The 72,089-nt window shown below is 38.6% G+C and overlaps 3 pseudogenes; all 3 read right to left on the reverse strand.

The window, feature by feature from the left end:
• Positions 1–23,104: 23,104 nt before the first annotated feature.
• Positions 23,105–29,374, reverse strand: LOC130867879 (vomeronasal type-1 receptor 4-like; annotated as a pseudogene).
• LOC130870406 (zinc finger protein 54-like) lies at positions 26,982–48,840 on the reverse strand (annotated as a pseudogene).
• Positions 48,841–51,088: 2,248 nt separating this feature from the next.
• Positions 51,089–72,089, reverse strand: part of LOC130870398 (zinc finger protein 54-like) — a 23,814-nt pseudogene continuing 2,813 nt past the window's right edge.

Consider the following 72,089-nt stretch of genomic DNA (forward strand, 5'->3'; position numbering starts at 1 on the left):
GTGTGGCAGCCACTAATTTTATTTCATTATTTTACTGTTATAAAAATTAACAGACATGAACTAATGTCTAAGTAGTGAAGTTTTTTTTTTATAAATTCTCTCTGATTAAGGCTAAATTAGGTTCCTAAAACTGGCTGAGTGGGTACAGTTAAAATGAGAGAGTGAAATGAACTCCTGAAAGCTTTTAGAGTTCTTCCAGAAATGCAATTTAGCACTTCACCTAGTTTTGTATAATACTTTTGGTACTCAATGAGTTCATCTTTTGAATTTTGCTGCAATGAAACTTCATGCACTTCTGAATTCTTTTTGTTAGCTAATTAAAATATGATTTATATTTTACTATCTTGATATATGTAGTCACATTTCAGACATTATGATGCAAGATCAATCTGCAGCTTGATGGGTTATTTGCAAAGAGACCACAATCTCTCAATAACAGGAAAGGCATAAAAACTTCACACAACTGAGGTTAGAAATAGAGTCAATGACCCTAATCCTAACAACTGTCATAGTATACCAGGTATTCAACTTTGTAAGAAAGAGAAAAATAATGCAATAAAATTATGTATCATATTAACAGAATGTTATTAATTTAAGATCACATCTATATATTGAAACTTACATTATTTCCCTGCTAAGAACATTTCCATTGAGTCTTACAGGCTTCCCCATTTGTGAATTACAGGACTCTGCCACTGGCAATCCGTTACACTCTCTACTCTCTTCTTCTTACTAGGATGCTGATTTCAGTGCCATGGCCCCAGAGATCTGGAAAAGCAGGAGTCAGGCAGCCTGTGCTTAAGATATGGATCTATGATTCTGTGACCTCACCTCCCTTCAGATCTGCAATTATCATTTCACTTATAAAAGCTGTGTACCATGATATGTATACATTTTCTTTTTTTTTTTTACTTATTTATTTATTTTTATTCTTTTTTAATTAAAATTTCCACCTGCTCCCCATTTCCCATTTCCCTCCCCTCCTCCCAAATATTGCCCTCCCCCCACTTCCCTCCCCCTATCCCCACTCCTCTTCTCCTCCCCCCACTCCATTCCCCCTCCCTCTCGATACTGAAGAGCAGTCCAAATTCCCTGCCCTGCGGGAAGACCAAGGTCCTTCTATCTACGTCCAGAAAGGTGAGCGTCCAAACAGGCTAAGCTCCCACAAAGCCAGTTCATGTATTAGGATCGAAACCTAGTGCCATTGTCCTTGGCTTCTCGTCAGTCTTCATTGACCGCCATGCTCAGAGAGTCCGGAATCAACCCATGCTTATTCAGTCCCAGACCAGCTGGCCTTGGTGGGCTCCCAATAACTCAGTTCCACTGTCACAGTGGGTGGGTGCATCCCTCGTGGTCCTGATTTTTTGCTCATGTTCTCCCTCCTTCTGCTCCTCATTTGGACCTTAAGAGCTCAGACCGTTGCTCCGTATACATTTTCTTAACACTTCCCCCCAAAGGTGATAGTTAGCTAAAGCAATTACAAGTCTCTTCCCACTGTGATTTAAGTGAATGTTGAAGAGACTGGAGACACTTACTATTTATCCTTTACCTCTGAAGACAGACAGTATCTTACATGGAGGTATCTGAAAACCCTGGGGTCTGACATGAGAAGGACTGATAGGTAGTTGTGTATCTCTCATCAACTTAGTTTTCCTCAATGAGAGTTTACCCGGAATCCAGTTTCCTCTGTACTGTTTGCTTCTCTATAAGATGTGTCATAATTTTAGTTACTAAAAAATTAAGGAATGATACAAAATAGCTTGAGTGCGTGAGTGTTTCCCACAACTCCATGTCATTCACCTTTAACACACTTGAATCATTCATTCTGATGCTCTTTAAAGGCAATCATCTCCTTTATACATTTTTTTTTCAGAAACATCTGAACTGTTGTATTTCCCTCCATACTAGCTTTAGTCTAGATAAGTCCCAGTAGAATAAACCAATACAAATGTTTGCCATTGATCTGGTTCCTTTCTTGACTAGATGATAACGCCTTATTGGTGTAGAAAGAACATGTTTTGACTGTAGAGCATAGAGAAATCAAAATGGAAGTGGCAAAGAGAATACACACACACACCCTTCACTGGCTAGGTTTCACAGAGGTAAAAAGTACTGTCAGTAGTGCTTGGGAAGAAAAGATAACAATTGTCTTATTGAGTGCTGGTCCCTGTATCTACAAAATTGACCTTGAGTCAAATATTCTCACTAGAGAAATAGTAGAAATGTTGATTGTGTTAATGAACTGGTCTCTAGGTTGGATTGGAGTATTGATCAAAAGAATAAATTTCATGCCTGGGATTTTAAACAAATTCTTTGTTTAGTGAAATCTATGCCACAATAAAAAGCTATTGGTAATTCTTTTCTAAGTGTTCATGTTTCTTTTTATAATTGTTTTTATTAAGGAATACCTTGACTATCCCATTCCCTCAACATAACCCAAACCATTCCCTTTCACCTTCCTTCTACCCCTCCACCCACATGGTCCCAATTTTGTCAGATGATCTTCTCTGTTCCCAATTCCCAGGTGGATCTATATATGTTTTTCTTTGGGTTCACCTTAATACTTAGCTTCTCTAAGATCATGGAATATAACCTCAATGTCCTTTGTTTATGGCTAGTTTATGGCTCGAATTCACTTATGAGTGAGTACATACCATATTCATTATTTTGGGTCTGGGTTACCTCACTCAAGATAGTAATTTCTAATCCCATCTATTTGCATGCAAAATTCAAGATGTCATTGTTTGTAAATGTGCCACACTTTATTCATGCTTCTGTTGAGGGGCATTTAGGTTGTTTCCAGGTTCTGGCTATTACAAATAATTCTGCTATGAACATAGCTGAAAAATGATTTTGTAATATGATTGAGCCTCTTTGGGGTATATTCCCAAGAGTGGTATTGCCGGATCCTAAGGTAGGTTGACTCTCAATTTTCTGAGAAGGCACCAAACTAATTTCCAAATGGTTGCACAAGTTTGCATCCCCACCAGCAATGGATGAGTGTTCCCCTTACTCCACATCCTCTCCAGCATAAGTGGTCATTGGTGTTTTTGATCTTAGCTATTCTGACAGGCATAAGACAGTATCTCAAAGTTGTTTTGATTTGCATTTCCCTGATAGCTAAGGAAGTTGAACATGTCCTTATGTATGTTTTGGCCATTTGAAATTCTTCTGTTAAGAATTCTCCGTTTAGTTCAGTACACCTTTTTTTTTGAATTGGGTTTTTAGAATTTTAATGTCTAATTTCTTGAGTGCTTTATATATTTTGGAGATCAGTCCTTTGTCTGATGTGGGGTTGGTAAAGATCTTCTTCCATTCAGTAGGCTGCCTTTTTGCCTTATTAACTGTGTCCTTTGCTTTACAGAAGCTTCTCAGTTTCAGGAGGTTCCTTTATTTATTTATTTATTTATTTATTTATTGTCTGTGCTACTGTGCTTATATTTAGGAAGCAGTTTCCTGTGTTGCAGACTATTTCCCAATTTCTCTTCTACCAGGTTCAGTGTGGTCAGATTTATATTGAGGTCTTTAATCCATTTGGACTTGAGTTTTGTGCATGGTGATAGATATGGATCTATTTTCATTCTTCTACAGGTTGACATCCAGTTTTGCCAGCAAAATCTGTTGAAGATGCTTTCTTTTTTCCATTGTAAATTTTAGCTTCTTTGTTGAAAAACAGGTGTTCATATGTGTGTGGATTAATATCTGGATCTTCAATTTGATTCCATTGGTCAACATCTATATTTTTTATGCCAATAACAGGCTCCTTTGATTATTGTAGCTCTGTGATAGAGCTTAATATCATGAACGATAATGCCTCCAGAAGTTTCTTTATTGTATAGGATTGTTTTGGCTATCCTGGGTTTTTGTATTTCCATATGAAATTGATTATTGTTCTTTCAAAGTCTGTGAAGAATTTTGTTGGGATATTGATGGGGATTGCATTGAATCTATAGATTGCTTTTGGTAGAATTGCCATTTTTACTATGTTGGTCCTTCCTTTCCAAGAGCATGGGAGGTCTTTCCATTTTCTGGTGTCTTTTTCAATTTCTTTTTTCAAAGACTTGAAGTTCTTGTCAAATAGATCTTTCACTTCCTTTGTTAGTGTTACCCCAACATATTTTATGTTATTTGTGGCTACGGTGAAAGGTGATGCTTCTCTTATTTTTCTCTCAGCTTCTTTATCATTTGTGTATAGGATGGCTACTGATTCTTTTGAGTTGATCCTGTATCCTGCCACATCACTGATGCTATTTTATCAGCTGTAGGAGTTCTCTGGTAGAGTTTTAGGGGTCACTTATGTACACTGTCATATCATATGCAAATAATGAAAGTTTGACTTTCTTTCATTCCAATTTGAATCCCCTTGATGTCCTTGTGTTGTCTTATTGCTATTGCTATAACTTCAAGAACTATATTGAAGAGATATGGAGAGAGTGGACAGCCTTGTGTCAAATATTAGTATAGAACCTTCATCCAACAACAGATGGAAACAGAGGCAGAGAACCACATTGGAGCACTGGACTAAATTCCCAAGGTCCAGTTGAAGAGTGGAAGGAGTGAGAGCATGAGCAAGGACCATGAGGGGTTCACCCACCGTGACAGTTTGCATGAGATAATGTGAGTTCACCAACTCCAATTGGACTGGGAGTGAACGATTATGGAATCAAACTAGTCCCTCTGAATGTGGTTGACAGTTGGGGAAGACTGATGGGCCACTGACACTGGCACTGGGATCTGTCTCTACTGCATGTACTGGCTTTTGGGGATCCTATTCTCTTTGGATGTATACCTTGCTCAACCTATATGTAGTAGGTAGGGCCTTGGACTTACCACAGGGAATGGTGACTTGCCCTCTCTTAGGATTGGAGCGGGAAGGAAGTGAGGGTGTATGGAGGGAATGAGAGGAGGGGAGGGAGTGAGAATTTGTATTGGTATTTTTTAAGTAATAAAATAATAATAATAATAGTAACAATAATAACTTTTTTCCACTCTCTTCTCTTCTTTCCTATCCCCTTCTCCCCTCTCCCATGGTCCCCATGCTCCCAATTTACTCAGGAGATCTTATCTTTTTCAACTTCCAATGTAGATTAGATCCATGTATGTCTCTCTTAGGGTCCTCTTTTTTTGTCTAGGTTCTCTGGAATTTGTGAATTGTACGCTGCTTTTATTCTTTGCTTTCTAAACTTCTCTCTCTCTCTTCCTATTTGTTTCTCTCTCTCTCTCTCTATATATATATATATATATATATATATAACATAAACACATAAACTCTATATTTTTGCCATGTATATATGTATATATGTGTGCATGTATATATCTATCTATCTGCAGATGTTTGCTTTTCCCAAATGCTGAGAAAAGAAGCTTCTTATTGCAGTAGGTAGTGATGGATATACCGAAATACTGTTATGGAAACTGGTAGAGTATGAAACTCTCAATGCTCAGCTCTAGAGGGAACAACTGTATCATATTTCTTCTGCCAGGCTCAGTGAACAATGCCAAAAGAGTGTGGAAAGATTATAAAATTTAGAGGACTGTCAGGATCATGTGAATGTTGCATTTGAGACAATGATGTCCACAGTGGTTATACATGTTTGATCTTTCACCAGCAAAGGGTGTGTGTTCCTTTTCCCTACATCACTGCCAACATCAATTGTTTTCCATACTGAGTAGTACATGATGAAATATCAAAGTTGTTGCAGTTTTTATTTCAGTGATGACTAATGACATTGAATATTTGTTTAAGGGGTTCGCAGTCATTTGTGTTTCATCTTTTAGGATATCTATTTTTGTGCATTTTTATTTATTTTTATTGCCTTATAAATAATACCATTCAAAATTTCCACTTTCATCCTTCCTCCCTATTTCATCCTGATCCCCCACTCACCCTCCCCCCATCCCCATCCAATCCTAAAAGAGGGCAGGGTACACTGCTCTGTGTGAAGTGCAAGGCTCATCCCCTCCATCCAGGCTTAGGAAGGTATGCATCCAAATAGAATAGGATCCCAAAAAGCCAGTACATGCAGAAGAGACAAATCCCAGTGCCATTATCATTGGCTTCTCAATCTGCCCCAATTGTCAGCCATATTCAGAGGATCCAGTTTGATCCCATGCTCCTTCACTCCCAGTCCAGCTAGATTTGGTGAGCTCCCATTATTAGCTCAGGCACACTGTCTCAGTGGGTGAACCAACCCCTCGTGATCCTAACTTCCTTGCTCATGTTCTCCCTTCTTCTCTTCAACTGGACCTTGGGAGCTCAGTCTAGTGTTCTGATGTGTGCCTCTGTCTCTATCTCCCTCTGTCACAGGACGAAGGTTCTATGGTGATATTCAAGATAATCATCAGTCTGACTACGGGACAAGGCCAGTTCGGGCACCCTCTCCTCCACTGCCTGAGGTCCTAGTTGAGGACATCCCCATAGACACATGGGGATTCCTCTAGAGCCAAGCCTCTTGCCAACCCCAAAATGGCTCTCTTAATTAAGACATCTTCTTCCCTGCTCCCATATCCATCTTTCTCCATCTCAACCATCCCACTCCCCCAAGCTCTCCCCAACCCTCTCTTTCTCCCTAGTCTCTCCCCCTCTCCCCTCACACCACCTTACCCTCACTCGCATGCTCCCAAGTTTTGTCTGGCAATCGTGTATGCTTATAATTTCCAGGAGTATCTGTCTTTTTTTCTTTGGGTTCACCTTATTACTTAACTTCTCTAGGATGGCTAATTATAAGCTCAATGTCCTTTGTTTATGACTATAATCCACTATTGAATACATACCACATTCATATTTTTGGGTCTGGTTTATTTCACTCAGAATAGTGTTTTCTATTTTCATCCATTTACATGCAAAATTCAAGATGCCATTGTTTTTTGTACCACTGAGTAGAACTCTAATGTGTGGATATGCCATACTTTATCCATTCTTCTGTTGAGGAACATCTAGGTTGTTTCCAGGTTCTGGCTATTGCAAATAATGCTGCTATGAACATAGTTGAACAATGCTTTTGTAGTATGATTTGGCATCTCTTGGGTATATTTCCAAGAGTGATATTGCCAGATCCTGAGGTAGGTTGATTTCCAATTTTCTGAGAAACCACCTCACTGATTTACAAAGTGGTTGCACAAGTTTGCATTCCTACCAACAATGGTTGAGTGTTCCCCTTACTCCATATCCTCTCCAGCATAGATTATCATTGGTGTTTTTGATTTTAGCCATTTTGACAGGTATAAGATGATATCTCAAAGTTGTTTTGATTTGCATTTCCCTGATAGCTAAGGAAGTTGAACATGTCTTTATGTATATTTTGGCCATTTGAAATTCTTCTGTTGAGAATTCTCTGTTCAGTTCAGTACCCCATTTTTTAAAAAATATTTATTTATTTATTATGTATACAATATTCTGTATGTATGTATGCTTGCTGGCCAGAAGAGGGCACCAGACCTCATTACAGATGGTTGTAAGCCACCATGTGGTTGCTGGGAATTGAACTCAGGACCTTTGGAAGAGCAGGCAATGCTCTTAACCTCTGAGCCATCTCTCCAGCCCCCCAGTACCCCATTTTTAAATTGGGTTATTTAGCATTTGCATATCTAGTTTTCTGAGTTCTTTATATATTTTGGAGGCTAGTCCTTTGTCTGATGTGGGGTTGTTGAAGATCTTCTCCCATTCAGTAGGTTGCCTTTTTGTCTCAATGACTGTGTCCTTTGCTTTACAGAAGCTTCTCAGTTTCAGGAGATCCCATTTATTTATTGTTGCTCTTATTGTCTGTGATACTGGGGTTATACATAGGAAGTGGACTTTTGTGCCCATGTATTGCAGGTTACTTCCTGCTTTCTCTTTTATAAGGTTCATTGTGGTCAGATTTATATTGAGGTCTTTAATCCATTTGGACTTGAGTTTTGTGCATAGCAATAGATATGAATCTATTTTCATTCTTCTACAGGTTGACATCCAGTTATGCCAAAACTATTTGTAAAAGATGCTTTCTTTTTTCCACTGTATAATTTTAGCTTCTTTGTCGAAAATCAGGTGTTCAAAGGTTTGTGGACCTATGAATAGTCAGCTCTTCAATTTGGTTCCATTGGTCAATGTCTCTGATTTTATGTCAGTATTAAGCTGTTTTCAATACTGTGGCTCTGTAATAGAGTTTGAAGTCTGGGATGGTAATGCTTCCAGAAGTCCCTTTATTGTATAGGATTGTTTTGGCTATCCTGGGTTTTTTGGTTTTATCATATAAAGTTGATTATTGTTCTCTCAAGGTCTATGAAGAATTTTGTTAGGATTTTGATGGGGATTGCATTGAATCTATAGATTGCTTTTGGTAGAATTGCCATTTTTACTATGTTGATCCTCCCAATCCAAGAGCAAGGGAGATCCTTCCATTTTTCTGGTATCGCCTTCAATTTCTTTCTTCAAAGACTTAATGCTCTTGTCAAATAGATCTTTCACTTTTTTGGTTAGAGTTACCCCAAGATGCTTTATGCTATTTGTGGCCATCGTGAAAGGTGATGTTTCTCTGATTTCCCTCTCTGCTTCTTTATCTTTTGTGTATAGGAGGGCTACTGTTTTTCTGAGTTGATCTTGTATCCTGCCAAATTACTAAAGTTATTTATCAGCTGTAGGAGTTCTTTGGTATAGTTTTGGGGGCCACATGTACACTGTCATATCATCTGCAAATAATGAAAGTTTGACTTCTTCCTTTCCAATTCGAATCTCCTTGATCTCCTTATTTTGTCTTATTGTTATTGCTAGAACTTCAAGAACTATATTGAAGAGGTATGGAGAGAGTGGACAGTCTTGTCTTTTCCTGATTTTAGTGGAATGGCTTCAGTTTCTCTCCATTTAATTTGATGTTAGCTGTTAGCTTGCTGTATATTGCTTTTATTATATATAGATATGATCCTTGTATCCCTAATCTTTTCAAGACCTTTATCATAAAGATGTGTTGAATTTTGTCAAATGCCTTCTTGGCATCTAATGAAATTATCATATGGTTTTTTCTTTCAGTTTATTTATATAGTGAATTACATTGATGGATTTTTGCATGTTGAACTAGCGCTGTATCTCTGGGGTGAAGCCTACTTGATCACAATGGATTTTTTATGTGTTCTTAGATTCAGTTTGATAGTAATTTATTGAGAATTTTTGCATCGATGTTCAAGACTGAGAAATAGTCTGTAATTCTCTTTCTTGGTTATGTCTTTGTGTGGTTTTGGTATCAGGGTAACTGTAGCTTCATAAAAAGAGTTTGGCAATGAGTCTTCAGTTTCTATTATGTGGAACACTTAAGGAGTACAGGTATTAGCTCTTCTTTAAAGTTCTGGTAGAATTCTGCACTAAAATCACCTTGCCCTGGGGTTTTTTTGGTTGGGAGGTTTTTTTTTATGACAGCTTCTATTTCCTAATGACTTATAGGCCTATTTCAATTGTTCATCTGGGCTTGATTTAATTTTGGCATATGGTATTTACCTTTAAAAAGTCCATTTCTTTTGCATTTTCCAACTTTTTGGCATACAGGCTTTTGTAGTAAGAGCTAATGATTCGCTAATTTCCTCAGAGTCTGTGGTTAAATCCTTCTTTTCATTTCTGATCTTGTTAATTTGAGTGTCCTCTCTTTGCCTTTTGATTAGTTTGGATAGGGGTTTGTCAATCTTGTTGATTTTCTCAAAAAACCAGATATTTGTTGTATTGTTTTATGTGTTTCTATCTTGTTGATTTCAGCCCTCAGTTTGATTTTTTCTAGTCTTCTTCCCCTCTCAGATGAGTCTGCTTTTTTTTCTAGAGGTTTTCTAGAGGTTTCAAGTGTGCTGTTGTCTCTAACATGAGCTTTCTCAATTTTCTTTATGTGTTTAATTAGTGCTATGAACTTTCCTCTTATCACTGCTTTCATAGTGTCCCATAGGTTTGGGTATGTTGTGTCTTCATTTTCATTGAATTCACAGAAGACTTTAATTTCTTTATTTATTTCTTCTTTGACCTAGGGGTTGTTCAGTAGTTGACTGTTCAGTTTCCATGAGTTTGTGGGCTTTCTGGGGGTGAAATTTTGTTAAATTCTAACTTTACTCTATGGTGATCCAATAAGACACAGAAAGTTACAACATTTTTTTGTATCTGTGGATGCTTGCTTTCTTACCGAGTATGTGATCAATTTTTGAGAAGGTTCCATAAGATGCTGAGAAGAAAATATATTCTTTCTTGTTTGGGTGGAACATTTTATAGATGTCTGTTAAGTCCATTTGATTCATTACATTGTTTATTCTCTTATTTCTCTGTTAAGTTTCTTTCTGATTGACCTGTCCATTGATGAGAGAGGAGTGTTGAAATCTCCAATATTAGTGTGTGATGTTTGATGTGTGATCTGAGTTCTAGTAATGTTTATTTTACATATGTGTATTTTATATTAGGGGCATATTCAGGATTGAGACTTCATCTTAATGAATTGTTCCTGTCATGAATATAAAGTGTCCTTTTTCATCTCTTCTGATTGATTTTCATTTGAAATAAATTTTGTTAGATATTAGGATAGCCACACGTACTTGTCTTAGGTCTGTTTGCCTGCAAAACCTTTTCCTAACCCTTTACTCTGAGGTAGTGTCTGTTTTTGAGGTTGAGGTGTGCTTCTTGTAAACAACAGAATGTTGGATCCTGTTTTTATATCCATTCTCTTAACCTGTGCCTTTTTATTGGTGAATTGAGTCCATTAATATTAAGCAATATTAATGACCAGTGGTTGTTAACTCCAGTCACTTTTTTGGTGATAGTGTTTGTGTGTTTTCTTTTTTGGGTTGTGTTGGTTGAGGGTTGTCAGATGTCTGTGCTATTGTGGGTGTTGCTGACTTCCTTGGGTTGAGGTTTTCCTTCTAGTACTTCTGTAATGCTGGGTTTGTGGCTATATTGTTTAAATCTGTGTTTGTCATGGAATATCTTGTTTTCTTCATCCATGGTGAAAGAAAGATTTGCTGGATATTGTAGTTTGGGCTTGCATCCATGGTCTCTTAGTGTCTGCAGCACATCTATCCAAGATCTTCTGGCTCGCATGGTTTCCTTTGAGAAGTCAGGTATAATTCTGATAGGTTTACCTTTATATGTTACTTGACCTTTTTCCTTTGCAGGTCTTAATATCCTTTCTTTATTCTGTATGTTTTGTGTTTTGATTATTATATGGTGAGGGGATATTTTTCTGATCCATTCTATTTGGTGTTCTGTAAACTTCTTGTACCTTCATAGGAATAGCCTTCTTTAGGTTGGGAAAGTTTTCTTCTATAATTTTGTTGAATATATTTTTGGGCCTTTGAGCTGTAATTCTTCTCCTTCTTTTACCCCTATTATTCTTAGGTTTGGTCTTTTTCATGGTGTTCCAGATTTCCTGGATGTTATGTCTTAAGGATTTGTTGTTTTCTTTGACCACTGAGTTCATTTCCCTCAATAGAATCTTCAGCTCCTGAGATTCTTTCTTCTATCTCTTGGGTTTTGTTGGTTATACTTGTCTTTGTAGTTCCTGTTCATTTGCCCAGATTTTCCATATCCAGCCATCCCTCGGTTTGTGTTTTCTTCATTACATCCATTTCATTCTTCAAGTCTTCAACTGTTTCCTTTACCTTTTTGATTGAGCATTTTTTTTTAAGTGTCTTTGAGGGATTTATTTATTTATTTTAACTTTTTGTTTGTCTTCTCTTCCATTTTTAAGGGAGTTTTTCACTTCCTGTTTAAGGGTCTTCATCATTTTCATAAGGTTACATTTAAAGTCGATTTCTTTTACTTTTTCTGGATTAGGATGTTCAAGTTTTCCTCTTGCATGTTCACTGGATTCTGGCATTATCATGTTGATTTTCAGGATGTTGGAGGAATTCTTGCATTGGTGCTTGCCTATCTCTTCCTTCAAATGAGGCCAGCAGAGTCTTGGTATCTTGGTCCAATCTTTCTTGTGGCTGTGTACTTGGGAGCTTTTCTTGGTCTGCCCTCCCTTAGGTCCCCTCAGCACTGGAGCTGGCTCTCAGATCCCCTCTGCCCTGAAACAGTCTGTTCCAAGGATTTTGCAGTTAAAAAGGAGTGCTTGGGGGGCAGAGTGGAATGGGGTAAAGAAAGCCAGCAGCAGGGAACTCACCCCTCAGGATGTCCAGAAAAGCTTAGGGAATTGGAGGGGCCTGGATTCAGGCCCCCTGGACTGTCTAGCCGTGTGGCCACTTACGTCTCTGGATCCCTTCAGCAGGGGAGCAGGGTTTCTTTCCAGATTCTAAGGACCTAGCAGACAAAAAGGCAGGCTTAGGGGCAGGGCGGGATGGTACAAAGAAGCTCCAGCAGCAGGAACACTTTCTGCTGGCTCTCCGGACCCCTCAGCTCTGAAGCAGGCTATGTTTGGGAATTCAAGGACCTTGCAGATGAAAAGGCGTGCTTTGGGGCAGGGTGGAATGGGTAAAGACAGCCAGCATCAGGGAACTCACCTTGCTGCATGGCCAGAAAAGCTTAGGGATTTGGAGGGGGCCTGAATTCAGTCCCCCCTGCCGGACTGTCCAGCTGTGTGGCCACTTATTTACCTCTCCGGATCCCCTCAGCACGGGAGCAGGGTTTCTTGTTGGGTTCTAAGGTTTTGCAGACTAGAAACTGAGGAAGTCTTTCCTAGCAAAATATACCATTGTCTGGGATATTCCTTTACACCGTAGAATTAAGATGTTGGCTACAAACAAGTGTGTCTGAATCCAGTCTGTGGACCTTAACAGCACCCCTGAAATTAAACAACAGATAATGGTGGAAGCGACATGAAGTGTCCATACTTCAACATCTGTCTATGACAAGAAATTCCCCTACAACCAGCTTACTGACTGCTATGGTGTTAGGTCCTGCTGTCAACCTGAGGATCCTACAAAGGAAGATAAAGCCATGGATTATGTCAGTCAAAATGAATGTCATTATAAGTTTTCACCTGATTTTTTTCTTTCTCTGTGAGAATGCCCAGCTAGTTCTGAGCATTTAAATGTAGACATTATGTACAAATTACTACACAATTTGAATGTATACTTTTCATGGCGTGTGGAGCAGTCACTACTGTGACTTCAGTCATAAAAATAAACAGAACTAAATTAGAGTTAGAGAGATCTAGGTTTTGCAAATTCACACTCTAGTTAATACTAAAACAGGCTGACTGATAACAGAAACAGTGAGAGTGCAGTGGCCCACTCATCCTATTGCCCATGAAGTGATGGAGTTCTTACAGCAGTTTCCTTCAATGTATCATCGGGTTTTATGGAATCATATCATGTGTTCATGGTTTCAACATTTTGTAGCAACAAAATTCTATACAGTTGTAAAGATTGACTTTGTTGGTTATAAATAAAAGCAAATATTGTGCTATCCCAGTTAATGTTGGAGTATTTCAATCATTATAAAGCAACAGAACACGATATCATGATGAACTATTTGCAACAAGGTAACATTCTCTCAATAATGGGACAGGCAGAGGAATTTGCTTGACTGATGTTAGGAAAAGGTGCAATGATCTTTTCCAAACAATTGTGATAGTCATATACCATGCATTCAACCTTGTGAGAAAAAAGACTAATATGTGTAAAATTGTATATGAAGTCAGAAGGATTACTAATTTCAGGTCACATTTTACTCATTACTTACATCTTTTTTTCTGATTGACCACTCACAGTGTCTCTCACAGGTTTCTTCCTTTGAACTCTGCCTCTCTGGTGACAATTAGTTACATTTACTGTCCTCTTCTTTTTGTCCAGATGTGGACCTCCGCCCCAAGATCACATAATTCAAGAGGCCAACTGGAATCAGGAAACCAGTGTCTGAGATGTGGGTTTGTGATTTTGTCACCTTTTCTTCCCTCAGAACTGCAATTATTTCACCTTCTATAGCCATTGGAAATGACAAGTTATTGATTTTTCTGAGAACCCCCATCCCCTAATCGATAGTTAGCTAAGACAATACAGTCTCTTCCCAGTATGACATAAGCAAATGTTGTAGAAACTGGAGAGTTTCCTCCACTACTCTACTTTATCTCTGGATGGAGAGAGTATGTCACAGGGAAGGAAATGGAAACTGGAAACACTGAGGGCTGACATGTTAAGTTCAGCCAGTGACTTTTTTTTTTTTTGAGATGGGGTCTCTCTGTAACTTTGGAACCTGTCCTGAGAACAGGCTGGCCTCGAATTCACAGAGATCCGCCTGCCTCTGCCTCCTGGGTGCTGGAATTAAAGGCCATCACTGCCTGGCTCTGCCAGTGACTTTTGTGTCTCATCATGCTCCTGGTTTTTCTCAGAGATGATTTCCACATACTCTAGAATTGTACTTCTTTTATACCTCATCATTGTCCATTGCTGCAGCATTTTAGTTGCTAGAAGATGAAGGAATGTGACAAAGGTACCTACGTGGGTGGGAACTTCCCACTGTTGCATGTCATTCACCTTGTTTCAGTTTTTTAAGAGCAATAATGTTTCAGTTTCTTAAACAAAGGCCTGTTAATCAAACAACACTCCTGACAGAAGGAACCAGATAGAGAGCACTTACAAGGCTGAATCAGCCCCTCAATATTACAATACAGTGATCAAAAGAGGAAAGCTCCTCTAACCCTCTGAAAAAAGGCCAGAAAAGCCTAAATATGTCAAAAGATAAGAAACTAAAACCTCAAACTATCAAAGAAAAGTACTAATATAACTTCTGCTTGTTTAATCTATTATGTTTTAGATGCCCTAACTCTTCCTGAAATTCCCCTAGGCATGGTTAAAAGGAGCTGCGAGTCTTTGTCCCAGGTCTCCATTTAGCATAAACACCTGACTCTTGCATACTAGTTGGAGTATGGAGTCTTTCTTTAGCATTTTCTTGGACCCCTACAAGGTTGGATGTCTTCACTCCACTGTAGCATTATACTCCCCAGCAAGAGCATAACTCCATCATTTGGCTTGTCATCAGAGATCTTATAAATGTGTTTCTACACTCTACTCTTTTTGATATATTTCTCTACCCTCTCTCCCTCCACTTGAACTCCATGTCCTTTGAACGTTTAGCTTTATTTTTTCAATATGAAGCAGGATCTAATAAATGAATTATAAAGAGGAAATTTAAATTAAGAAAACAGCTCCATCGGTTTCCTGATAGATGAATCTATATGGCATTTTCAATGATTGGTTTTGAATATTCTGGCCGAGTAGACAGTGCTTCTTCTAGGCATGATTAGTAGGAATAAGAAGACTGAGACAATCATGAGAAGAATGATAGTAACAAACACTCCTCTATGATCTGGGCATATTTTCCTGACTTCTGGTTTCTTTCATACTTGAGTTCTGCTCTGAATTCTCTCAGTGGTGGAGTGGGAGATAAGAGTTGTGGGAATAACTAAATCTTTTTCTTCATCTAGCTTGTTTTGTTCCTAGAGTTTTATCAAAGCTATAAAAACCTGATTAAGTTAGGAATTGGTATCAGTCTGTATAAATTTTCTGTTTCTGTTTTGAGGGGGATTGCAGAAGAACTCTTACTTTTTGCTAGAGAAGTGATTAAACTATTGGGGGAACTGAGAAGAGAGCAGAACAGATGACAGAGAATGGCTTCTGAAGTTTCAAAGAGAACCACAACCTCTTCCAGGGATATTTATGTCATGCTCTGTATTAATAATCTAAGTAGTCTAATCACCAGAAACAGAAAAGGTGCTTTTGATCACAAGAGTCCAGAAATGCTTCAGTAAAATCTTTGTTTTACTGGGACAAAAGATGTTGGTCAACTGGAAACACTAAAATAAAAACTTTGTTTTGTTAAGACAAAGGATGCCGGTCAACTGGGGTTCTAGAAACAAGTGTGACTAAGAAGAGACCAGTGGCATCTTTGAGGAGAAAATCATTTAGAATTATTTCCTCAAAGCTCACAGAAGCTGAGGTTCTAAATGGGACAAAGTTCCATCTCATGCTGGCAACCAAAGTTGCTATTATTTGAGAGGCACTTGGGTGTTACCGGACTGGAATTGATGCTGGGATTTGTAGAGAGCAACTGAGGCTTGATACTGTTTGTCAAGGTTGGAATACCGAAAGAGAGGACTGTGGAGACTATTGTTTAAACTGGAGCTCAGTTGCAGCAGGAGAAGGGTTTAAAAGACAACGAGGAAATTTGAGTGTAGGCACTCAGTCACAGGGTCAGAGTTCCTCAAGGAAGTCCAGGACAGGGTGCTCGTTGAAATGAAGAGAAGTTGTAGCATTTTGGAGCTGTCACTGTGAAGGGTTTATCACCAGTAACAGCTGTGTAGAGTCGAGCTGCCTGAGTCCAGTAGACAAGCTTTGTGTGCTGTAGAGGCCAGTGCCAGAGGAGATCCTCAAGCCATTTGGAGGAACAAAGAACTGAGTTACTTATACAGTTTGCAATTTGATTTTGCTCTGCTCAGACTATGATTGTGCTATGCATTTTACCTTCTTGGAGTAAGGGAGTATACAAGTTATGTTTGATGTTACAGAACTCACAAATGAAAATCACTTCCCATAGAAACTTTAATGCTTGAACTTTAGAGAGACTTTGAAGTTGTAGAGAAATTATTGCTATTGTAGAACGATTTGGGATATTTTACAGACTTGGTATTATAGGAAGGTATGAACTTTAAGAGGGATTTTAGATGTTTTAAAAAGAATAAACTTGCCAGGCGGTGGTGGCGCACGCCTTTAATCCCAGCACTCGGGAGGCAGAGGCAGGCGGATCTCTGTGAGTTTGAGGCCAGCCTGGTCTAGAAAAGCTAGTTCCAGGACAGGAACCAAAAAGCTACTTAGAAACCCTGTCTCGAAAATCAAAAAAAATAAAATAAAATAAAATAAACTTTTTTTTTTTTTGGTTTTTGTTTTTTGAGGCAAAGTTTCTCTGTAGCTTTGGACTCGGTCCTGGAACTTGCTCTTGTAGACCAGTTGACATCGAACTCACAGCAATCCTCCTGCCTCTGCCTCCCAAGGTCTGGAATTAAAGGCATGCACCACCACCACCTGGCTAAGAGAATGATCTTTTAAAGTGTATGAATTTTTAAATTATGTGGGAGTTTTAAAACTTGTGCTGCTTAATATTGTCATATCAATGTTAATTTTAATATGAGATATTAAGGATTGATGGGAATGTAAATATTTAGTTAACAGTAATTAGTTTATGTGTCACATTGATGATGAGTCAATTGACCTGGTAAATTATCTGTAAACATGACACATGCTAGAGTCATTTTCTAAGAGGCAACAGCACCTGAGAAACTAGCCATAATACATGAAATTACTGGCAAGCTTTTGGTTCATTTTCATGATTGATTATTTTGGTGGGAGGGCCTATGACACTGTGGATAAGTCACTCCTAAGCAGGGAGAGTATTGTGTGTATAAGAAAGAAGGAGGCAAAATGACTGAGGAAGAGACAACTAAAACACACCCCTCACTGACCTCTGCATCAGTTCCTGACTCCAAGTTCCAGTCCTGCTTGAGTTCCTGCCTTGATTTCCCTGGTTAACAGAGTTACCTGAGAGTCTAAGATTTAATAAATGCAGTTCTCTCCAAGTTTCTTTTGGCCATAGTGCTTTAATGCAGCACTAGAAATCTAACTTGAATAACCTGTGAGAGATATATCAAAGCAAGACCTCTAAGAGAGAAAATTTCCAAGAATATGATGTTAAAATAAAGATATTTTTTGTTCAGTAACCATGACTGAAGCTGTTTACAAGTATTTCTCAAAGCTGAATATAATCTAAGTTATACATAAACTTGGATCTAAAATACCTACTAAGACATATATCCAAGAGAAATTCATAGAAGAGTCTAAATATGTTGTGATCCTTTATGGCAGTGCTTATCATTACTTTCCAAACTGTCATTTCTTGCATGCTGTAAGCATCTGTTTAGAATGCCAGAAATTATATCTTATAGACATCAGAAGAAGAAACAAAATTTATTTACCAAGTTAACATGTCAAAAGTATCAAACCAATATTTTCACAGCTAATGGCCAGGTCTTCAGAGCATAGAATCATGGTGGAATGGAATGTATACAGAAGGTCTTCCAGGACAAGACAGCAAACAAAGGAAGATGAATCATGTGACCCTGCTTTGCAAAAATCCAATCCAGTGAGAAATAACACACTGCATGGGATGAGCTTAGGTATTTGAAAGGGTGATTGCCCCAAGATCTAGAAACCTGGTGAACTGCATCATAATGATTTTTTTTTTACCATACCTGCATTTTCATACTGGGCACAAAGCTTCCAATAGAGAAAATGTCTGGTTAATACATTAAATAGTCTCCAAACCACCACAATCATTCATTGAGAGATCAAAGCTTAAACTAAGTACCTGATATAAGCAGGGATGAATTCCAACATGAGAAAATAAACAAATCATGAAAAACACATGGGAATGCATGCAATATATAACATTCCTTGATGAACTGCTCCAAAAATATAATGAAAACATGAAGGCAATCTGTGCTGTGCCTGTCACAATAGAATAGAAGCTACACTTGGTTTAGATCCAGAAAGACACGAGGAGGCACTTTGGAGACTGACAGTAGTTTGTGTCCATGTGTGAGCAGCATGCAGCAGTATGTTCAATCTGAGAAAAACCCTGATCAGTTTATGGCTGGTGCATATGCCAAGGTTCAACATATTATCAATACATTATGAGGTCTAGAATAGAATTGGAAACAGTATGACTTATGCCATAGAGTATCTTTTTGAAAATTAAATATGCATAAATTAGGATTCTAATTTTAAAAGCAGGAATGCAGCATTATGAAAATGAATTTTTTATGGGATAAATGAAGAAATAAAAGAAAGTACAACAAGAGAAGAATATTTAAGCTAAACCTATTATAATGTTATGACAAAAAGCCAATAATAGGAATTCAATGTACATATTTCTTCATTGAACACACTGGTTGTTTCAATAAATATACCTTAAAATAAGCCTAAAATTAAATGAAAATAAGTTTTTATCAAGTTTCTCATAAAATATAGCAAAACAATATAAAATATATTACTTTTATGTTAAATCATATTTATCACTCTTGTAATTCTGTAAAACATGTAATTTAGATTTTTTTTTAGTTTTGTTTCCTCTATGATACTTTTATTCCCAACAAGGTTCTTTATTGATTATCAGAGGTTTAGTGGTTGGTGAGCACTCCATTCCCCTCTAAAGGTTTTAAATTTCTTTTTTTTAATTAATTTATTTATTTATTAAAGATTTCCGCCTCCTCCCCACCACCAACTCCCATTTTCCTCCCCCAATCAAGTCCTCCTCCCTTGTCAGCCCTAAGAGCAATCAGGGTTCCCTGCCCTGTGGGAAGTCCAAAGACCATCCACCTCCATCCCGGTCTAGTAAGGTGAGCATCCAAACTGCCTAGGCTCCCACAAAGCCAGTACGTGCAGTAGGATCAAAAACCCATTGCCATTGTTCTTGAGTTCTCAGTAGTCCTCATTGTCCGCTATGTTCAGCGAGTCTGGTTTTATCCCATGCTTTTTCTGACCCAGGCCAGCTGGCCTTGGTGAGTTCCCGATAGAACATCCCCATTGTCTCAGTGTGTGGGTGCACCCCTCGCGGTCCTGAGTTCCTTGCTCGTGCTCTCTCTCCTTCTGCTCCTGATTTGGACCTTGAGATTTCAGTCCGGTGCTCCAATGTGGGTCTTTGTATCTGTCTCCTTTCATCGCCTGATGAAGGTTACTGTTCAGGAGGATGCCTATATGTTTTTCTTTGGGTTCACCTTCTTATTTAGCTTCTCTAGGATCACAAATTCTAGGCTCAATGTCCTTTATTTATGGCTAGAAACCAAATATGAGTGAGTACATCCCATGTTCCTCTTTTTGGGTCTGGCTTACCTCACTCAGGATAGTGTTTTCTATTTCCGTCCATTTGCACGCAAAATTCAAGAAGTCATTGTTTTTTACTGCTGAGTAGTACTCTAATATGTATATATTCCATACTTTCTTCATCCATTCTTCCATTAAAGGGCATCTAGGTTGTTTCCAGGTTCTGGCTATTACAAACAATGCTGCTATGAACATAGTTGAGCATATACTTTTGTTGTATGATAAGGCATCTCTTGGGTATATTCGCAAGAGTGGTATTGCTGGGTCCAGGGGTAGGTTGATCCCGAGTTTCCTGAGAAACCGTCACACTGCTTTCCAAAGTGGTTGCACAAGTTTGTGTTCCCACCAGCAATGGATGAGTGTACCCCTTTCTCCACAACCTCTCCAGCAAAGGCTATCATTGGTGCTTTTTATTTTAGCCATTCTGACAGGTGTAAGATGGTATCTTAAAGTTGTCTTAATTAGCATTTCCCTGAACGCTAAGGAAGTTGAGCATGACCTTAAGTGTTTTTTGGCCATTTGAAATTCTTCTGTTGAGAATTCTCTGTTCAGCTCAGTGCCCCATTTTATAATTGGGTTGATTAGCCTTTTATGGTCTAGTTTCTTGAGTTCTTTATATATTTTGGAGATCAGACCTTTGTCAGTTGCAGAGTTGGTGAAGATCTTCTCCCAGTCAGTGGGTTCCCTTTTTGTCTTAGTGACAGTGTCCTTTGCTTTACAGAAGCTTCTCAGTCTCAGGAGGTCCCATTTATTCAATGATGCCCTTAATGTCTGTGCTGCTGGAGTTATACGTAGGAAGTGGTCTCCTGTGCCCATGTGTTGTAGAGTACTTCCCACTTTCTCTTCTATCAGGTTCAGTGTGTTCGGACTGATATTGAGGTCTTTAATCCATTTGGACTTGAGTTTTGTGCATGGTGATAGATATGGGTCTATTTTCATTCTTCTACAGATTGACATCCAGTTTTGCCAGCACAATTTGTTGAAGATGCTCTCCTTTTTCCATTGTATACTTTTAGCTCCTTTGTCGAAAATCAGGTGTTTATCGGTTTGTGGGTTAAAGTCAGGGTCTTCTATTCGATTCCATTGGTCGACTTCTCTGTTTTTATGCCAGTACCAAGGTGTTTTCAATACTGTAGCTCTGTAATAGAGTTTGAAGTCAGGGATGGTAATGCCTCCAGACAGTCCTTTATTGTATAAGATTGTTTTGGCTATTCTGGTTTTTTTTTGTTTTTCCATATAAAGTTGATTATTGTCTTCTCTAGATCTGTGAAGAATTTTGATGGGAATTTGATGGGGATTGCATTGAATCTATAGATTGCTTTTGGTAGAATTGCCATTTTTACTATGTTGATCCTCCCAATCCAAGAGCAAGGGAGATCCTTCCATTTTCTGGTGTCCTCTTCAATTTCTTTCTTCAAAGACTTAAAGTTCTTGTCAAATAGATCTTTCACTTCCTTGTTCAGAGTTACCCCAAGATATTTTATGTTATTTGTGGCTATTGTGAAAGGTGATGCTTCTCTGATTTCCCTCTCTGCTTCCTTATCCTTAGTGTATAGGAAGGCAACTGATTTTTTGGAGTTGATCTTGTATTCTGCCACATTACTAAAGGTATTTATCAGCTGTAGGAGTTCTTTGGTAGAATTTTTCGGGTCGCTTATGTATACTATCATATCATCAGCAAATAACGAAAACTTAACTTCTTTCTTTCCAATACAAATCCCCTTCATCCCCTTATGTTGTCTTATTGCTATTGGTAGAACTTGCAGCACTATATTGAAGAGATATGGAGAGAGTGGACAGCCTTGTCGTGTTCCTGATCTTAGTGGGATGGCTTTGATTTTTTCTCTATTTAATTTAATGTTAGCTGTTGGCTTGCTGTAAATAGCTTTTATTATATTTAGGTATGATCCTTGTATCCCTAATCTCTTCAAGACCTTTATCATAAAGGGGTGTTGAATTTTGTCGAATGCTTTTTCAGCATCTAATGAAATGATCATATGGTTTTTTTCTTTCAGCTTATTTATATGGTGGATTACATTGATAGATTTGCGTATGTTGAACCAGCCCTGCATCTCTGGGATGAAGCCTACTTGATCATAATGGATAATTTTTCTAATGTGTTCTTGGATTCGGTTTGCCAGTATTTCATTGAGAATTTTTGCGTCGATGTTCATGAGTGAGATAGGCCTGTAATTCTCTTTCTTGGTTGGGTCTTTGTGTGGTTTTGGTATCAGGGTAACTGTAGCTTCATAAAAGGAATTAGGCAATGACTCTTCTGTTTCTATATTGTGAAATACGTTAAGGATTATAGGTATTAGCTCTTCTTGGAAGTTCTGGTAGAATTCTGCATTGAAGCCATCTGGTCCTGGGCTTTTTTTGGAAGGGAGATTTTTTTATAACAATTTCTAATTCTTCGCGACTAACAGGTCTATTTAGATCGTTCACCTGTTCTTGGTTTAGCTTTGGTATATGGTACTTATCTAAAAAAATGTCCATTTCTTTTGCATTTTCCAGTTTTGTGGCATATAGGCGTTTGTAGTAAGATCTAATGATTCTCTGAATTTCCTCTGTGTCTGTGGTTATGTCCCCCTTTTCATTTCTGATCTTATTTATTTGCGTGTTCTCTCTCTGTTGTTTAATTAGTTTGGGTAGGGGTTTGTCGATCTTGTTGATTTTCTCTTGTTGATTTAGATTTTGTATTCATTCTTTTTCTTAAGATGTCACACTTACCTAAGGTACCCACAGTATTTGAAAATGTTTAGTGGTGGATAATTAATGCTATATGAATAAATACATTTTTATATATGTATGTTATATGTGCTTATACATACATACACATATTCACAATACAAAGCTTGTTTTAATAAAATATCTGTTTGTATATTAAATGACTGCTATGTTCCTTTTTCAATATTATGTTGCAATTATAAAAACAATAAAATTATGCAAAAGCTTTCAATTATATGTTCATCTTAAGATTAGGTGTTTTTTCCATTCCTTGTGGAGATAAAGTCCTGGAAAATGCTGGACTTGGGGCTCAACAGCAGGAAAGGGCTGATAGTGGGAAAACATCCAGCAAGGAATGTAGACATATTCAGCAGGAACAATCGGTAATGAGTTAAACAGATGATAAAGATGAAGGAGAAGCCGGGTGGTGGTGGCGCATGCATTTAATCCCAGCACTCGGGAAGCAGAGGCAGGCGGATCTCTGTGAGTTCGAGGCCAGCCTGGTCTAGAAGAGCTAGTTCCAGGACAGGAACCAAAAAGAGCCACGGAGAAACCCTGTCTCGAAAAATCAAAAAAAAAAAAAAAATGAAGGAGAGTATGTAAAAGAAGGCCTGTCCCTGTGCAGTATGAGAAGCATGCAGGTGCTGGCCCAGACCCAGGAAAATCAGGAACTGACAGAAATGTTGCATACAATATGTCATTAATTTTCTCAAAAGAAGCAGCAGCACAGTATACCAGATCTTTTAGATCTACTGTGTTGCTCTTGTTGTGTTTTGCTCTCACAAACACAAGATTAAGACTAATACGCATGTGCAGGATCCAGCTCAGGTAAACAGAAGAACCAATATGTTTTTGTCTTCTTCCATTAATTAAGTTCTGCCCATCTGGAATCCATGGGCTTGATGATGATGTCCTGGAAGATGCTCAGGAAGCTAGTGCTGCCTATGGACACACCCCTGCCCAGTTTGTGGAGATAAAAAAGTCCTTGGCATCTAAAATCATTGAGGAAGTCTTTCAACCCAAAAGATGCCATTGTTTGGGGCACTCTTTTTTACAACAAAGTTAAGATGTTGGCTACAGTCAAATGCATCAGAATCCAGTCTGTGGACCTCAGTGTGTATCCACTGAAGTTAAACAGTAGATAATGGTGAAGGAGATAGGAATTGCCCAGAAACCCAACCACAGTCTGTGACAAGATGATTCTTATTATCACCTCACTTGTTACTATGGTGTCAGGTCCAGCAGTCACCCTGACAGTTTATGAGAAGATGCCAGACTGACATGTACTGTGTCATTTGCAGTGAGTCCTACTAGAAATATTCAGCTGCTTCTCTTTTGCTTGGAAAAGTGGTAGGCTGTTTCCATGTACTTTGAAATCACACATCATATTCATAGTCCTGCTACAGGTGAGGAACACAGTACAGTTTTTCAATTTTAACAGCATGCGCGGCAGCCCTTTTATTCAGTCATAAAAATGAGTATACTTGAACCAGTGTCAAAGCAGTCCAGTATTTTTAAATTCATGTTCTGATTAAGACTAAATTAGGCTTCTAAAATTGGCTGAGTGGTGACAGAGACAGTGAGAAGGAGATAGTGCATTGACCAACCACTCTTCACGCCTGCCAGTTTATAGACTTGTTTCAGCAATGCAGTTCAACACATCACCTAGTTTTATATAATCTTATTGCTAATCAGTGAGTGGATCTTTTGATCTTTTTGCTGCAATGAAATTTTATGTACTTGTGAATTCTTTTTTGTTAACTAATTAAAATATGAATTTTATTGAGTTATCTTGGTAAATGTTGGAAAATTTCAGACATTTTAATATAACATGAGTCTGAAGTTTAATAAATTATTAAAATTATTTAAAAACCATTCCATTAAAATATCATGTATTCAACTTTGCAGAAAAGAAAAAAGTAACACATTACAAATCATATATGACATCAACAGAATATTTCTTTCAGATACATCTATGTTATAACTTACATTCGTTTTCTGCTATGAACATTCGCATTGAGTCTCACAGGTTTCCCCATTTGTGAGTCACAGGACTCTGCCACTGGCAATCAATTATGCTCTCTGCACTCTTCCTCTTAGTAGGATGCTTATGTTGGTGCCATGGCCCCAGAGATCAGGAAAAGCAGGACTCAGGCAGCTTGTGCCTGAGATATTGTCTGTGATTCTGTGACCTCATGTCTCTTCAGCCCTACAATTATCATTTCACCCACAGTAGCCATGTGCCATGATCATGCATGAACTTTTATCAATACTTCCCCCAAGATGATAGTTAGCTAAGACAATTACAATTCTCTTCCCTGTGTGATTTAAGTGAGAGAATGGAGACACTTTCTTATGGATCCTTGATCTCTGGAGACAGACTAAATATACTGGGGTCTGACAAGGGAAGGACTGACAGGGAGTTATGTATCTCATTGAGTTCCTAGTTATCCTCAATGGGAACTTACCAGAATCTAGTTTTTTCTGTAGGGCACCCCTGTGAGTAGCTCCTAAAAAATTAAGGAAAGAGACAAAACAGCTTGAGTGCGTAGGGGTTTCCCACCGCTCTGTTTCATTCACCTTTTTACACACCTGACTCATTCATTTTGATACTCTTCAAAGGCAATCATATTCTTTACATTTTTTTTTCAGAAACACTTCAACTAGTGAGCTTCCTTCCATACTAGTTACTGTCCAGATAAGTCCCAGTAGAATAAAGCAATACAAATCTTTGCCATTGATCTTGCTTTCTTTCATAACTAGATGACAATGCCTTTATTGATGTAGACAGCTCATATTTTGAGTGTAGGGCACAGAGAAATCAATCTTGAAATGACAAAGAAAATCCACCCTCCCCATTGGATAGCTTTCACAGTGACAGAAGTTGCTGTCCAAAGTGCTTTGCAAGAAAAGATACCAATTGTCTTATAGAGTACTGATCTCTGCAGCCTACACTATTGACCTTGATTCAAACATTCTCACTGGAGAAATACTGGAAACATTGTTTAAGTGTTAACTATCTGGTCCTTTGGTTGGCTTGTATTACTCCTCTAAAGAATAAATTTCATGCCTGGGGATTTTAAACAAACTGTTTAGTGCCCCAGTAGAAACCTATTGGCAATTGTTTTCTAAGTGTTCATGTTGTTAAACTTCTCTCTCTCATGTCAGAAAAATTACAAAATTTATATTCATTTCACTATATGTGTACATGTGTGTGCATGTACTCTGAGAAAAGAAGTTTTCTTTGTGGGGAAGATTTGAGACAAGGCTTCTCTGTGTAACAGCTCTGACTGTCCTGGAACTCACTCTGTAGACCAGACTGTCCTCAAATTCACAGAGATCTTGCTGGGATTACAGGCATACACCACCGCTGCTCAGCTCTGAGAAATTTCTGATTGTAGTAGGTAGTGATGAATACAGAGTAGCATTGCTATAGAAACTCCTAGAATAAGAAACTGCGAATGCTCAATTGTAGATGGGACATTTGTACCAATGTTCCTCTGCAAGACTCAGGGAACAAAACAAAGAGACTGTGGAAAGATTGTAAAAGTCAGAGGACAGGCAGGATTGTGTGAATGCTGCCTTTGATACAATAATTTCCACAGTGACTTACAAGAGTGGGGGTAAGGGGTTACAGACAGAAGCACAAAGGACTCAATGACAACTGTGGGGGTAATAGCTAATGAAGTTGAAAACCTGGGATCACTGCACAGCTTGAAGGCAGCTCAAGGGAGGTTGAAGTGCCTTTTGAGACACTATTTCCTTCATGCAGCTTGTCTTGTAGTTCAGGCAGCTTGACTGGTGTCTGCTTCATGGTTGGTCTTAGTATCTTCTATGTGGCTCAGCTTGTCTGAAGCGTCAGCAGTCCTTTATTTCTGTGCTTCAGAAGCTTCTCTGTAGGACTGAATGTATTACCTCCCATTACAGCATCCCATTAGTTTTATTTCTTTTAACCCCTGCATTTTAAAGAGGTTTCACCTCAGAGACTGATACACAGTAAACACTCCTGGCTATGAACTCCAGATATGAACTCAGATCTTGGCATATTATCACCGAGCACTTGCTCATTGCTGCTTTTTTTTCACACTAGTGCAATCAGTTCAGCTATCCACCAACTGACACATGGGTAACTGAAATGCAATATATAGCTACAAAGGTATATATGTTAGTTGCAAATAAAAATGAAAGTGTGAAATTTGGATGTAAATGTAGGCAATGGAAAATATGATAAGTGATGCCAACTAGGCCTCAAATGTTAAACATCACATTTTCTCCCATGTCAGTCTTAGCTTCAAACGTAAGTTTTCTGTGCTCAGTTAGAGCATACAAGTCAGGAAGCTAGAAATAGACAATAAGAGGGAGATGGAGGAAGAAAGGGTGGATAGTAGAATATGGGTGCCATGAAATAGAGGGCAGAATGGTTCAAATATGTACTTTGCTGGTTGAGGAGGCTGCTGGAAGGTCAACTCAAATGACACGCCCATGAAAAAGGTACATGGGAACCTATCATTTTACAACCCAAGTAAAAAATACAAAAAGAGCAGATAGTAGAACACATGTGCTATAATGTACTCTATATGTATTATAATGTACAGTAAAGGTGCTGGATAATATGAGCTAGATGTTTAACTTAGATGAGGCAGGAAGGAGGAAAAGTGGGTGGATTAACCAAAAGTAAGGATGAAGCCTTATGAAATCCCACTGTCTTATAAGTTAATAGGAAATATAATTTTCAAAACTTTGAGCAGAGGTGAATAATGCTGCTTCCACTCAAAGGGCTATTAAATCCAATTCTCTCTACCAGGTACTCGTTATCTGCCTAGGACTTACTGGTCAGGGAGTTCCCAGAGGCACCCCAAATAAAACAGGTTGCTTGGCCACCATAAATACAAGATGTTACTGAAGACACCAAAGAGAGAAAGGATGCAATCTTGAACTTAGCAGAAAATTCTCCCTACTGGCTAGCTTTCACATGACTGAAGTCAATGGTCCCTGCATCCTACAATACCAACCTACAAGCCAGGATGTGTGCACAGCACAAAACCGGCCCAACTGCTTATGGGCATAATCACCTGTCAATTCGATTTGTGGCTTGCTCCATTGAGGGGAATTTGCACCTTCTACTATAAACATGATCAAAAATCATGACTTGGGGAGTATAGGCCAAGGGCAGGACCTGATATTGCATTAATGATCATGTTAATTTCCATCAAAATATCCAGGTTTATAACTATCAATTAGCAGTACACTTAACCTTTAGTGAAAGAAGCCTGTTGCAGTTGGTGGTGAGCATTGCAGATTCATATTTTGATAAAATACTGTGTTAGTCTGGGATAAATACGATCTCATAATTGCTGTGGGAGAGTCCAACGAGACTCCTTTCACTCCACGAAGCTCTACTGGCAGCTATATTATTTTAGAATATTGAGTAAATACTACCCCCTTATTCTCAAGACTTCAAAATTGGTGTATGTATGCTCTTGGGGATTTCTTTTGTTGTTGTTTTGTTTGAGGCAGGGTTTCTCAAGGCTGGACTTGAACTCAGAGTTCAGTCTACCTTTGCCTCAGAGAGCTGGTATTAAAGACATGGAGGACCACATCCTTAGTCCTTGGAGATTTGTAAGCTGTATGTGAGCATGCTCATGTTTTCAGTCACTTGCTATCCCTTTATAATTTCTCACCTTCTTGCTCTTTTTAAGGTTTGACTCCTATGAAAACTTTGAAGGTGAACAAAAGAATGAGACATTATTAAAACATTTTGTTTCTTTCATAACGAATTCTTATGTCTACAATTTCAGAACTAGGTAAAGGATTTGTCGAATTGAATGCATTTCAAGGGTGGAATTTATAAAGAACAACACATGGGGATTATATATGGTACACCTGCAGATGGTTTCTCAAAACTATGAATTTTGTGATGAACAGCAAAATTAGAGTTCTCTAATTTTTTTTCAGTTTTTAAACATTTTTTCAGTAACTATATTTTGCTCTCATTATGATTCTTCGTTGTTGTTGTTGTTGAGAGTTTATGTAGTCCTGCCTGTCCAGAAACTATGTAGACAATGATGGCTCTGACACTCAGATCTTCGTGTTTCTATTTCCTGAATGCTGGAATTAAAAACATGAAGTTTTGCATACTGAACAAGATAAATTCTCTTATTACAGCATTTTCTAGGGATTGCATATATGGCTTAGTGGTTGAAAGCACTGAATGCTATTCTAGAGAACCAGGGTTCAATTCCCAACACACACAGGGCTCACAATTTTCTGTTAACCCAGTTTCAGTGGATATAATGACCTCTTCTGGCCTCACTTAGCACCAGGCAAACATGCAGAATACAGAAATACTTGCAGGCAAAGCAATCATAAACATTAACAAAAAAACCTTTCAAAAGAAAATAAAAAAAAACTTTCCCCCATTACTTTTATAGAATTTTATTTAAATATAAACCTAAAATATTTTTCTAAGATTTAGACTTCCACTCAAGGTATTCACAAGTTTCTTTATGTTTTTATTATATATTATTGGGATTTATAAGCCGAGAATAGCAGATAAATACTATGTCACATTATTTACAATGGTATTTTTCTCTTACAGTATGAATTTTCTGATGTCTTCTTTTTTTGTTTGTTGTTTTGTTGTTTTGTTTTTGCAGACAGGGTTTTCTGTGTAGCTTTGGAGGCTGTCTAGGAACTTACTCTGTAGACCAGGTTGGTCTTGCACTCACAATGATCCCATCTGCCTCTGCCTCCTGAATGTTGGTTTTAAAGGTGTGTGCCAACACCACCCGACTCAGTCTTTTGCATTTGTAAGGATTTTCTGATCTACTCTAAGATATACGCACCAAAAAAAAAAACCCCAAAAAACAAAACAAAACAAACAAACAAACAAAAAACCAAAAAGAACTTGCCACATTCCGTACATCTGTAAGGTCTCTCTCCAGTACGAACTCTCTGATGTGTTCTAAGATGAGAGTCCTAGGTTAAGGGTTTGCCACAATACCTCACATTTCTAACGTTTCTCTCCAGTATGGATTCTGTAATGCCTTTTAAGATGTCACATTTCAAGAAATGACTTAACGCAATCTTTGCATTCATACAATATCTCTAGAGAATGATTTTTATGATGCCTTCTAAATGATTAATAGTGGGTAAAGAATCTGTGTCACGGTCATTGCATTTGTAAGGGTCCTCTCCAGTATACAGTCTGTAATGGCTTCTACAGTGTGAAAGCTGATGAAAGACCTTGCCACAATACTTCATAATCAGAACGTCCCTCAGCAGTATGGATTTTCTGATGTCTCCTGAAACTAGAATAGTGGGCAAAGGATCTGTTACATTCCTTACATTTGTAAGGCTTCTCTCCAGTATGCAATTTCTGATGGCTTTTGAGTGCTGAGGACTGAGGAAAGGACTTCCCACAGTCTCGGCATTTGTAAGGTTTCTCCCCAGTATGAAGTCTTTGATGCGTTTTAAGACTTGAACCCTGAGAAAAAGATTTGTCACATTCCTTACATTTGTAAGGCTTCTCTCCTGTATGCATTTTCTGATGGCTTTTAAGTGCTGACAAGTGACGAAATGACTTTCCACATTCTCTGCATACATAAGGTCTCTCTCCAGTGTGAGTTCTTTGATGTGCTTTAAGATTTGTGCACTGGGTGAAAGATTTGTCACAAACATTGCACTTGTAGGGTTTCTTTCCAGTATGTATTCTCTGGTGCACAGAGAGGCTTGTGGAATTACTGAAGTATTTCCCACATTGCTCACACTGGTGTGGTTTCTCTCTATTACAGATTGTTTGCTGCATAACACTGAATGCATTAAGAAAAGAGTCAGCATATTCTCCCTGCCTGTGCTCTTTTTTTGCAGTGTACATTCTCTGATCTTGAGTAATGTTGGATTTCTTGCAGTCTTTAGATTTGCAAGGTTCTTCTCCAGTGTGCACGTTTTCATGTCTATCTGGGTTTGAAGAGTCAATTGAGTCCTCCCTGTGATTACCACATCTGCAATTATTGGAGTTTTCTGTAGTTTCACTTGTTCTAGAAAGTGCACATGTGGAGGGGTCATGAAGCATTTTGCCAAGCTCATTACACTGAAAAGACTCCTTTTCATTATTCACATGCTGATGGACAGGATCACATATGTAATCGTTCTCTGGAAAATGAGTACAGTTCAGATTAATAGGGCTTGTTCCAATAATAAACATCTGATGAGTGACTGTGACTCACTATGTTCTCTATTACGATATTTCAACCAGCAACTATTTTGCACAGATTTCCTGGTACTCAACATTTTTTCCTTTCACTATATATATGAATTATCCCCCAAACAGAGTGACAGCCTTCAAGAAGAAGAAACAAATAACTGAGGAATCAGCAATTAGCTTTAGGATGGAGCTTACTGATTGATTATATTTAGAATACATGTGTCTATTTTAAAATATTTTTTCTGTGAAATTGTTAAAGAAGAGTTTACTACAATTCTAGGTTCACAGTGTTTGTACTTACTAATATAAAGCAATGAAAAGTACTGTTCAGAAGACCAATTCCTTTGAAGACTAAAGGCTTACTTAAAAGAATCAAAGGAAAACTAAGTAGTGGTAGCACATTTGGACAAGTGGATCTCTGTGAGTTTGAGAGATTTGGTTTATAGAAAAAGTTCCGGAGAGTCAAGGCTACAGAGTAAAATCTTGTCTTGAAGAAACAAATCAAAACAAAAAATATTTAAAAAAAACCTGTGACCTGTCCTGCCTGCACGATATACTAGGGTAATGTTGGAACAGAAACTGTGGGAGTAACAAACAAATGTCTGCTTTTACTTAAGGTTCAATCTACAAGATGGAACCCATAGCCAATACTGCCTGGGTAACCAAGAACCAGAGAATAGGTAATCCTGAGACCTAGTGTAAATCAAAAACTACTGATGTGAAAAGAAAAAAAATAGTATCAAAAAACTGCCTCCTGATGATATTCTTCTATACTCATAGCTTATTCAGTCATCAACAGAGAAGCTTCCCCCTGGCAGCAGATAGAACAGATGTAGAGAACCACAGCCAGACAGTACATATAGAGAAAGTCTACATGAGATGTCTTCATCAACTCCTTCCCCTGAGAGCTCAGGGATCCATGCAGAAGAGGAGGTGAAAGGAGTCTAAGAGCCAAAGGGGGTGGAGGACAACAAAAGATCGAGGTCCTTTGAACCAACTAGCCAAGTGCAAGTGAACTCACAAAGACAGAAGCAGCAAACACAGGGCCTACATGGATATGCACCAGGCTTCCTGCATATGTATTATAGCTATAAGCTTAGCATTATCATAGGATTTCTGAGTGTGAGAACAAATGTATCTCTGATGCTTGTAGCTGTTCTTAGGACTCTTTTCCTTCTTGTCCAACTTCAATATGATGGTTTTTGCTTTATTTTATTTTATTTTGTGATGCTTAGTTGTTATTTCTTAGAAGCCTGCTCTTTTTTTGGGGGGGGGAGTGGAGGCAGGTTTTGAGACAGGGTTTCTCTGAGTAATAGACCTGGATCCCCTAGAACGAGCTTTGTAGACCAGGCTGGCCTGAAACTCACAGAAATCCACCAGAGAGCTGAGATTAAAGGTGTGCCTCACTATGTCTGGCTCCAAGCCTGATCTTTGTAATGAGAGACAGAAAGGGAGTAGATATTGAGGGAAGGCTAAATGGGGAGGAACTTGGAGAAATACAGGGAGGACAAAGTATAACTAGGATATATTGTATGAGAAAAAAAATCTATTTCAATGAAAGTGAAAAAACTGAAAAGGAACATGTGGCTGGAAATATTATATGCTACAGAGTTTCTGAATGCATCTTGAAACCAAAGTGAAAGGTGCTGGACACCTCTAACATGGAAAATGGAAAGAAAATAGCAAAATACCAAGAAAAAGTTCTTTTCTACTACCAAACTTTTCCTAATCTCCTGTTGTTTCCAAGACAGCCTAACAGAGAGTTTACAACTTAGAAAGTCAGTACATACAAAGCCTGAGTTACGAATTCTACAACAAAATGTTCTCACCCACAGAGACCAGGTTGCTATAATTCTCCAACATCACATCAATGTACAAAGTCCTCTGGGCAGAGTCCAGGCATTCCCATTCCTCCTGGGAGAAGTCCACAGTCACATCCCCAAAAGTCAACAGACCCTGAAATAAAAAACTTACAGTGTGATCACGTGATACCAGGTAGAGTACTTTCCTAGATATAAGGAGACTTATACAAATCATGAATGTAGATGAGCAAAGACAACTCCTCAAAAAGTTAATTTCTAATATAGTTGTATTCTACATGGGCTTTCTAACTGAAAACAGAAGGCCACAACATTCTCACAACCAATATACATGAAACAATACACATTTAAGGTCTGGACAAGGTTATCTATCTGTTATGGATGCTGTGTTTATATCCTACAGGATAACAGTGGTACATATCTCAGAAGGAAAATTTATAATGAAGAAATATGGTTTTAAATGCTGTGTCTGTAGATCATGGTAAATTCTGACTCTGAATCAATCCTGTCTGTACGTGGGCCTTACATAACTCTATTCTAACAGACTCAGTTGGGATGTCTAAACTCTAGTTCCGGTGCCACACCCTTCAGAGAGAAAGGGTAGATATAGAAGGTAGAATTCATGACTGACTTGATAGTCAAAGAGTTTTGTTTTTGTTTTTTTTTCCACAGTAAGGAGTATAACAACACTGCATACTTGCTATTATATTAACATATAAAATCATAAAAAATTTAGTTTATGAACTAATTTATAAGAATATTTAACCCATTACCAAGCAGATTTAAAATCTGTATCAGCCATGTTTAACATAATCTAAAATTGTCCCAACAGTATGCATAAGGAAATTTTGGCAAATAACACTTTCAGAGGTTTAGAAGAAAATTTTACCATTGAAGACCTATAAAAATTGAGGGATGTCCAAAAGCACATTAAATAATAAATTTAAGTTACACCTAAGCATGTACACATATGAAGTAACTTGAATATATTCAGGAATGACAGATTTCTAGTGAACAAATGAATATGAGAATAAATTATATGAGAATTATACTTATTTTCTATGCTTTGCAAATGTAATAGAGCACAAAAAATGTCTCAGGAGAAAATCTCAGCTATTGTGTCTGAATTTTGTAACCCTCAATATGTTCTTGTTAGTATTTAGGCTACACTGTCTGACAGAATTTAGGTTAGTAGTGTTCATGATTCTTCCTTTATTTTTCTGGAAATGGAAACTAGTGACATATTCTGTCTGAGCCATGAGTCATGATAGCAATGCAAACCTGAGGGTCAGAGCCCATTTCCCCAATCTCCACTTTAAAACACTGTAGCTTCAGGCTAGGGAAGCAGAGCCATGATTCTTGCAGGAACTGACTAGAACAAAACAATCATGAGGAATGTTCTTCCTGCATCAAATGTGATTCCTTATGCACATCAATCAGTCAATACTCCAAGACACCTTTATTGATGAATTCCACATGATGTTATACAATGAGTCCCAGGGAAAAAGGACAGCACAGTGGAATCCTGTTTAGTGCAAAAAGAAAAAGAGAAATAAAAAAGACCCTTGAACATCCTAACCAAGTGAGTAATGTGAGCAGCCAATGTCCTGAGAAAAACAGATAGCAGGTTTCAACAAACACATGGACACATCATCACTGTTGTGATATTAAATACCAAAGAGAAATACAAGTAGACTATAATCAATCTGAGTTTATACTCAAGAACATCAATTTCATGACTAACTCAAACCACATGTTCCTGCCATGTTCTGCACTACCTAGTGTACTTAAATCATTAATATTAGGAACAAAACATTATTTTGTATTAAGAATCAAGATATGAGCTCGGTAGTGGTGGTGCACACCTTTGATCCCAGTACTTGGGAGGCAGAGGCAGAGGCAGGCAGATGTCTGTGAATCCAAGGCAAGCCAGGTCCACAAGAGCTAGTTCCAGGACACGATCTAGAGCTATAGAGAAATCCTGTTTTGAAAACACAAAAACGAATCAAGATATAAATCTCTTTAATTCCATCATTTTAAGATGTTGTGGAAACTAGCCCACATTTCAGTATGCATTTTTATAATCATGATTCAAGGAAATGGGACAGATCCCACAAGTAGAGCCTACATGGCACATAAACCATCATAGTATAATAAATGCAAATGCAGTATTGTTGTAAGGAAGGGCCGCTTGTTAGTTTCCAGCTGCACAGGCCCGAAATAATCACACAGAACCCATATTATTTAAATCAATGCTTGGTCCATTAGTTATAGCTTCTTATTGTCTAACACTTATATCTTAATTTAACCCATTTCTAGTAATCTGTGTATTGCCACAAGGCTGTGGCTTACTGGCTAAACTTCCAGTGTCTGTCTCCAGCAGGGCTACATGGCTTCTCCTTTACTCTGCCCTTCTTTCTCCCAGCCTTCGGTTTAGTTTTCCCTGCTTAGGTAGGCCTCCTCCTACACAGTATATTCACTATAGCAATGGAGCACCAACATGTATTTTTAGTTCATGTGTCACAGTTGAAATATTTTCAAAGTTACAGGTCATAAGTCAATGTGTAAAATTTTCCCTCAAAAAATAAATAAATAAGCTGGGCGGTGGTGGCGCACACCTTTAATCCCAGCACTTGGGAGGCAGAGGCAGGCGGATCTCTGTGAGTTCGAGACCAGCCTGGTCTACAAGAGCTAGTTCCAGGACAGGCTCCAAAACCACAGAGAAACCCTGTCTCGAAAAACCAAAATAAATAAATAAATAAATAAATAAATAAATGGTGGTAGGGTAGAATTACAAAAAGTGGTAGAACATATGTGGAATTATGGAATTGTATTGTATAGCTGCAATCATAAAGATGGCCTAGTATGGTCATAAACATAGAAGAATAACAGAATAAGATAGAGGTCCCAGAAAGCTATGCTTACTTATTATTTAATAAAGGAAGCAAAAAGAGATTATAAAATGTGGCCTTTACAACAAATGGGGCTGGCAAAACTGGATCCAATAGGAGAATGAAATTAGATTCTTCCCTTTCATCATGTATAAAAATCCACTCAAAATGGATCAAAAACCTTAATTAAACCAGAAAAATTGAAACATAGGAACAGGGAATACTAATGAAGATACTGGGATGGGCAAGGACTTACTGCTTAGAAAAAACATCATTAGCACAGGAACTGAGCCAAGTATTAACAGATGGGCTACATGAATATAAGGAGTTTCTGTATGAAAACATCAGAGCACACAGACACCCCACTGAAAGGGGAAAAAAATCTGTATCAGTGGTACTTTGGATAGTAGCTCATACCTAGAATTTATCAAGAATTACAGAAATCCAAGGAAGTAGAAATACCAATCAACAAATAGGAAAATTAACTGAATGGAAACTTTTCAAAGACTGGACAATTGGCCAATAAATATTACAAAAAAATGTGTGTAATCACTAAATGTCATTATGGAAATGCAAACTAAAACTACATTGAAATACTGCCTTAAGTGAGGCAGGATAGCTGTCATCAACCAATCTGACAACAAACGTTAGAGAGGATATGGAGAGAAAGGAAGCTTCATTGACTGTTGGTGTGTGGATGTGTGTGAGGGTTGTGAGCTACATTAATACAGTCATTGTGGAAATCAGTTTGGAGCATATTTAAAAAATTAGAGATGGAATTAATGTGTAGCTCAGCTGTTTCAGTTCTTGGCATATACCCAGAAGTCCATACCCTGCTAAAAATCTATTTACACTCCGTGTTTGCTGCTGCTTTATTCACCTTAGGTACTGGAATCATTCTGTCTATCAATAGAGGAATGGATAATGAAAGTGGTATACATATAAAATGGAATACTATTCAGGCGAAGAGAAAAATAGAATGAAAATCTACAAAAAAAAATGGTTGGACTTAGAAAGTGTAATAGTGAAGTCATAAAGTGTCATAATGGAAGAAGCCATGTTTTCCCTCATATGCAGAATCTAGCCAATAATAGATATTTATGGAAACCATGTACATGTGGGCAAAGTAGAATATGGAAAATAGACAGTAAGAAAGGTTACATATTAGGGGTTGAGGCAGAACTGAATGTAGTTAAGGAACACCAGTTATGAAAAAGGATATAAATGTAATTACATTTCTAGTTCTAATTCTGTCACTGGTTTTTATCTGTTTTGTGTGTGTTGGATAAGTTCATAAAAATATATTAGAGAGTAAAAAATTCCCATGTGAGGCTGCAGAGTTTCTGCTCCCAATGACTACTCTAACTGCAAAACAGTATATTGAGTTGTAAAGTCTTTGGGTCTGGTCAGATTTAGCAAGTGACTTTTGTTGTTTGTTTGCTTGCAACACTTTTTATATCAAAGTTAAAAAAATTATCAGAAAATTAGGATGTGCTTTATCTCAAACTTTTTTTTTTATTTGTAGAAAAAGAGAGGACACAACCACTGACCTGGGACAGATTAACTGGAGAATCAGTCATTTCTTCCTGCTTCTCTTCTTCCAGTTTCTCTTTCAGGAGCAATGAATAGATAGCTTGTAGACTTTCACATTAAGAGGTCAAAAAGAAAGATCAAAAATTAATACTGAAAGCTGTTAGACATGCCAAACCACATGAAAAGATCCAAGCAACAGAATATGACCAGGTGTCTAGACAATGATCCCAAATCCAGGAGAACATGGAACAACCCTTAAAGTTTAGGAAAAAAAATCACCATCAACAAGATTGCTGCAAGTAGAAAAATACTCTCATAAAATTGGTGTATTTCAAGATAGTCTGGAATTAGCACAATCGATTTCACTAACACAGCAGTGAAGATAATAAATTACAGCCAAACCATACACTGGAGAGTCAGAGGAATTATCCATGAGAACATGGGAAATAATAAATTTCATGTGAAGAAGAGATAAACACAAGAGAATTGGGAAGTAATCATCCATGGGAAAGAAGCAAACGGCAGAAGTCCGCCCTTTTGTCTGCGAGGTCCTTGGCCCACCAAGAGTCCCTGCTCCTGTACTGGAGAGATCCATCCAGAGGGGTAAGTGTGTGCCTACCCAGCTGGCCGGTCCCGGGAACGGAGTAAAGGGTCCTTTCAGCTACTGCTGCAGGGGCTTCTTTGTTCCACAGGACCCTTCCTTCCCCCAAGCCTGCTCAATTGTCTGCAAGGTCCTTGGCCCAGGAAGAGTTCCTGCTCCTGTAATGAAGAGATCCATCCAGAGGGGTAAGTGTATGCCCGCCCAGCCTGACGGTCAAGGAACAGAGTACAGGGCCCCTCCAGATCCTGCTGCAAGGGCTTCTTTGTTCCACAGGACCCTGCCTCTCCCAAGCCTGCCCTAATATCTGCGAGGTCCTTGGCCCAGGAAGAGTTCCTACTCCTGCACTGAGTAGATCTGTCCAGAAGGCACTTCTTTCCATCTGCGGGGTCCTTAGATCCACCACCACAGGGTCCTAAGAGAGGGCAGACCAAGAAAAATCCCCAAGTACACAGTCAGTCACAGCAAAGATTGGACCAAGACGCCAAGACTCTCCTGGCTGCATTTGAAGGAAGAGATGGGCAGACGCCAATGCAAGAATTCCTCCAAGAACCTGAAAAGCAACATGACAACACCAGAATCCAGTGAAGACTTAAACACCCTATTCCAAAAGTAGAAGAAATCTACTTTAAACATAACATTATGGAAAGAATAGAGGCCCTTAAACAGGATGTGAAAACTCCTTTAAAGAAATGGATGAGAAGACAAACAAAAAGTAAGAAGAAATGAATAAATCTCTCAGAGATACCCAAGAAAAAGCAATCAAACAGGTAATGGATACAGTTCAAGACTTGAAAACTGAAATGGAGGTAAATGAAGAAAACACAAACTGAGGTATGGCTGGATATGGAAAATTTGGGTAAACGAACAGGAACTACAGAGAAAAGTATAACCAACAGAATACAAGAGATAGAAGAAATCTCAGATGCTAAAGATACTATAGAGGTAATAAACTCATTGATTAAAGAAAACAGCAAATCAACAAATTCTTAACACCAAACATCCAGGAAATCTGGGACACCATGAAAAGACCAAACCAATAATATGGGTAGAATAAGGAGAAGAGTTACAGCTCAAAGGCCCAGAAAATATATTCAACAAAATTATAAAAGAAAACTGTTCCAACCTAAAAACGGATATTCCTATGAAGGTACAAGAAGCATACAGAACACCAAATAGACTGGATCAAAAAAAAAAAATCCTCTTACAATATAATAATAAAAACACAAAACATACAGAATAAAGAAAAAATATTAAGAGCTGCAAAGGAAAAAGGTCAAGTAACATATAAAGGGAAACCTATCACAATTACACCTGACTTCTCAATGGAAACCATGAAAGCCAGAAGGTCTTGGATAGATGTCCTGCAGACACTAAGAGACCATGGATGCAAGCCCAAACTACTATACCCAGCAAAGCTTGCTTCACCATTAATGGAGAAAACAAGAGATTCCTGGACAAAAACAGATTTAAACAATCCATAGCTACAAACCCAGCTTTACAGAAAGTACTAGAAGGAAAACCACAACCCAATGAAGCCAACAATACCTATAATAACACAGACATCTGACAACCCTCCACCAGCACAACTCAAATAAGGGAAACACACAAACACTACCATCAAAAATAAATAAATAAATAACCAGAGTTAACAATCACAGGTCATTAATATCACTTAATATCAATGGACTCCATTCACCTATAAAAAGCCACAGCTTAAGAGAATGGATACGAAAACAGGATCCAATACTCTGCTGTTTACAAGAAACACACCTCAACCTCAAAGACAGAAACTACCTCAGAGTAAAGAGTTGTGAAAAGGTTTTATAATCATATGGACCTAAGAAACAAGCAGGTATGGCTATCCTAATATCTAACAAAATTGATTTCAAACGAAAATCAGTCAGAAGAGATGAAGAAGGACACTACTCATAAGAGGAACAATTCATCAGGATGAAGTCTCAATCCTGAATATCTACGCCCCTAATAGAAAAGAACCCACATATGTAAAAAACATTACTAGAACTCAAATCACATAACAAACCCCACACTCTAATAGTAGGAGATTTCAACACACCACTATCATTAATGTACAGGTCAACCAGACAGAAACTTAACAGAGAAATAAGAGAACTATCAGATGTAACGAATCGAATGGACAAAACAGACATCTATAGAACATTCCACCCAAACAGAAAAGACTATATCTTCTTCTCAGCATCTCATGGAACCTTCTCGAAAATTGATCACATAATCGGTAACAAAGCAAACTTCCACAGATACCAAAAAAAATTTTAGTAACCACCTGTGTCTTATCGGATTACCATGGAATAAAGTTAGAATTCAACAATAATTCTATCCTTAGAAAGCCTACAAACTCAGGGAAACTGAACAGTCAACTACTGAACCACCCCTGGGTCAAGAGAGATAAAGAAAGAAATTAAAGTCTTCCTTGAATTCAATGAAAATAAAGACACAACATATCCAAACCTATGGGACACTATGAAAGCAGTGCTAGGAAGAAGTTCATAGCACTAAGTGCCCACATAAAGAAAACAGAGAAAGCTCACATTAGAGACTTAATAGCATACCTGAAAGCTCTAGAAAAACAGAAGCAGACTCAATTAGGCAGAGTAGAAGACTGGAAATAATCAAACTGAGGGCTGAAATAACAAAACAGAAACACAGAAAACAATCCAAAGAATCAATGAAACAAAAAGCTGGTTCTTTGAAAAAAAAAATCAACAAGATTGACAAATCCCTATCCAAACTAAATAAAAGGCAGAGAGAGAACATACAAATTAACAAGATCAGAAATGAAAAGGCGGGCATAACCACAAACACTGAGAAAATTCAGAAAATCATTAAGTCTTACTACAAAAGCCTGTACGCCACAAAATTGGAAAATGCAAAAGAAATAGACTTTTTTTTTTTTAGATAAGTACCATACACCAAAATTAAATCAAGACCAGGTGAACAATTTAAATAGACCTATAAGTCGCAAGGAAATAGAAGCTGACATCAAAAACCTCTCAACCAAAAGGAGCCCAGGACCAGATGGTTTTAATGCATAATTCTACCAGAACTTCTGAGAAGAGCTAATACCTTTACTTTTTAATGTGTTTCACATAATAGAAACAGAAGACTCATTGCCAAACTCTTTTTATAAAGCTACATAAAACCTGACACTAAAACCATACAAAGACTCAACCAAGAAAGAGAATTATAGACCAATCTCACTCATGAACATTGACACAAAAATTCTCAATAAAATACTGGCAAACCGAATCCAAAAACACATCCAAAAAATTATCCATTATGATCAAGCAGGCTTCATCCCAGAGATGCAGGGCTGGTTCAACATATGAAAATCTATCAATGTAATCCATCATATAAATAAAGTGAAAGAAAAAAAACATATGATCATTTCATTAGATGCTGAAAAAGCATTTGACAAAATTCAACACCCCTTCATGATAAAGGTCTTGGAGAGATTAGGAATACAAGGTTCATACCTAAATATAATAAAAGCAATATACAGCAAGCCGACAGCTAACATCAAATTAAATAAAGAGAAACGTAAAGTCATTCCATTAAAATCAGGAACAAGACAAGGCTGTCCACTCTCTCCATACCTCTTCATCATAGTGCTTGAAGTTCTAGCAATAACAATAAGACAACATAAGGAGATCAAGGGGATTCGAATTGGAAAGGAAGAAGTCAAACTTTCGTTATTTGCAGATGATATGATAGTCTACATAAGTGACTTCCAAAATTCTACCAAAGAACTCCTACAGCTGATAAACACCTTCAGTAATATTGCAGGATACAAGATCAACTCAAAAAAAAAAAAAAAAAAAAAAAGATCAGCAGCCCTCTGATACACAAAGAATAAAGAAGCAGAGACGGAAATCAGAGAAACATCACCTTTCACAATAGCCACAAATAGCATAAAGTATCCTGGGGTAACTCTAACCAAAAAAGTGAAAGATCAATTTGACAAGAACTTTAAGTCTTTGAAGAAGGAAACTGAAGATGATACCAAAAAATGGAAAGATCTCCCATGCTCTTGGATGGTAGGATCAACATAGTACAAATGGCAATTCTGCCAAAGGCAATCTATAGATTCAATGCAATCCCCCATCAAAATCCCAACAAAATTCTTCACAGACCTTGAGAGAACAATAATCAACTATATATGGAAAAACAAAAAACCCAGGATAGCTAAAACAATCTTATACAATAAAAGTACTTCCAGAGGCATTACCATCCCTGACTTCAAACTCTATTACAGAGCTACAATAATGAAAACAGCTTGGTATTGGCATAAAAACAGAGACATTGACCAATGGAATCGAATCAAAGACCCAGATATTAATCCACAAACTTATGAACACCTGATTATTGACAAAGGAGCTATTTTCGCATATACAATGGAAGAAAGAAAGCATCTTTAACAAATGGTGCTGGCATAACTGGATGTCAACCTGTAGAAGAATGAAAATAGATCCATCCATATCTATCACAATGCACAAAACTCAAGTCCAAATGGATTAAAGACCTCAATATTAATCTGAACACACTGAACCTGACAGAAGAGAAAGTGGGAAGTAGTCTGCAACACATGGGCACAGGAGACCACTTTCTAATTATTACCCCAGTAGCACAGACAATAAGAGCAACAATGAATAAATGGGACCTCCTGAAACTGAGAAGCTTCTGTAAAGCAAAGGACATTGTCATTAAGACAAAAAGGCAACTTACTGAATGGGAGAAGATCTTCAACAACCCCGCATCAGACAAAGGCCTGATCTCCAAAATATATAAAGAACTCAAGAAACTAGACATTAAAATTCTCAATAACCCAATTAAAAAATGGGGCACTGAATTGAATAGAGAATTCTAATAGAGGAAGTTCAAATGGCCAAAAGATATTTAAGGTCATGATCAACCTCCTTCGCAAACAGGGAAATGAAAATCAAAACAACTTTGAGATACCATCTTACACCTGTCAGAATGGCTAAAATCAAAAACACCAATGATAGCCTTTGCTGGAGAGGATGTGGAGTAAGGGGAACACTCATTCATTGCTGATGGGAATGTAAACTTGTACAACCACTTTGGAAATTTGTGGCAGTTTCTCAGAAAACTGGGAGTCAACCTACCTCAGGATCTAGCAGTTCCACTCTTGGGAATATACCCAAGAGATGCCCAATCATACTACAAAAGCATTTGTTCAACTGTGTTCATAGCAGCACTATTTGTAATAGCCAGGACCTGGAAACAACCTTGGTGCCCCTCAATGGAAGAATGGATAAAGAATGTGTGGCACATATATACATTAGAGTTTTACACAGCGGTAAAAAACAATAACATCTTGAATTTAGCATGCGAATGGATGGAAATAGAAAACTCTATCCTGAGTGAGATAACCCTGACCCAAAAAGATGAATATGGTATGTACTTACTCATTAGTGGACTCTAGCCATAAACAAATGACATTGAGCTTATATAGTTTATGATTGATGGAGGAAGGTCATTGGTTAATTAATAAAGAAACTGCTTGGCCTGATAGGTTAGAACATAGGTGGGTGGAGTAAACAGAACAGAATGCTGGGAGGAAGAGGAAGTGAGCTCAGACACCATGCCACTCTCCAGGGCAGATGCGATGAAGCAAGCCGCCAGGTCAGACATGCTGAATCTTTCCCGGTAAGACTGGTGCTACACAGATTACTAAATATGGGTTAGGCAAGATATGAGAAGAGGCTAGAGCTAATGGGCCAAGCAGTGTTTAAAAGAATAGTTTCCATGTAATTATTTCAGGGCATAAGCTAGCCAGGCGGCCGGGTGGCAGGAACGCAGCCCGCAGCTCCCACTACACATGATCCTAGAGAAGCTAAATAATAAGGTGAATCCAAAGAAAAACATATATAGATCCTCCTGGAAATTGGAAGCAGATAAGATCACCGGGCAAAAGTTGGGAGCATGGGGGTAGGAGTGGGGTGGAGGGAAGGGGAGACGGGGAGAAAGAAGGAGGAGGATTGGGGAAACTTTAGGGGAGTAGGATGCTTGAGATGGAGGACGAGTGGATATGGGAGCAGGGAAGAAGATATCTTAATTAATGGAGCCATTTTAGGGTTGGCAGGTGTCCAAAGGGATGTCCCCAGCTAGGTCCTTTGGCAGTAGAGGAGAGGGTGCCTGAATTGGCCTTCTCTCATAGCCACACTGATGAATATCTTAAATATCACCATAGAACCTTCATCCGGTGATGGATGGAGATAGAGACAGAGACCCACATTGAAGCACTGGACTGAGCTCCTAAGTTCCAGATGAAGAGCAGAAGGAGGGTGAAGATGAACAAGGAAGTCAAGGCTGAGAGGGGTTCGTCCACCCACTGAGACGGTGTGATTGATCTAATGGGAGCTCACCAAGGCCAGCTGGACTGGGACTGAATGAGCATGTGATCAAACTGGACCCTCTGAATGTGGCTGACAATGGGGGTTAACTGAGAAGCCAATAATAATGGCATTGGGATTTGATTCTACTGCATGTACTGGCTTTTGGGATCCTAGTCTGTGTGGATGCATACTTTCCTAGGCCTGGATGGGGGAGGTGGCCTTGGATTTCCCACAGGGTAGGGTATCCTGCCTTCTCTTAGGACTAAAGGGGCTGGGGAGAGGGTGAGTTAGGGCAGTGGCAGGAATATGGGAGGAGGGAAGGAGGTGTAAATTTTGAATGGTATTAGTTATAAAGCAATAAAAAAAGAAAAAAAAAGCAAACAGCAATATCTCAGGGAAGGAAGAATACTACCAATAATCCAAACAGCAGCAACATAAAAAACAAAAAGCACAGGGAACAAACACCCTATGAACAATATATTTAGCTACTCTGGAAATCAATATAGAGAATCCTCAATTAAACAAATAAATCCTCATGTTAAACAAGTCAAACACATGACATAGCTGTTCAATTCCTTGTTATATGTTCAAAGGACTCAACTCCCTCCTACTCCACAGATATTTGCTCAGCCATGTTCATTGCCACTCTATTCACAATAGCCACAAAGGAGAAACAACCTAAATGTCCTTCAGCTGACAAATGGATAGTGAAAATATAATACATATACAATATGAAACATAATTCACCTGTAAAAACTGAAATCTTGAGCTTTGAAGTTGAATGGCTGGATCTTACTGAGTGAGGTTACTCAGACCCAGAAAGACATTGCATGTTCTCTCTCATAGGAAGTTCCTAGCTCCTAATCTTCAGATGTGAATCCATAAGCTGGAGTGACTGCAGTAACCAGAAAAATAAAAAGAGACCACTGTTAGATGTGGGGAAGATAACAGGCAGGGGAATAACAGGGAACAAATGATCTGAAGGAGGAAAAAGATAAACAGGGAGGATTTAATTACGGAGAGGGACAAATATAAACACAAAAGGAGTGGGGTAAAATAACAGTAAGGATGTCTAAGAAGTCAAGAGGAATCAGACTATTATCATCTACCTAAAAATGCCTATAATACATATAGGTCTGTATATACATATCCATTTAGTGTGTAAATAAAGAGTTCTCATCTGGATTGATAATGCTCCTCACAAAGGCAAAGATTTTCTAACAAAACCACTAACACCAGGTAAAAGAAGCAAACTTTGAAATTGTTGATAACAGCTGTCCAAGACATCCCCAAAACATTACAAGCTATTGTTGTTGCCCATGTTTGCTTCCCAAAGGTAAAAGATCAGTACCCATTGTTGAAGAAGCCATGTACTTTGGACAAAAAAAAAAAAAAGACTAGTATGGTTTTATACCATTTTCTATTAACACTTAATTAAGTGCTAGAGAGATAGCTCAATAGTTAAAAGCACCTATTATTCTTGTATAGACTCAGGTTCCATTCCTTGAATGTACACTGTGCCTCCCAACTGTCCATAACCACAATTCTAGCATGCCCATGAAATACAGTCAAAGCTCCAGTCATCCTCGTGTGATTCCAGATGACACCGCAGATCCACACAACCAACAGTACCATGAGAGTTGAGGAAGACAAGCAGTCCAATGCACTAGAGCATCAGATTCAGAACCTGCCCAATAGCAATGACCATGTGAATGTTACCAAAATACCATGAACTTGTGTTGTAGACTGGGCAGACTCTTCAAACAGTGGTATTTGGAAAAGTATATCTATCTGTATAGAAAAACATGAACCTGGCTTCAATTTTCTCCTCCACACAAAGAACCACAGATTTCATGTCCTGAAACCGTGAACCTTGCAGAGTAACAGAAAGGGGCAACACTTGATACAACATCAGGAACTGACAAACAATACTGTGCACAATAAAAAACACCCAGGGAAAGGGTAATAATTAAAAGTATAAAGAGACGGGCTACACAGCAGATACATTTATTAGATATCTACTTATACTACCATGGATAAAATCCCACAGTCTACCAAAAATTACAAAGGAAGCAAATGACAATACAATCAATAAACAAGCAAATGAATTAATAGACTGTGGTCAACAGCAGTCGAATGGCCAACATGTATATATTAAAAAGTGAATGTAAATTCAATATACAGAAATTCTCTCCAGTCAGTGATCACACTCAAGTTCCTAAATAATAACAAATGCATTTCTTTCAGTAATTTCTTGAAATATAAATGGATAATATTCCCTAAGCAAATGATATAAACAGATTTAAGCATTCCAAAAAAAAGGACAGCTGAGAAAGCATGTATTTTCTACCAAATTTCATTTCATATCTAAAGATGCAAAAAACTGAGAAAGAAGGAAAGTTTTCAAAAAAAATGCCATGATTATGAACAGCTGTTAAAGACAACTGATGATTATCATTACAATGGTGACAGAAAAATCAAGAAAAAAGTATCAAAATACAAAGTAAATAGTATTAGCAAATGATAAAATGGTCCATTGATCAACACAGGTACATGTCACAAAACGTAGAATACAGACATGCACAGTGACAAAAACAGGAGAATATATACAACATGTAAAAACTGGCACACTGCCTCATTTCCTTTGCAAACACAACAAGAAAACCTAAAAGGAGGTCTGACTTCTCTAAGACTCCAATCAATTTCTCTACCAATGCTATTTGCATGTCTTACAGAAAGTAATCCCGAAAGTACCAAGGAAAAGAAAAGAACCAGAAAATACCAAGGGGACCAAATTTAGAGGTGATCTCACAGTATATTACAATTACAGCAATGGAAACCACTTGGAATGGTTACGACCACAAGACAATAGGAGATATCCATAGAAAGGCGGTGTAGACGGAGTTATGTAGCATGTTTTCTAACTGGTCTTAATAATAAAAACCTGGAGTTAGATATTAGGGGGCGAAAGCTGAAAGATCAGAAAACAGAGCAGCCAGCCACTAGTTCTTACCTCTACGAAATCCCCAGGTTGAATGGGGTATTCTGTCTCTACAAATCCACAGACTGAATGCCCTGAGCTCCTGTCTCATCCCGCCTTATATTCCTCTCTCGGCCCAGCCATCTCCCTTCCTGTCTCCACCTCCATAGTGTTGGGATTAAAGGTGTATGAGTCCCAAATACTGGGATTAAAGATGTGAGCCACTACAACCTGGCTCTGTTTCTATTTTATACTGGATCAATCTCATGTAGCCCAGGGTAGACTTGAACTCACAGAGATCCGTCTGCCTTTGCCTCCTGAGTGCTGGGGTTGAAGGTGTGTTCCACCACAGCCTGGCCTCAATGGTGACTTGCTCCCCACTCTAAATTCATGTGAGCTTTATTTGTTAAAGCACAAACAAAATATCACCACAAAGCTAAACAGTCTGTAAATATATTTCCTGATTCTTTTCAAAAACTCTGTTGGCATTACTTTCAGGAACAGACATTAACACTAAGATATAGAGAATGTGCTAGAATACCAAAGCTCCAAAATTCTGAAAATAATCCTAGAGGCGTCTTCATTATTTTATAATATACTAAAATCATAGAAATGAAAACCAATTATGATGACATGATCAGTGATGTGAATGCAGTAAGGATAGCATCACTCACATGCATGGTCAAATACAATTTTGTCTCCATTATCAATTCTTCTGTGGAAAGTCTTCTTGTGCCCACAATAGGCTAATCATGAGGATTTCTGTCTCCATGGAAGTCTTCAAAATTATTTCTAGTGAAAGTGAATGTGGTAAATCTGATTTCATGTACCACTTCCACATTGACTTGAGCCCCGTGCCGCCAATCCCTCCACCATACCTGGATCCTTAGCTACAGTCTCCTCCCTCTCCACCTTCCTGATCTCTTTGTTCTGCTGCACAGGGGAGCAGGTCTGGGTGATCAGTGAGACCTGCACAGGAGAAAAAGATTGTTCAGAAATCATCTGGATTTCTAACATAGTACCGTGCTCAGTAGATAAAGAGAGGGTTCTACAAGTGATTCCCTGATTGAGATGCAGGGTTAGAACAATGCAAATATTTAGAAAGCATTTTCAGCGAGTATAACTTGAATTCCAAACTCAAGCACAGCTCAGTTAAAATTCAGGGGCAGAAATTAAAGTAAATAAATGATTTGGGTGACAATATTATACACAAATGAATTAGTGAATTTATCAAGGACCAAACATGATGGAAGTCTTAGATCTCTCAATGGGCACACACATGCTGAGTAATTTGCCAAAAAGCCCGGAGGAAGAGCAAGGGAGACTCCAAGCAAACTGTTCTCACCCACAGAAATCAGACTGCTGCAATTCTGCAATATCCAGTCTCTGTACAAAATATTCACAATATTACAAAATATTCACAAGAATATTTTGGAAACCAGAAGATTAAAAAAAAAAAATCAGGATTAGTCCAGTGCAGATGATCTAAAATTTAACGACGAGGGTAAGATATCCACAGCAATATTTCACAGCTGGCTTCCTTGTGAGCAGCAGAGAAACTGCTCACACCCTGGTCCCTTCCCTCCTGGGTCCCAGCCCCGCAGCTCCTCTGACCTGGGAGGTTCCAGGGCCGCCGGGCTGCGGTTCCCCCATTGCGCAGCTGACTGCTGACTTTCCCAGGCCGCCCCCCTCGGCGACTGCCGCTCCGGGGAGTTTTCGCGTCCCCTCAACACCCCGCCGCGTCGTCTACACCTAGGTCAGCAACACGCGATTGCCCACGATGCAGGTCCCGGAGGAATTATAGGGAATCCACACTTACAACTTCTGGCTTTGGCTCCTCAGCTCAACTTACCGAGCCTTAGCAACCGGACTTCCCAGCTTCCTTTACGTTACTATTCTAACCCCTCCGACTTACGCACTTCCTCTACACCTCACCAATGCCAAACAACATCCTCCATCTGCTGTTTTCCGTTGTGTGTCCCCGCCCCATCGAGGACTCGTTCCTCCCACTCCGTCTCAAGCCGCCTTCCACAGCTCCAGCTGTCAGGCTGCCCTGGACCCGCTCTGCACAGCCTCCCCACACGCTTGCTGCCAGCCTAGAGCAGATCTGGATTTAGTAGGACGTTGCATCCCGGTATCACCCCACAGTGAGTTCTGAACCTTTCAGACGAAAAATAAGGCAGACTAGCCTCGGCTTGACGACCAGCCTCCCGGGCTACATACTCACACAAAAGATAACTGCCTAAATTCAGGTGCCAGAGTCCCATCCCCAACACAGACACGAGAAACCAAAACAAAATACTGTAATTGGGTCGTGGGGAGAGACAGTTCACGAAGTTGGATTTTGAAAATAGGTGTGTCAAGAAGTCAATTGTCAGCCCATTACTAACAACAGCACAGGGCTGAGTTCATCCCGCGTTGTACAGCTTTCACGATTTGGTCTTGTCATTTTACCCACTCGGGAACAAGTTAGTCTTCTGGGAATCAGGCTAAAGGTGCTTTGAGATAAAACTTAGACTCCCTCTGCCCCGCACACTACCCCACTCACTCCCAGGTGGATGCAGAAAATAAGTAAGGTTGTGTTCCCAAGCGTAAAAATGTGAGTTACATCTTACTAGCTATGGCTCTGGAAACACTGAGGAAGAGGAGGAAAGGGAATAGAAGGAAAAGAGGAGGAAGGGCTAAGACATGCCATGTTCTAGACTCCATATAGCTGTTGTAATCAGTAATTAATAGTAGCAGTACTTACCTGCATTGACCTCATATTAGACCACAGTCTAGGAAAGGGAAAGGCTCACAGGGCCCACTCTTTATGTCTCCAATATTGTCCATGAATGGATTGTAGGAGGAGAAACACTGCCTTTCGTTGTAATACTCTGCAGAGCCCTCCAGGTTCCAACACAGAGCTCCAAACTCAGTCTCACAGGTGGCCCTGGTTAATCTCAGTGGGTTCCAAGCAAAATGAATAGAGATTAACACAATAGAGAGATTTTTTTTTTTTTGCAATTGTGGACCATGATAATAGAAGTAGGAGGTGAGAGTGGACAGTGTGTGTATGAAGAAGGGGGGGAGGATAGTTGGTAATATTTTTTTATTGACCTCAACAGTTCATAATTTCTTTTTGGTTGTATCAAAGTTCAGGAAATCTTCCTTTATTATTCCAAGAAGTATTTTAAGTAGCTTTGCTGTGTTTATTTGAAGTTTTGATAGAACCCTGTTGATCTAATCCTGGAGTGAAGGGGGCGTTTTATCACTTGTCCCGTCTCATTTCTACTTGTAGTTCTGTTTACATTATTTACTTTATGTTGTAATTTGGTATGTTGTAAGCACTTGGAAACATATATTTCAATTAGAGTTTCCAATTAAGTGGAATATAAGTCTTTAATATCAGTAGAAATGAGATCCACTTGATTATTCATGAATGTCATTTAGGTGGTGCAGTTACCTTGGGTAATTTACAAGACATGAAAAGAAAAAGTTATGTATAGTTAGGCAAGGTCATGCAAGCCTTAAACCAAACACTCAGAAGCAAGGGGGATCTCTGAGTTCTGTGCTACCCTTGTCTACACAATGAGTATAGGACAGCTGGGAACACACCGAGAGTCCCTGTCTCAAGATAAATGAATTTCTCCTTGACCAACATCGTTTATGCTACCAGAAGCACCGTGTACACTCCCAGAGGAGGGAAGCAACAGTCCTGTCAATCTATGATGCCTATAAACCATATAAAGATCACCATGGCAAGATTCCCCTAAGGTTGAAGCAGTTGCAAGCACATGTTGGTAGTAACCAACAGCTCTGCCATCAGACTTAAGCCCCTCTTCACAGACGGGAAACCATGACTGACTGGTACTAGAAATCTTGTTACCTCCTCAGTTATGAATCTTGGGAAAACCTACAACACCCACTTAATAAACCTGCATAAACATAAACCCTCACAAAAATCTAAACTTTTTACCACTTGTACCCACAGATAAGTGTAGTCATCTCTTCTCGTCAAGGAAACTTCTGTTGCAACAGGCAGAATCCACTACGAAAAATCTCAATCAAATGCAGAGAATTTCACATGTTGGGATTATATATGGTATACTTTATTTAGTTTCTCAGGATTATGAATTTTGCAGTGCTCAACAAAATTAAGAGTGCTTTGTCACATTTTTTAATGTTACCATATTTTGTCCTCATTACGATATTTTGTTGTTGTTTAGACAGTGTTTATGTAGTCCTGGCTGCCTGCGAACTCACTATATAGACTAGGATGGCTTCTGACTCAGAGATCTTCCTGGCTTTGCCTTCTGAGTGCTGGGATTAAAGGTTTGCATCACCACATCACCATTATTATGAATTTTTAGATGTTGAACCTAGTATTTTTATCACAGCTTTTCTGAGGGGCTAGAGATACGACTTAGTGGTTAGGAGGACTGACTACACTTCCAGAAGACTCGGGTTCAATTCTAGACACATATAACAGGTCACAATTTTCTGTTAATCCAGGCTTAAGGGATCTGATTACCTCCTCTGGACTCTCCAAGCACCAGACATACATGTAGTACACAGAAATACTTGCATACAATGCAACCATATAAAAACAAAAAACAACAAAACTTTCCCTGTAGAATTTTATTTTCATATAAGCCCTGTGAAATTTGTTAAAATTTAGACCTTGATTAAAGACATTCACAAGTTTCATATCTTTATGCTTCTATTAGTGTGATTTCTAAGCAGAGAATTCAGATAAGGCTATGTCACATTATCTGCAATGGTATTTTTCTCTCCAGTTTGAATTTTCTACTGTTTTCTAAATCTCAAAATCTGAATAAAGGACATGTCACATTCTTTGCATTTGTAAGGTCTCTACCAAGTATGAATTTTCTGGTGTATTCTAAGATGTGAGTTACGGGAAAAGGATTTGTCACATTCCATACATTTGTAAGGTTTCTCTCCAGTATGAATTTTCTGATGTTGTCTAAGAGTTGAGCACTCAGTAAAAGATTTGTCACATTCCGTACATCTGTAAGGTCTCTCTCCAGTATGGACTCTCTGATGTGTTCTAAGATGTGAGTCCTGGGTAAAGGATTTGCCACATTCTGTACATTTGTAAGGTTTCTCTCCAGTATGCATTTTCTGATGGCGTTTAAGTGCTGACAACTGATGAAATGATTTTCCACATTCTCTGCATCTGTAAGGTCTCTCTCCAGTATGAATTCTCTGATGTATTCTAAGATATGAGTCCTGGCTAAAGGATTTGCTACATTGCCTACATTTGTAAAGTTTCTCTCCGATATGAATTTTCTGATGACTTCTGAGATTTGATATTACACTAAAGGATTTGTCACATACCTCACATTTGTAAGGTTTCTCCCCAGTATGAATTTTATGATGTCTTCTAAGAGTCGAGTTCAAGGTAAAGGATTTGTCACAGACCTCACATTTGTAAGGCTTCTCACCAGTATGGATTCGGTGATGCCTTTTAAGATGTGATAAGTCAAGAAAGGACTTACCACATTCTTTGCATTCGTACAATTCCTCTAAAGAATGAGTTTTCTGATGTCTTCTAAATGATGAATAGTGGGTAAAGGAACTGTCGCAATCATTGCATTTGTAAGGCTTCTCTCCAGTATGGAGTCTGTAATGTCTCCTTAAGTGTGAAAGCCAATGAAAGACTCTGCCACATTCTTGACACCTATAATGTTTCTCAGTGGTATGAATTTTCTGATGTCTCCTAAAGTTAGAATAGTGGGCAAAGGATTTGTCACATTCCTTACATTTGTAAGGCTTCTCTCCTGTATGCATGTTCTGATGGCTTTTGAGTGCTGAGGACTGATGAAAGGATTTTCCACATTCTCTGCATTTGTAAGGTTTCTCTCCAGTATGGAGTCTTTGATGAGTTTTCAGACTTGAGCACTGGGTAAAGGATTTGTCACAAATGTTGCACTTGTAGGGTTTCTTTCCAGTATGAATTCTCTGATGCTTTGTAAGAGTTGACTTCACAGTGAAGGATTTGTTACATTCCTGACATTTGTAAGGCTTCTCTCCAGTATGAATTCTCTGATGTACAGTGAGGCTTAAGGCAGTACTGAAGGATTTCCCACATTTCCCACACTGGTGTGGTTTCTCTCCAATGCAGAATTTTTGTTGTAAACCATTGTATGTAGAGCTAAAATGATCATCATATTCTTCCTGCCTGTTCTCGTTCTTTGCAGTGTAGGGTCTCTGATCTTTATTAATGTTGGAACACAAATTTAAAGATTTCTCACAGTCCTTAGGCTTGCAAGGTTCTTCTCCAGTGTGCACACTTTCATGTCTATCTGGGTTTGATGAGTCAACAGAGGCATCCCTGTGATTACTGCATGTGTAGTTATTAGAGTTTTCTGTAGTTTCACTTGTTCTATAAAGTGCACTTGTAGAGGGGTCATGAAGCAGTTTGTCAAGGTCATTATACTGAGAAGACTCTTTTTCAGTCTTCACATGTTGATGGGCAGGATCACATATGCAACAGTTCTCTGAAAATGAATACAATTCAGATTAATAGTGCTTGTTCCAAGATTAAATATTTGATAAATGACTATCTCCCTAAGTTCTTTCTTAAGATAAGCCACCCAGCAACTATTTAGAATAGTTCCCAGTAGTCAACTTTCTTCATCACTGTTATTTATGGATACTCACAAACACAGAGTAATCATCTTCAAGGAAGTTGAAGCAGAGAACTGAGAAAACAGTAATTAGCTTAGGAATGGAGGTAACTGCCTAAGTATATTTAAAATATATGTCACTATTTTAAAATATTTTTTCTCAGACATTGATGAAGCAGAGTTTAACCCAATTCCAGATTAACAGTGTTTACTTACTAATGTACAGCAATGAAAATTTAAGTCAAAATACCCAATTCCTTTGAAAATTAAAGGACTATTGAAAAGCATCACAGATTCTATATTTTCATGCTGCATTTAGATTCTTTAAAAAGTAATAGATGCAAAGCAAGTATTACATCAGAAGCTCTAAATCCGTGGTTCTAGACCTATGGGTCATGATTGTCTGAAAATACATTTTTTTCCAATGATCTTAGGAACCAAGGCATCACTTAGTAGCAAAGTTACAGTCAAACATTAGCAACAAAAACCCTTTTATGGTTGGGAGTCAACAAAACATGAGGAACTCTACTAAAAGGCTGTAACGTTACCAAGGTTAAGAACCCCTCACTGCTCTAGATCATTTGAAGCAGGGCTATCATGGGAAGTCAGGGCTTATTTTTTTTTTTTATTCTTTTTTACTTAAAATTTCCAACTGCTCCCCGTTTCCCATTTCCCTCCCCCTCCTCCCACATATTGTCCCCTCCCCCCATCCCCACTCCACTTCTCCTCCCCCTAGTCCACTCCCCCTCCCTCTCGATATTGAAGAGCAGTCCAAATTCTCAGGGCTTATTTTTAACCACCATTGATATACATGCAAGGAAGGCAATTACAGAATAATCCTAATTCATGGACTCCCATTAGACTTAGAACGTTGTAAGATTATTCCAATCTGATATCAGCAAATAAAATTGCATTTTGTACTAGCATTAAGTAATAACCATAATCCAGGTGTAATAAGACACATCTTCTAACAATTACAATATTTAGAATGCATCCCTGGGCCAGGACACTGTATATTCAAGGTTCAATTATCAGGAATCCTTTCAAGAGGAATTGAATAGTGCAAAAGCATTCTCACCTTTATCTTACTCTTTTATTGGAAGCTATCATTGTTGTCATGCTCATTCACTAGCGCATCCTAGTTGTGGCTACCCTTTGCTCTCCACGTGTCAAGACAATCTCATTTGCTGTGGACAGGTGACCACGCCAACCTAGCATATAATAATCTATGTATTCTGTGAGGCCATCCATGATCCATGCTATAATTTTTAGAAAGAATGCACATGCTTAATACAGTACTATGTTCAGTAAAGAAAGAGAATACATAGTAGAGGAATATAGGAATGGTTTTCCAATTGCTATTTCCTGTCAGAATCTTCAGCATATTTAGGCAGAATTTTCAGTTTGAATATCTTGAATTTTTCTCACAAATAAACAATACAAATAAAACAATGACAGACATCGAGCTTTAAGATATAACTGGAAATATTATATGCTGAGTTTCTGAATGTATTATGAAAATGAAATGAAGGGTGCATCACACCTATAAAATGGAGAAGAGAGAAAAAAAAACACAAAGAAAAAGTTCTTTTCTACTCCTAAGCATTCCCTAATCTATTGTTTTCACGATAGCCTAACATAGAGTTCATAACCTATACAGTCAATACATACAAAGTTTGAGTTAGCAAGTCTACAAGCAAAATGTTCTCACCCACAGAGAGCAGGTTGCTGTAATTCTCCAACATCACATCAATGTACAAAGTTCTCTGAGCAGAGTTCAGATATTCCCACTCCTCTTGGGAGAAGTCCACAGTCACATCCTTGAATGTCAACAGACCCTGAAATACAAAGTACAGTTTGTGTTTCTAGCAGACAGAGTGCTCTCCTAGATATAAGAAGATGTGAGGAAATTAGGGGATTAGATGGTAAAGACAGTTACTCAAAGATGATTTCTAATATCATCATACTCAACAGGATGACACAATAGTCTCACAGGAAATACACACGGAACAACACACATTCAAGGTCTGGACACGGTTATCTATCTTCTGTGTTGCACAGGATCATAGTGGACATGTCTTAGGAGGAAACTTTAGGATGAGGAAATGTGTTTTGAAATGTGCCTAAATTTTGTGCTAAAATATTGACACTGAATCATCCTATCTGTTCTTGGGCCTAAGATGATTCCATTGTATCATGTTCAGTTCATATGTTTAGACTCTAGGTCCAATGCCACACCACTAAAGAGCAAACTGGTACATATGGAAGGCAAAATTTATGGCTAACTCAACAGTGAAAGAGTTTGGGAGTTTCTGACCCGCGGCAGCAGCCCGGGACAGGGAACTCAGAAGTTCCTCACCCCCCCCCCCCCATACTTCCTGGGCTCCCTGCAGGGACTCTACTCCCCGCATACTGCCTCTCTCTTCCTATCCCACCCAGCTAGCATCCAGAACCCTCCTCCCTTCCGCCCCCTTCCCTTTTCGGGCACATAACACCACCCAGCTCAGCCTGTCTGGGCGCTGGGGGCGAATCCTCAGGGCAAGCAGGCGGGCAGGAGTCCCTTTATTACTCTGGTCTGCCTACACCAAGCAAGGTAGGTGCTTTGTTTATGAACTACCCAGCCAGCACGGAGAGCTAATCTTGGCACCAGGAGAGCCATCACTGGGCACGGAGATCTGATATTGGCACCAGGAGAGACATCACTGGAGCACCAGGAGAGCTATCACTGCAGAGTGCCATCACTGGGAAGGTACATCAGTAGGCAAGGAGACCTGATCCTGTAAAAGAAGATCCATAGGAGAGCATCCGGAGGAAGAGATGGGCAGGCGCCAATGCAAGAATTCACCCAACAATCTGAAAAACAGTATGAAACCACCAGAACCAAGCGACCTCACAACAGGAGGACATGAACACCTTAATCATGAAGAAGTAGAAAAAATTGACTTTAAGAAAGTGATTGACGCCCTTAAACAGCATCTAAATAATGCCCTTATAGAAATGGATGAGAAGTATAACAGAAAGTTTGGAGAATTGAGTAAATCAGTGAATGATACCCTAGGAAACCAAGGAAAAACAATCAAACATATAATGGAAACAGTTCAAGACTTGAAAACTGAAATGGAGGCAAAGAAGAAAACACAAACAGAAGGCCAGCTGGACATGGAAAATCTAGGTAAACGAATAGAGACTACAGAAACAAGCATAACCAACAGAATACAAGAGATAGAAGAAAGAATCTCAGATTCTGAAGATACCATAAAGAAAATAAACACGCTGATCAAAGAAAACAGCAAGGCCAACAAACTCTCATCACAAAACATTCAGGAAATATGGGACACAATAAAAAGACCAAACCTAAGAATAATAGGAGTAGAAGAAGGAGAAGTGCAGCTCAACGGTCCAGAAAATATATTTAATAAAATTATAGAAGAAAACTTTCCCAACCTAAAGAAAGATATACCTATGAAGGTTTAAGAAGCATACAGAACACCGAATAGGCTGGATCAAAAAGAAAAAAAAAAATCCCCTCACCATATAATAATCAAAACACAAAGCATACAGAATAAAGAAAGAATATTAAGAGCTGCAAAGGAAAAAGGCCAAGTTAGTTATAAAGGTAAACCTATCAGACTTACACCTGACTTCTCTATGGAAACCATGAAAGCCAGAAGGTCCTGGATAGATGTACTGCAGAAACTAAGAGACTGTGGATGCAAGCCCAGACTACTATACCCAGCCAAGCTTTCGTTCACTATAAATGGAGAAAACAAAATTTTCCAGGATAAAAACAAATTTAAACAATACGTAGCCACAAATCCAGCCTTACAGAAAGTAATAGAAGGAAAATCACTAGCCGGGCGGTGGTGGCGCACGCCTTTAATCCCAGCACTCGGGAGGCAGAGACAGGCGCATCTCTGTGAGTTCGAGACCAGCCTGGTCTACAAGAGCTAGTTCCAGGACAGACTCCAAAACCACAGAGAAACCCTGTCTCGAAAAACCAAAAAAAAAAAAAGAAGGAAAATCACTAACCAAAGAGTCCAACAATGACCACAATAACTCAGACATCTACAGACCCTTCACCAGTGCAACTCAAAGAAGGGAAACACACAAAATCTACTTCTAAAAAAGTGACCGGAGTTAACAACCACTGGTCATTAATATCACTTAATGTCAGTGGACTCAACTCACCTATAAAAAGGCACAGACTAAGAGATTGGATACGAAAACAGGATCCAACATTCTGCTGTTTACAAGAAACACACCTCAACCACAAAGACAGGCACCTACTCAGAGTAAAGGGTTGGGATAAGGCTTATCAAGCAAATGGACCTAAGAAACAAGCAGGTGTGGCCATACTAATTTCTAACAAAGTTGACTTCAAACTTAAATCAATCAGAAAAGATGGAGAGGGACATTTTCTACTCATAACAGGAACAATTCATCAGGATGAAGTCTCAATCCTGAATATCTATGCCCCTAATATAAAAGCACCCACATACGTAAAAGAAACATTGCTAAAACTCAAGCCAGACATCAAACCACACACATTAATAAGTAGGAGACTTTAACACTCCTCTCTCACCAATGGACAGGTCAATTAGACAGAAACCTAACAGAGAAATAAGAGAATTAATGGAGGTAATGAATCAAATGGACTTAACAGACATCTATAGAATATTCCACCCAAATAGGAAAGAATATACCTTCTTCTCTGCAGCTCATGGAACCTTCTCGAAAATTGACCACATACTCGGTAACAAAGCAAACATCCACAGTTACAAAAAAATATTAGTAACCACCTGTATCTTATCAAATCACCATGGATTAAAGCTAGAATTCAACAACAATGCTACCCCCAGAAAGCCTACAAACTCATGGAAACTGACAATCAACTACTGAACCATACCTGGACTAAGGAAGAAATAAAGAAAGAAAGAAATTAAAGTCTTCCTTGAATTCAATGAAAATAAAGAAACAACATACTCAAACCTATGGGACACTATGAAAGCAGTCCTGAGAGGAAAGTTCATAGCAGTAAGTGCCCACTTAAAGAAAACAGAGAAAGCACACATTGGAGACTTAACAGCCCACCTGAAAGCTTTAGAAAAAAAAGAAGCAGACTCACCTAGGAGGAGTAGAAGAATGGAAATAATCAAACTGAGGGCTGAAATCAACAAAATAGAAACACAGAAAACAATTGAAAGAATCAATGAAACAAAAAGCTGGTTCCTGGAGAAAATCAACAAGATTGATTTCAACCCCTATCCAAACTAATCAAATGGCAGAGAGAATTTGCAAATTAATAAGATCAGAAATGAAAAGGGGGACATAACCATAGACACAGAGGAAATTCAGAGAATCATTAGATCTTACTACAAAAGTCTGTATGCCACAAAACTGGAAAATGTAAAAGAAATGGACACTTTTTTAGATAAATACCATATACCAAAGTTAAACCAGGACCAGGTGAACAACCTAAATAGACCTGTTAGTCGCGAAGAATTTGAAGCTGTTATCAAATACCCCCCTTCCAAAAAAAGTCCAGGACCAGATGGTTTCAATGCGGAATTCTACCAGAACTTCCAAGAAGACCTAATACCTATACTCCTTAATGTATTTCACAATATAGAAACAGAAGAGTCATTGCTAAATTCCTTTTATGAAGCTACAGTAACTCTGATACCAAAACCACACAAAGACTCAACCAAGAAAAAGAATTACAGGCCAATCTCACTCATGAACATCAACGCAAAAATCCTCAACAAAATACTGGCAAACCGAATCCAAGAACACATTAGAAAAATTATCCATTATGATCAAGTAGGCTTCATCCCGGAGATGCAGGGCTGGTTTAACATACACAAATCTATCAATGTAATCCATCATATAAATAAACTGAAAGAAAAAAACCATATGATCGTTTCATTAGATGCTGAAAAAGCATTTGACAAAATTCAACATCCCTTTATGATAAAAGTCTTGGAGAGATTAGGGATACAAGGGTCATACCTAAATATAATTAAAGCTATTTACAGCAAGCCGACAGCTGACATCAAATTAAATGGAGAAAAACTTAAAGCCATCCCACTAAAATCAGGAACATGCCAAGGCTGTCCACTCTCTCCATACCTCTTCAATATAGTGCTTGAAGTTTTAGCAATAGCAATAAGACAACATAAGGGGATAAAGGGGATTCGAATTGGAAAGGAAGAAGTTAAACTTGTGTTATTTGCAGATGATATGATAGTGTACATAAGCGACCCCAAAACTCCACCAAAGAACTCCTACAGCTGATAAACACCTTTAGTAATGTGGCAGGTTACAAGATCAACACCAAAAAATCAGTCGCCCTCTTATACACAAAGGATATAGAAGCAGAGAGGGCAATAAGAGAATCATCACCTTTCACGATAGCCACAAACAGCATAAAATATCTTGGGGTAACTCTAACCAAGGAAGTGAAAGATCTATTTGACAAGAACTTTAAGGCATTGAAGAAAGAAATTGAAGAGGATACCAGAAAATGGAAGGATCTCCCTTGCTCTTGGATTGGGAGGATCAACATAGTAAAAATGGCAATTCTACCAAAGGCAATTTATAGATTCAATGCAATCCCCATCAAGGTCCCATCAAAATTCTTCACAGATCTTGATAGGACAATAATCAACTTTATATGGAAAAACAAAAAAACCCAGGATAGCCAAAACAATCTTATACAATAAAGGAACTTCTGGGGGCATTACCATCCCTGACTTCAAACTCTATTACAGAGCTACAGTAATGAAAACAGTGTGGTACTGGCATAAAAACAGAGAAGTTGACCAATGGAATCGTATAGAAGACCCGGATTTTAACTCACAAACCTATGAACACCTCATTTTCGATAAAGGAGCTAAAAGTATACAATGGAAGAAAGAAAGCATCTTCAACAAATGGTGCTGGCACAACTGGATGTCAACCTGTAGAAGAATGAAAATAGACCCATATCTATCACCTTGCACAAAACTCAAGTCCAAATGGATCAAAGATCTCAATATCAATCTGAACACACTGAACCTGATAGAAGAGAAAGTGGGAAGTACCCTACAACATATGGGCACAGGAGATCACTTCCTATGTATAACTCCAGCAGCACAGACATTAAGGGCAACATTGAATAAATGGGACCTCCTGAAACTGAGAAGCTTCTGTAAAGCAAAGAACACTGTCACTAAGACAAAAAGGCAGCCTACTGACTGGGAGAAGATCTTCACCAACCCCGCAACAGACAAAGGTCTGATTTCCAAAATATATAAAGAACTCAAGAAACTAGACGTTAAAATGATAATTAACCCAATTAAAAAATGGGGCACTGAACTGAACAGAGAATTCTCAACAGAAGAAGTTAAAATGGCCAAAAGATACTTAAGGTCATGCTCAACCTCCTTAGCGATCAGAGAAATGCAAATCAAAACAACTTTGAGATTTCATCTTACACCTGTCAGAATGGCTAAAATCAAAAACACCAAGGATAGCCTTTGCTGGAGAGGTTGTGGAGAAAGGGGTACCCTCATCCATTGCTGGTGGGACTGCAAACTTGTGCAACCACTTTGGAAATCAGTGTGGCGGTTTCTCAGAAAAATTGGGATCAACGTACCCCTGGACCCAGCAATTCCACTCTTGGGAATATACCCAAGAGATGCCCTATCATATGACAAAAGCATTTGTTCAACTATGTTCATAGCAGCATTATTTGTAATAGCCAGAACCTGGAAGCAACCTAGATGTCCTTCAATGGAAGAATGGATGACGAAAGTTTGGAATATATACACATTAGAGTACTACTCTGCGTTAAAAAACAATGACTTCTCGAATTTTGCATGCAAATGGATGGAAATAGAAAATACTATACTGAGTGAGGTAACCCAGACCCAAAAAGAAGAGCATGAAATGTACTCACTCATAATTGGTTTCTAGCCATTGATAGGGGCCACTGAGTCTATAATTTGTGATCCTAAAGAAGGTAAACCAGAGAGTAAACCCAAGGAAAAACATATAGTTATCCTCCTGGCTATGGGAAATAGACAAGATTGCCGGGCAAAAAATTGGAATCTTGGGGGTGGGGTGGAATGGGGGTAAAGGGAGATGGGGAGAGAAAAGTGTGAAGGAGAGGATGAGGGGAACTTGGGGAAACGGGATGATTGGGGATAAAGGAAGGTTGGATAGGGGAGCAGGGAAACTCATATCTTAGATAAGGGAGCCACCTAAGGGTTGGCAAGAGACTTGAACTTGGAGTGGCTACCAGGTGCCCAGGGCAATGTCCCCAGTTAGTTCCTTGGGCACCTGAGGATAGGGAACCTGAAATGAACCTATCCTAAAGCCATACTTATGATATCTTGCATATCACCATAGAACCTTCATCTAGCAATGGATGGAGATAGAGACAGAGACCCACACTGGAGCACCGGACTGAGCTCCCAAGGTCCTAATGAGGAGCAGAAGGAGGGAGAACATGAGCAAGGAAGTCAGGACCACGAGGGGTGCACCCACCCACTGAGACAGTGGGGCTGATCTATTGGGAGCTCACCAAGGCCAGCTGGACTGTGACTGAAAAAGCATGGGATAAAACCGGACTCTCTGAACATGGCAGACAATGAGAGCTGACGAGAGGCCAAGGACAATGGCACGGGGTTTTGATCCTACTTCATGTTCTGGCTTTGTGGGAGCCTAGCCAGTTTGGATGTTCACCTTCCTAGACCTGGATGGAGGGGGGGAGGACCTTGGACTTTCCACAGGGCAGGGAACCCTGACTGCTCTTGGTACTGGAGAGGGAGGAGAAGAGGAGTGGGGGGAGGGGGAGAGGGGCGGGAGGAGGGGGAGGGAAATGGGAGGCGGGGAGGAGGCGGAAAATTTTTTTTTTCAATAAAAAAAATATAAAAAAAAGAGTTTGTTTTTTTTCCACAGTAAAAATGGATACAACAACACTGTATACTGTAACGTTTAACTTGAACATATAAAATCAAGTAGTATATAGAATTAATTTTATGAAAATATTGGGCCACTACTGAGCAGATAGAAAATTCAGCATCAACCACATTTGATATAATCCAAACTTTTATAAAAATAATAGAAGTTGACTTAGACAAATAACAATTTCAGACGTTTTGAAGATTTCACATGCAAATAGTTACAAAAAATTGATGGAAGTTCAAAAACACATCAAATAATGTTTAAGTTACACGTCATCATGTAATCATAGGATGTTAGCCATAGGGATCATGAGACATGTGATTCAAACCAGTTAGAAAACCTGTTTTGCTTCTTCCCTGTCTTTTCTTTGTATCTGATTACTCCCGAATGATTAGCACATAAATAACATTGTTTCCCTAAAGTCATATATAAGCCTCCCTGCTGGAGGCATAGTAAATTCAGGCCTGTCCTATTCTGTAGAAACACCTGTACTAGGGAGTCAGTCAGTCAGATGACAGATGGCCTTTTCCAGTTTGAATATGTCTCTGTCTATCAGTCTCCCTAGTTCCTTATAATTTTGGTTTTCCTTTATAAGAGCTGCAGTTCTAAAGTCTGTCAACCTAGCTAGCCCATCCCTGAGTAAGGCTGGGATGAGAATTGCTCAGAGGCTCTTGGGTATCTCCCTCTGGGAAAGATAATGTTCTCAACCTCCACCTCCTCCTGAGAAGTGGTAGACCTGGGGCAGTAAGTTCACAAGGATTCACAGGTCTGTGGTAGAAGCCAGGTATGGTTTCAACTCTGTCATACATGCAAACCAGCACCCATGAGAAGGAACCACAAAGTTCAGCCTATGTCCTGCATCTGAACTAGAAACTGGAATGCTCGAATTACAAAATCTCTCATATGGTGAGTTGTTGAGGCTATAATATTCTGGGTGAAAACAGGTACCTTTGCCTTTGAGTTCTTGCATTAAAGAGGGAGACCATTTGGTCCATGGGCATTGTTGGGATTTCAGCTCATCCACAATGAGTTTTCAGAAGGTTGGTTTCCCTGGGAAGAAAGGGTGGCTATGCCTACATAGCATGAGGACCAAGGCTTAATGCAAAGCCAGCAGTCAGCAATAGCATTAGAGTTAGTTCCACTTAGGAACTTGAAGGTACTGTCAAGAATTTCAAACTATAGTTTTCTTTAGGATATGTCTTAACAGGTAGGTTGGCATAGTGGGAGATGACCAGTCCTCTCTTGGGTGAGGGCACCCAAGATGGATTATTGGGCTGATAACCTTATTGGTGCCCACTTACAATTTTGGTTGCTTGGGCTGAGACCATTGAACAGTAAACTCTCGGTGTCAGAATCCAGTCCTAAAACATACACCCAAAGGCCCCATGTTTTCCCTCCCATCTTTAGTCAATGATAACAGTAAAGATACTTTTTCCTGAAACTAACGATGTATAATTGTAGCCAATAGTCTTAATCTTTGGGTTTAACCAAGGGTTAAAAGTCTCACAAGCATTAATTGTCACACTGGCTAATATCTCACATTCCCATCCCCCACAGTGCTATTCGCCCTCCACCTCACAAAGGGGTGTTCTATCTGAGGGGCAAGGTAAACTACCATACCTCTTTTTAATTTTTCACAATAGGCTAACTGTTGCAACCCTGTGGTTTGTGTATAATCTTATACTAGGTCACAGAGATTTATAGTTAGAGAAAGAGTCAGATGTGGTGGCAATGGCTAAAATCTTTGCATCAGATATTTGGATAAGTGTCCACTCATAGTAGGTGGGCATATAAGCCCCTAAGTGGAAGACATCAGGAGGAAAAAGACAAGCATTATTATGGGTCTTTCCCCTGCCTTGTTAATTGTACCTTGGTTGGTCCCAGTGGCCTTAGCACCCATTCCTTAGGCACATGTTTAGATTTTGACAGCTTTAGATGATTCTGCTAAATGCAGTGCGGCTTGTCAGCTATTTTAACAGCAGCCGGTGTGGCCAAGATCACCTCGAACAGTCCAGTACACTTTCCTCCTAGCTGCTGGGCCATATATTTCTCGACCCAAACACAATCAACAGGTTGTATCTCTGGCTCATCTGGTGGGTGTCTCTCCTGATATTGTAGCTGATCCTCTTTGACAGTCTCAAAGATGTTGGGCAGGACTGCCTGCAAGAATTTAAGAAGTTCTGGATCAGTGACTCTTTCTAGGTATTCCAATATCTAGCTTTGTAATAATTCAGGGAGGCCTTCCAAACATAATCTCAAAGGGAGTACATGAGGGGAACATCGAGCACTTAAGAGCGCAAAATGGGAGAAGACTTACCCAGATATCACCTGTCTCCACAATCAATTTGGGAAGAATGTCTTTTAAGCTTTCATTAATCCTCTATACCCCTCCTGATCTTTGAGGTTGATAAGTTTCCAACAGACTTAAGTTCGACCTCAGTATGTTGGCATTAGGTAATCCATCCTGTCCCAGAACATATTTGTGAGCATCAACCTGGATCCAACCTACCTCCTCTGAAATAAAAAAGATCTACAAGGGCTGCTGGCAATATTCCCAGGTGGGTTTGTAGGTAGTAAAGGTTGTACTTATAAGAGAGGTGAGGCCCTTGGGGTCCTCAGAGAAAGAAGGATTCTGTTGTTTTCAATTACAAAGGTAGGTGGTAGAAAAGGGAACATTAACTATAAAAGGTTGTGGGCTTTGAGGTGCTTCCACTTCAGTACCCCAGGCTATGCAGTTGGTGGTGCCTCTTACAAGGGAAAGAGTAAGGGAACCCCAAGGTTAGCAACAGAAACTTGGAGGAAAGGTGAGATGGAGGAGCACCAGGCAACAAAAGTTCAGGGCTCTCTTGAGGAAGTGTGGTCAGGGCCCTGGATGCATAGGGAGAATAGAATATGAGGTCTGGCACATTCTCAGCCATAAAAGGGGAGTTTCTAACAGATCCACCTAGGTTAGAAATCTGATCAGGATGACTCTTTAAGCAATAGGCACTGAGTTTATAATCCAGACTCAAATCAAAGGATCCATGTGGAGGTCAATTTATACTAAAATTAGGTCATTTCACTTCACAGAGCATGACCCTTTTAGGCAAATTAATACACTCAAATGAAAATCAGCCTGAAGATTACTAGAAAATTAAAGACAGAACTAAAGACCCACTTCTTTCACTCCTGGGCACATACCTAGAAAATACCCCACCCCACTATAAAGATATTTATACTCTGTGGTTAATGCTGCTGTATTTACATTAGCAAAGATTATAATCAACCTAATTGTCTATTCCCAATGAATGCACGATGAAAATGATATACATATAAAATGGAATACTATTCAGCTGAAGAGAAAAATGTATTAAATTTGCAGGAAAATGGATGAAATCAAAATGTATAATTGTAAGAGAGATCATACAGTAAGTACCAGAAAAAGAATTCTGTATTTTCCCTCATATGGAGACTCTACCATTACTATATGTTTATGGAAACAACATACATATGGGCACAGCAGAATATGGAGAAAAGAGAACAAGAAAGGTTATAAATATTGGGTTGGAGGTAGAACTGAATGCAGGTAATAAACACCAGTTATGGCGAAGGATGTAAAGCTAAGTGCTTTTCTAGTTCTAATTCTGTCTCACTTTTTTTGGTCTGTTTTTTTGATGGCAGATAAGTATATCAAAATGTATTGAATATTGAAACTATAAAATCCCATATGAGGCTCCAGAGCTTCTGTTCCCAATAACTACTTTAACTATATAAAAACACATTGAGTTATTCAGTCAGATTATTTTCAGCATGTGATTTTTGTTTCTATGCAACATTTTCATAATGTTAAAAAATAATTAGAAGCAGAAAATTAAAGGCTTCCAGTGTGTAAAACTAGAACATATATACAAAAAAAGGGGGCAGGGCATGCGCACTGACCTGGGAGAGATTAATTGCAGAATCAGCCATTTCTTTCAGTTTATCTTCTGTGAGTTTCTCTTTCAGGAACAATGAATAGATGGCTTGCTGACCTTTCATATTAAGGGGTCAAAAATAAAGTGCAAAAATTAATACCGAAAGCTGTTAAAGAAACATGTCAAATCACTTGAAAAGATGCAAGCAAAAAAGAATGAGACCAAGTGTTCATACAATGATCCCAAATCCACGAGTGCATGGAACGACATTTAAAGCTTGAAGAGAAAATAACTGTCAATTATATTGTTACTCAAAGAAAAAAATCTATCTTAAAATTAATGGAGCATCTGTGTATTTGAAGACAATCATGAATTAACATAGCTCATTTCACTAAAGCAGCACGGCAGATAATAAAGTAGAGGCAAAATATATACAGGAGAGTCCAATGAATTATCAATGAGAACATATTTCCAATGTTCTTTCATGTGAAGAATAGATAAATACAGGAGAACTGGAAAGTGATCATCCATGGGCAAGACAGCACATCACTAATTCTCAGACAAAAGAAAGAAAACTATTCCCAATATAATCCAACCAGCAACAACATTAAGAAATAATGTTTTTTTTCTTATGTTTGTTTCCTAAAAACAAACAAACAAAATAAATCTAGCAACTCTGAAAATCAATAAGGAGAATCTTGAGAAAGTTAAAGAAATCTAGCACATGATCCGGCTGTACCACTCTTTGGCATATGCTCAAAAGACTTGACATGCTACTCCACAGATCCTTGCTCACCCATTTTCGCTGCTGCTCTATTCACAGTAGCTACAAAAGGGAGACAACCTAAATGGCTAATGGAAACGTGATACACATAACCTTTGGAATATTGTTCAGGGATAAAGAAAATTGAAAGCATGAGCTTTGCAGGTAAATGGATAGACCTAGAAAAAACCATATTGGAAGGAATAATCCAGACGAAGACAGACATTGTATGATCTCTCTCTTAGGCAGTTCCTAGCTCCAAATCTTCAAATGTGAGTACACAACCTGGAATAACTGCAGAAACAAGAAAAATAAAAACAGTCCAGTGTGGGCTGTGCGGGAGTAATAAAAAAGGGAATAACATGGAACAAATAGTCTAAAGGGGGGAATGGAGACACAGGGGTGAGGGATTTAATTATGGAGAAGAGACATAAACACAAGAGGGTAAAATGACAGTAAAAATGTCTAATTTACAAAAAGATACTATTATCCATCCAAAAAATATATGCATACAGATACATTTATAGTTAAATAAAAAAATCCATCTGGGCTTATGGTGCTCATCACAAGAGCCATAGACTTTCTACTAAAACCATCCACACCCAAGCCATAAGAAGCTTGCTTGGAAATTGTTTTTCACAGCTGTCCAAGAGACTCCCAAAACGTAGGCTGTTGCTGTTGCCCATATTGGCTTCCTAGAGGCAGAAGATAAGTTCTATTGTTGAAGGAGCCATGCACTTCAGACACAGATCCCAGAGGACTAGAGATGGTTATGACCTTAAAACCTTCCTGGGAATTAGCTTTCATGATACCAGAAAGCAACATGTCAGCTTCCAAAGTAAGGAGCCAATCAACAGTCCTCTCCACCTATGACACCTATGAACCACAACAATGATCTGTACTGCATGATAGTACTAAGGGTGCAAGAGTGGCACACGTACCTTGGTGGTGACCAACACCTTCTAATTGGATTTAAGACCCTCTCAACAGGAGGGAAATCATGCCTGGTATTAGAAACCTAGCCAGTTTACCTAAGGAGAGTGAAGACAACGATCTTACAGCAGAACCTACAACTAGTGTGGGAAGTTCTTCCGTATATGTGTTGCTTTCATTGGTTAATGAATGAAGAAGCTATTTCAGCCAGTAACTTAGCAGAGTAGAGGTAGACAGGGAAAGCTAAAGTGAATGCTGGGAGAAAGAAGGCGGAGTCAGGGAGAAGCCATGTAGCAGACACTGGAAACAGACGAGCTGAAACCTTGCCGGTAAGACACAGCCACATAGCAATACAGATTAATAGGTATAGGTTAAATTAAGATATAAGAGCTAGCCAATAAGAAGCTAGAGCTAATAGGCCAATCAGTGATTTAATTAATACAGTTTCTATGTGGTTATTTCAAGTCTGGGCAGGTGAGAATGTACAATCGGCCTCCTATATCAAACTGAGAGAGCTTGAAAAGGAATTCTAAGCAAAAAAGAACAGAATTTAGCACAGTTTCTTGGTAGCCACAATTTTTTTTCTTCTAGATGGGCTTGCAGTGAGCAGGGGTGCCGAGGCTGCTTTAAGGGAGGTGCAGGAAAAACTGTGTGACTTCTTTTTAAAAAAATGGCAGTGTCCTGGTTTGCCAGCACAAACAGCTCTGAATCTTTTGGGAGGTCCAGCTATGGAGCATTTAAATGGGGTTTGTGAGCAGAGTGCTACAACTTGCTTAATGGCATCATATACCTGCTGTGTGCCTCAAAATTGGGCAATGTTTATGGCTCTCAGAGGCAGCGAACATTTCTCTGCCATGTTGGACTCGGCACAGCAAGCAGGCAGGGCTGTGTTGGCCCTAGCCACATCCGCTTGGTATTAAAAATAAAAAGGCACCTTTGGTCAGAAAATAATTACAGATAAACAATAAAGACAGATTCAGATAAAAAGGACTTTAAATGGGTCACAGTGTTGGATAAATGTATGTAGGATTGGGAGAGAAAAGAAAAAGAGTAAAGAGACAGTAAATGTAATATAAAAGAGTACAAACAGTCATAGATTAAGGGAGTACAGATAATAAAATAAATATTAAACTTTCAGATATCAGTAATATCTTGTCTTTTTATCTGAACCCTTAACGATATTGTTATTAACAATTAAAAACATCTTTGGAAACATTGAAACTGTATTTTATGCTGGGTCAGTGTCCTTGGAGGAGGTGACTTTCAAACCTATTGCTCACATAAAAAATAAGGAATTCTGGGTCATAATTGTTAAGTTATAATTGTACCCTAAAAATTTTTAGTCATCATAGAGAAATATTCATTAAAATAAAATTGCACATTAGCATTCATCTCATGGTAGCTAAAGAACTAAGAATCATCCTCCTTCCTGCTCATTACGTCATCCAATAAAACTTTAGTTTGAGATATAAAAATAAATAAATATTAAACTTGTTGAAAACGCAGTAGAATAAGAACAATAAGCCACATAAAAGTGAAATATACACAGTTTGGATCATGTATACTACTGTGTTTTCTTTGAATTTTTTGACTGTGAGTTAGCTAAGTACAGAGAGACATTTCATTGTATGGGCTGCTAAGCTAAACCAGCATATATATTTTAAAGGTGTTTGACTTCAGATTTTGAGCCTAAGGCTGTGTTATTTTGGGAAAGAGGTTCTGGTTTTGTTTACACAGAAGATGAGAACCTGTGGATTAATTCTAGACTAATGTGATTTAATGGACCAAGATCCCACAAAAGGTCACCATGAACACCCCCAAAAATTACTTCGCCCAACAAAAGGTAGGAAGCAGTTTGGAGAGAACTAAGCCCAAATTCCTGAAATGATTGTTTATAAATGTTTGTTTACATTTAAAGGGGGATATGCTATAGAGATATGCATTGGTATGGATCTTGGATTATTGATATAAATTTTAGGTCAATTTTGTTATATGTATATACTTCTGCTCTTGATTAAGGTATTGTGTTTGTGCAGTTTATTTAGAAATGTAATTCATAATTAAGAAATATAGACTAATAGATAACCATCTATACTAGTCAAGCTTATAGTCATATTAGTTAGGAGATATATATGTCCTCCTACAACATACAATCACTACTTTACTAAATCAGCATAATCCATAACTGCATTCTAAAAATCTTCCTTATCACCACAGATAAATGTTGTCCTCAACTATCACCAGAGAAAGATCTTTTTGGAACACATGGGGATTATTTCAGAAAACCACAACCAGTCAAAATGCCAAGTTGTGATGCTCAGTCCCTACAAACACATAAGCAACACAACATCTGCTCCTCAGGTTCAGGGATCACTGAGAAGGAGGGGCAGGAAAATTGTAGGAGCCAGAGGAATGGGATGTTTGCTGTGAGATTGTGTCTCCTAGAAATGTCAGAGAATCTACATGCATGAAATCTTACAAACACGGCTGCCTAAACATAAGCAGATCACGGACAACACCAAGAAACACGCTAACATGGAAAGAGAAAGCTTACTAAGCCTCAACCCTAGTCAAACACGAAGGAATTCTGAGAGATGGAGAAATAGTCTTCCCCAGAGAAGAGTGGTTATCCAACACCAAATGTTTATCCCTGAAAACATGCATAATAGGTTGTATTTTTATGTTTAAAAATACATACAAACATATAATAACAATGAAAGAAAAAGTTATTAAAAATTTTTAAATGCCTGTGTAAAGTCAAAATTTTGGATTATCTAGATAGTAAAAATTTATATTTTTAATATTGTTACTCACATAATTACACTTAGTAGGGGGTTAAAGAGATGACTCAATGGTTATGAGTACCTGCTGTTCTTCCAGAGTCTGAGGTTCCATTCCCAAACCCTACACAGTAACTCCCATCTATCCATAACTACAGTTCTAGGATGAACACGATGTACAGTCATAAATGCAAGCAAAACACTTGCAGACATAAAATACATGAATCTAAATTTTTAAAAATGAATAATAAATAAAAATTAATAAAAATAAAAACTCCTTAAATGAACTAACCAAGCAGATAAAAGGCCTCTATAATGAAAACTTTGATTCACTGAAACAACTGAAGAAGATGGAAACCAGAACATGAAAAGATGACACAGATGGAAGCGGACATAAAATTATGAAATTTGCAGTATTTCTGGAAGTGCCTGTATGAAGAGGCTACTGGAAGAACAGAGATGGCAAGCCCTACACTGTTCTATAAAAAAGTGATAGGGTGCTGTTGCTCTGTGTTATTGCTCCTCATCCCTGCCCCAGAGGCACTGGCAGTCTCTGCTCCTAGGCCCAAGAAGGGACAGACGATGGTCAGTATTGATGAATGCCACACACCAACCAGGAGTTGCACTGCCACCCTGGGCAACTTTGAAAGGTCACCTTTGATGCCATCTCTAACACTACAGCAACCTGACCCCTGACTTCTGGAAAGAGACTGTTTATCAAGTTTTCTTATCAAGAATTCACTGACCATCTTGTGATAACCCACAGCAGAGTCTGTTTAGAAGCCTGTTCTAGCTGTGACCACCACATAAAGATTTTTTTATACGAGAAAAATAGTGAATTAAGTCTGTAATACACACACATGTATGCAAATATAAAATAAGCAGTATTAGCAAATGATAATATGGTTTATTGGATAGAAAGTTCTTTGATCAACATGAGTGCATATCACAAAAATATGCAGACATCAACAGCAGACAAAAACCAGAATACATACAACATTTGAAAACTGGCACATTGCCTCACATTCTTTTCAAACACAAGGAGACAACCTAGAAGGCCTGTCTTCTCTAAGACTCCAAGCAATTCCCATTATAATCCTATTTGCATATTTTACAGATAGTAATTCTGAAAATACAGAACTGGAAAATACTATGAGGAACAAACTTAGAGGTGATC

This window comes from Chionomys nivalis, chromosome 2, assembly GCF_950005125.1.
Source record: "Chionomys nivalis chromosome 2, mChiNiv1.1, whole genome shotgun sequence".
In the NCBI taxonomy this organism is placed as follows: domain Eukaryota; kingdom Metazoa; phylum Chordata; class Mammalia; order Rodentia; family Cricetidae; genus Chionomys; species Chionomys nivalis.